Source organism: Aquarana catesbeiana, linkage group LG13 (assembly GCF_042186555.1).
Source record: "Aquarana catesbeiana isolate 2022-GZ linkage group LG13, ASM4218655v1, whole genome shotgun sequence".
NCBI lineage: Eukaryota > Metazoa > Chordata > Amphibia > Anura > Ranidae > Aquarana > Aquarana catesbeiana.
Genome location: NC_133336.1, coordinates 718,216 through 790,304, shown reverse-complemented (window position 1 = coordinate 790,304; position 72,089 = coordinate 718,216). Strand labels below are relative to the sequence as shown.

The 72,089-nt window shown below is 52.2% G+C and overlaps 1 protein-coding gene across 2 annotated transcripts; it reads left to right on the top strand.

Moving 5' to 3' along the window:
* The first annotated feature begins 22,866 nt into the window (after window positions 1–22,866).
* On the top strand, window positions 22,867–70,522 carry DEGS2 (delta 4-desaturase, sphingolipid 2). Of its 2 annotated transcripts, none has more exons than XM_073610184.1 (3): window positions 22,867–25,302; window positions 67,257–67,999; window positions 69,412–70,522. In XM_073610184.1, the coding sequence occupies exons 1-3, from the start codon at window positions 25,122–25,124 to the stop codon at window positions 69,553–69,555; spliced, it is 1,068 nt and encodes a 355-aa protein (XP_073466285.1). In that variant the 5' UTR covers window positions 22,867–25,121; the 3' UTR covers window positions 69,556–70,522. The 2 variants fall into 2 exon arrangements, with proteins under 2 accessions (XP_073466285.1, XP_073466286.1); XM_073610185.1 differs by lacking the exon at window positions 22,867–25,302 and adding an exon at window positions 41,649–41,880.
* Window positions 70,523–72,089: the final 1,567 nt, after the last annotated feature.

Below are 72,089 nucleotides of genomic sequence, written 5' to 3'. Positions count from 1 at the left end.
AGAGAGACCCCCGAATCCTGACTGAGACCTGAGAGACCCCCGAATCCTGACTGAGACCTGAGAGACCCCCGAATACTGACTGAGACCTGACCAATCCCCTCACAGAGAGACCCCCGAATACTGACTGAGACCTGAGAGACCCCCGAATCCTGACTGAGACCCCCGAATCCTGACTGAGACCTCAGAGACCCCTCAGAGAGAGACCCCCGAATCCTGACTGAGACCTGAGAGACCCCCGAATCCTGACTGAGACCCCCGAATCCTGACTGAGACCTCAGAGACCCCCGAATCCTGACTGAGACCTGAGAGACCCCCAAATACCACCTGAGAGACCCCCGAATCCTGACTGAGACCCCCGAATCCTGACTGAGACCCCCGAATCCTGACTGAGACCTCAGAGACCCCTCAGAGAGAGACCCCCGAATACTGACTGAGACCTGAGAGACCCCCGAATACTGACTGAGACCTGAGAGACCCCCGAATACTGACTGAGACCTGAGAGACCCCCGAATACTGACTGAGACCTGAGAGACCCCCGAATACTGACTGAGACCTGACCAATCCCCTCACAGAGAGACCCCCGAATACTGACTGAGTCCTGAGAGACCCCCGAATCCTGACTGAGACCTGAGAGACCCCCGAATCCTGACTGAGACCCCCGAATCCTGACTGAGACCTCAGAGACCCCTCAGAGAGAGACCCCCGAATCCTGACTGAGACCTCAGAGACCCCTCAGAGAGAGACCCCCGAATCCTGACTGAGACCTGAGAGACCCCCGAATACTGACTGAGACCTGAGAGACCCCCGAATCCTGACTGAGACCCCCGAATCCTGACTGAGACCTCAGAGACCCCCGAATCCTGACTGAGACCTGAGAGACCCCCAAATACCACCTGAGAGACCCCCGAATCCTGACTGAGACCCCCGAATCCTGACTGAGACCCCCGAATCCTGACTGAGACCTCAGAGACCCCTCAGAGAGAGACCCCCGAATACTGACTGAGACCTGAGAGACCCCCGAATACTGACTGAGACCTGAGAGACCCCCGAATACTGACTGAGACCTGAGAGACCCCCGAATACTGACTGAGACCTGAGAGACCCCCGAATACTGACTGAGACCTGACCAATCCCCTCACAGAGAGACCCCCGAATACTGACTGAGTCCTGAGAGACCCCCGAATCCTGACTGAGACCTGAGAGACCCCCGAATCCTGACTGAGACCTGAGAGACCCCCGAATACCACCTGAGAGACCCCCGAATACTGACTGAGACCTGAGAGACCCCCAAATACTGACTGAGACCTGAGAGACCCCCGAATACTGACTGAGACCTGAGAGACCCCCGAATACTGACTGAGACCTGAGAGACCCCCGAATACTGACTGAGACCTCAGAGACCCCCGAATACTGACTGAGACCTGAGAGACCCCCGAATACTGACTGAGACCTCAGAGACCCCCGAATACCGACTGAGACCTGACCAATCCCCTCACAAAGAGACCCCCGAATACTGACTGAGACCTTAGAGACCCCCGAATACCGACTGAGACCTGAGAGACCCCCGAATACTGACTGAGACCTGAGAGACCCCCGAATACTGACTGAGACCTGACCAATCCCCTCACAAACAGACCCCCGAATACTGACTGAGACCTCAGAGACCCCCGAATACCACCTGAGAGACCCCCGAATACTGACTGAGACCTGACCAATCCCCTCACAGAGAGACCCCCGAATACTGACTAAGACCTGAGAGACCCCCGAATACCGACTGAGAACTGAGAGACCCCCGAATACTGACTGAGACCTGACCAATCCCCTCACAGAGAGACTCCCGAATACTGACTGAGACCTGAGAGACCCCCGAATACCACCTGAGAGACCCCCGAATACCGACTGAGACCTGAGAGACCCCCGAATACCGACTGAGACCTGAGAGACCCCCGAATACTGACTGAGACCTGAGAGACCCCCGAATACCACCTGAGAGACCCCCGAATACTGACTGAGACCTGACCAATCCCCTCACAGAGAGACCCCCGAATACTGACTGAGACCTGAGAGACCCCCAAATACTGACTGAGACCTGAGAGACCCCCGAATACTGACTGAGACCTCAGAGACCCCCGAATACTGACTGAGACCTGACCAATCCCCTCACAGAGAGACCCCCGAATACTGACTGAGTCCTGACTGACCCCCTCAGAGAGAGACCACCTAGTCCTGACTGAGACCTGAGAGACCCCCGAATCCTGACTGAGACCTGAGAGACCCCCGAATCCTGACTGAGACCTGAGAGACCCCCGAATCCTGACTGAGACCTGAGAGACCCCCGAATACCACCTGAGAGACCCCCGAATACTGACTGAGACCTGACCAATCCCCTCACAGAGAGACCCCCGAATACTGACTGAGACCTGACCAATCCTCTCACAGAGAGACCCCCGAATACTGACTGAGACCTGAGAGACCCCCAAATACTGACTGAGACCTGAGAGACCCCCGAATACTGACTGAGACCTGAGAGACCCCCGAATACCGACTGAGACCTGAGAGACCCCCGAATACTGACTGAGACCTGAGAGACCCCCGAATACTGACTGAGACCTGACCAATCCCCTCACAAAGAGACCCCCGAATACTGACTGAGACCTGAGAGACCCCCGAATACTGACTGAGACCTGACCAATCCCCTCACAAACAGACCCCCGAATACTGACTGAGACCTCAGAGACCCCCGAATACCACCTGAGAGACCCCCGAATACTGACTGAGACCTGACCAATCCCCTCACAGAGAGACCCCCGAATACTGACTGAGACCTGAGAGACCCCCGAATACCGACTGAGACCTGAGAGACCCCCGAATACCGACTGAGACCTGAGAGACCCCCGAATACTGACTGAGACCTGAGAGACCCCCGAATACCACCTGAGAGACCCCCGAATACTGACTGAGACCTGACCAATCCCCTCACAGAGAGACCCCCGAATACTGACTGAGACCTGAGAGACCCCCAAATACTGACTGAGACCTGAGAGACCCCCGAATACCGACTGAGACCTGAGAGACCCCCGAATACCGACTGAGACCTGAGAGACCCCCGAATACCGACTGAGACCTGAGAGACCCCCGAATACCGACTGAGACCTGAGAGACCCCCGAATACTGACTGAGACCCCCGAATACTGACTGAGACCTGACCAATCCCCTCACAAAGAGACCCCCGAATACTGACTGAGACCTGACCAATCCCCTCACAAAGAGACCCCCGAATACTGACTGAGACCCCCGAATACTAACTGAGACCTCAGAGACCCCCAAATACCGACTGAGACCCCCGAATACTGACTGAGACCTCAGAGACCCCCGAATACTGACTGAGACCCCCTCAGAGAGAGACCCCCGAATACTGACTGAGACCTGAGAGACCCCCGAATACCGACTGAGACCCCCGAATACCACCTGAGAGACCCCCGAATCCTGACTGAGACCCCCGAATACTGACTGAGACCTGAGAGACCCCCGAATACTGACTGAGACCTGAGAGACCCCCGAATACTGACTGAGACCCCCGAATACCGACTGAGACCTGAGAGACCCCTCAGAGAGACCCCCGAATCCTGACTGAGACCTGAGAGACCCCCGAATCCTGACTGAGACCCCCGAATCCTGACTGAGACCTGAGAGACCCCCGAATACTGACTGAGACCCCCGAATCCTGACTGAGACCTGAGAGACCCCCGAATACTGACTGAGACCTGAGAGACCCCCGAATACCGACTGAAACCTGAGAGACCCCCGAATACCGACTGAAACCTGAGAGACCCCCGAATACCGACTGAAACCTGAGAGACCCCCGAATACTGACTGAGACCCCCGAATACCGACTGAGACCTGAGAGAACCCTCAGAGAGAGACCCCCGAATACTGACTGAGACCTGAGAGACCCCCGACTACCGACTGAAACCTGAGACCCCCGAATACTGACTGAGACCCCCGAATACTGACTGAAACCTGAGAGACCCCCGAATACTGACTGAGACCCCTGAATACCGACTGAAACCTGAGAGACCCCCGAATACCGACTGAGACCTGAGAGAACCCTCAGAGAGAGACCCCCGAATACTCACTGAGATCTGAGAGACCCCCGAATACTGACTGAGACCTGAGAGAACCCTCAGAGAGAGACCCCCGAATCCTGACTGAGACCTGAGAGACCCCCGAATACTGACTGAGACCTGAGAGAACCCTCAGAGAGAGACCCCCGAATCCTGACTGAGACCTGAGAGACCCCCGAATACTGACTGAGACCCCTGAATACCGACTGAGACCTGAGAGAACCCTCAGAGACCCCCGAATCCTGACTGAGACCTGAGAGACCCCCGAATACCGACTGAGACCCCCGAATACCGACTGAGACCTGAGAGAACCCTCAGAGAGAGACCCCCGAATCCTGACTGAGACCTGAGAGAACCCCGAATACTGAGACCCCCGAATACCGACTGAGACCTGAGAGAACCCTCAGAGAGAGACCCCCGAATCCTGACTGAGACCTGAGAGACCCCCGAATACCGACTGAGACCTGAGAGACCCCCGAATACTGACTGAGACCCCCTCAGAGAGAGACCCCCGAATACTGACTGAGACCTGAGAGACCCCCGAATACTGACTGAGACCTGAGAGACCCCCGAATACCGACTGAGACCTGAGAGACCCCCGAATACTGACTGAGACCCCCTCAGAGAGAGACCCCCGAATACTGACTGAGACCTGAGAGACCCCCGAATACCGACTGAGACCCCCGAATACCGACTGAGACCTGAGAGACCCCCGAATCCTGACTGAGACCTGAGAGACCCCCGAATACTGACTGAGACCCCCGAATACCGACTGAGACCTGAGAGAACCCTCAGAGAGAGACCCCCGAATCCTGACTGAGACCTGAGAGACCCCCGAATCCTGACTGAGACCTGAGAGACCCCCGAATACTGACTGAGACCCCTGAATACCGACTGAGACCTGAGAGAACCCTCAGAGAGAGACCCCCGAATCCTGACTGAGACCTGAGAGACCCCCGAATACCGACTGAGACCTGAGAGACCCCCGAATACTGACTGAGACCCCCTCAGAGAGAGACCCCCGAATACTGACTGAGACCGGAGAGACCCCCGAATACTGACTAAGACCTGAGAGACCCCCGAATACCGACTGAGACCTGAGAGACCCCCGAATACTGACTGAGACCCCCTCAGAGAGAGACCCCCGAATACTGACTGAGACCTGAGAGACCCCCGAATACCGACTGAGACCCCCGAATACCGACTGAGACCTGAGAGACCCCCGAATACCGACTGAGACCTGAGAGAACCCTCAGAGAGAGACCCCCGAATACTGACTGAGACCTGAGAGACCCCCGAATACTGACTGAGACCTGACAGACCCCCGAATACTGACTGAGACCTGAGAGACCCCCGAATACTGACTGAGACCTGAGAGACCCCCGAATACTGACTGAGACCTGAGAGACCCCCGAATACTGACTGAGACCTGACCAATCCCCTCAGAGAGAGACCACCGAGTACTGACTGAGACCCCCGAATACTGACTGACCCCCTCAGAGAGAGAGAGAGACCCCCGAATACCGTCTGAGACCCCCGAATATCGACTGAGACCTGAGAGACCCCCGAATACTGACTGAGACCTGACCAATCCCCTCACAGAGAGACCCCCGAATACTGACTGAGACCTGAGAGACCCCCGAATACTGACTGAGACCTGAGAGACCCCTCAGAGAGAGACCACCGAGTCCTGATTGACCCCCTCAGAGAGAGACCCCCGAATACTAACTGAGACCTGACCAATCCCCTCAGAGAGAGACCACCGAATCCTGACTGAGACCTGAGAGACCCCCGAATAGTGACTGGGACCTGACCAATCCTCTCACAGAGAGACCACCGAGTCCTGACTGACCCCCTCAGAGAGAGACCCCCGAATACTGACTGACCCCCTCAGAGAGAGACCACCGAATCCTGACTGCCCCCTTCAGAGAGAGACCACCGAATCCTGACTGCCCCCCTCAGAGAGAGACCACCGAATCCTGACTGACTCCTTAGACAGAGACCACCGAATCCTGACTGACTCCCTCAGACAGAGACCACCGAATCCTGACTGATCCCCTCAGACAGACCACCGACTGAGACCCGAGAGACCCTTCAGAGAAAGATCGCTGACTGAGACCTGAGAGACCACCGAATCCTGACTGACCCCCTCAGAGAGAGACCACCGAATCCTGACTGCCCCCCTCAGAGAGAGAGACCACCGAATCCTGACTAACCCCCTCAGACAGAGACCACCGAATCCTGACTGACCCCCTCAGACAGAGACCACCGAATCCTGACTGACCCCCTCAGACAGAGACCACCGAATCCTGACTGACCCCCTCAGACAGAGACCACCGAATCCTGACTGACCCCCTCAGAGACCCCCGAATACCGACTGAGACCTGAGAGAACCCTCAGAGAGAGACCCCCGAATACTGACTGAGACCTGAGAGACCCCCGAATACTGACTGAGACCTGAGAGACCCCCGAATCCTGACTGAGACCTGAGAGACCCCCGAATACTGACTGAGACCCCCGAATACCGACTGAGACCTGAGAGAGAGACCCCCGAATCCTGACTGAGACCTGAGAGACCCCCGAATCCTGACTGAGACCTGAGAGACCCCCGAATACTGACTGAGACCCCTGAATACCGACTGAGACCTGAGAGAACCCTCAGAGAGAGACCCCCGAATCCTGACTGAGACCTGAGAGACCCCCGAATACCGACTGAGACCTGAGAGACCCCCGAATACTGACTGAGACCCCCTCAGAGAGAGACCCCCGAATACTGACTGAGACCGGAGAGACCCCCGAATACTGACTAAGACCTGAGAGACCCCCGAATACCGACTGAGACCTGAGAGACCCCCGAATACTGACTGAGACCCCCTCAGAGAGAGACCCCCGAATACTGACTGAGACCTGAGAGACCCCCGAATACCGACTGAGACCCCCGAATACCGACTGAGACCTGAGAGACCCCCGAATACCGACTGAGACCTGAGAGAACCCTCAGAGAGAGACCCCCGAATACTGACTGAGACCTGAGAGACCCCCGAATACTGACTGAGACCTGACAGACCCCCGAATACTGACTGAGACCTGAGAGACCCCCGAATACTGACTGAGACCTGAGAGACCCCCGAATACTGACTGAGACCTGAGAGACCCCCGAATACTGACTGAGACCTGACCAATCCCCTCAGAGAGAGACCACCGAGTACTGACTGAGACCCCCGAATACTGACTGACCCCCTCAGAGAGAGAGAGAGACCCCCGAATACCGTCTGAGACCCCCGAATATCGACTGAGACCTGAGAGACCCCCGAATACTGACTGAGACCTGACCAATCCCCTCACAGAGAGACCCCCGAATACTGACTGAGACCTGAGAGACCCCCGAATACTGACTGAGACCTGAGAGACCCCTCAGAGAGAGACCACCGAGTCCTGATTGACCCCCTCAGAGAGAGACCCCCGAATACTAACTGAGACCTGACCAATCCCCTCAGAGAGAGACCACCGAATCCTGACTGAGACCTGAGAGACCCCCGAATAGTGACTGGGACCTGACCAATCCTCTCACAGAGAGACCACCGAGTCCTGACTGACCCCCTCAGAGAGAGACCCCCGAATACTGACTGACCCCCTCAGAGAGAGACCACCGAATCCTGACTGCCCCCTTCAGAGAGAGACCACCGAATCCTGACTGCCCCCCTCAGAGAGAGACCACCGAATCCTGACTGACTCCTTAGACAGAGACCACCGAATCCTGACTGACTCCCTCAGACAGAGACCACCGAATCCTGACTGATCCCCTCAGACAGACCACCGACTGAGACCCGAGAGACCCTTCAGAGAAAGATCGCTGACTGAGACCTGAGAGACCACCGAATCCTGACTGACCCCCTCAGAGAGAGACCACCGAATCCTGACTGCCCCCCTCAGAGAGAGAGACCACCGAATCCTGACTAACCCCCTCAGACAGAGACCACCGAATCCTGACTGACCCCCTCAGACAGAGACCACCGAATCCTGACTGACCCCCTCAGACAGAGACCACCGAATCCTGACTGACCCCCTCAGACAGAGACCACCGAATCCTGACTGACCCCCTCAGAAAGAGACCACCGAATCCTGACTGACCCCCACAGAGAGAGACCACCGAATCCTGACTGACCCCTCAGAGAGAGAGACCACCGAATCCTGACTGACCCCCACAGAGAGAGACCACCGAATCCTGACTGACCCCCACAGAGAGAGACCACCGAATCCTGACTGACCCCTCAGAGAGAGACCACCGAATCCTGACTGACCCCTCAGAAAGAGACCAACAAATCCTGACTGACCCCCTCAGAGAGAGACCACTGACTGAGACCTGAGAGACCCCTTAATCCTGACTGAGACCTGAGAGACCCCACAGAGAGAGAGAGAGCACCGAATCCTGAATGTCCCCTCAGAGAGAGACCACCGAATCCTGACTGACCCCCTCAGAGAGAGACCACCGAATCCTGGCTGACCACCTCACAGAGAGACCACCGAATCCTGACTGACCCCCTCAGAGAGAGACCACCAAATCATGACTGACCCCTCAGAGACAGAACACTGACTGAGACCTGAGAGACCCCCTAATCCTGACTGAGACCTGAGAGACCACTGAATCCTGACTGACCCCTCAGAGAGAGAGAGACCACCGACTGAGACCTGAGAGACCCCCTAATCCTGACTGAGAGACCACCGAATCCTGACTTACCCCTCAGAGAGAGACCACCGAATCATGACTGTCCCCCTCAGAGAGAGAGACCACCGACTGAGACCTGAGAGACCACCGAATCCTGACTGACCCCTCAGAGAGAGACCACCGAATCATGACTGTCCCCCTCAGAGAGAGAGACCACCGACTGAGACCTGAAAGACCCCTGAATACTGACTGAGACCCCTCAGAGAGAGACCACCGAGTCCTGACGTATCCCCTCAGAGAGAGAGACCACCTACTGAGACCTGAGAGACCCCCGAATACTGACTAACCCCCTCAGAGACCACCGAATCATGACTGACCCCCTCAGAGAGAGACCACCGAATCCTGACTGACCCCTCAGACAGACCACCGACTGAGACCTGAGAGACCCCTCAGAGAGAGACCACCGAGTCCTGACTGACCCCCTCAGAGAGAGAGACCACCGAATCATGACTGACCCCTCAGACAGACCACCGACTGAGACCTGAGAGACCCCTCAGAGAGAGACCGAATCCTGAATGTCCCCTCAGAGAGAGACCACTGAATCCTAAATGTCCCCTCAGAGAGAGACCACCGAATCCTGACTTACCCCTCAGAGACCACCGAATCCTGACTGATCCCCGAGTGACCACCGAATCCTGACCAATCCCTGAAAGACCACCGAATCCTGACTAATCCCTGCAAGACCACCGACTGACTGACCCCAGAGAATTTCCTCAGAGATCCATTCCAGAGACCACCAACCCCTGACAGAGGACTGACACCTAACAGACCCCGGACTGAGAATTACCTCAGAGATCCGGCCAGAGACCACCAACTTCTGACTGACCCCAGACTGAGAATTATCTCAGATATCCGTCCCAGAGACCACCAACACCTGAGAGACCACCAACTGAGAATTACCTTAGAGATCCGTCCCAGAGACCACTAACTGACCCACTGAGAGATCACCGACTTCTGACTGACCCCTGAGAGATCACGACTCCTGACTGACCCCTGAGAGATCACCGACTCCTGACTGACCCCTGAGAGATCACCGACTCCTGACTGACCCCTGAGAGATCACCGACTCCTGACTGACCCCTGAGAGATCACCGACTCCTGACTGACCCCTGAGAGATCACCGACTCCTGACTGACCCCTGAGAGATCACCGACTCCTGACTGACCCCCGAGAGATCACTGACTCCTGACTGACCCCTGAGAGATCACGACTCCTGACTGACCCCTGAGAGATCACGACTCCTGACTGACCCCTGAGAGATCACGACTCCTGACTGACCCCTGAGAGATCACCGACTCCTGACTGACCCCTGAGAGATCACCGACTCCTGACTGACCCCTGAGAGATCACCGACTCCTGACTGACCCCTGAGAGATCACCGACTCCTGACTGACCCCTGAGAGATCACCGACTCCTGACTGACCCCTGAGAGATCACCGACTCCTGACTGACCCCTGAGAGATCACCGACTCCTGACTGACCCCCGAGAGATCACTGACTCCTGACTGACCCCCGAGAGATCACTGACTCCTGACCGACCCCCGAGAGATCACCGACTCCTGACTGACCCCTGAGAGACCACTGACACCAGAGAGACCACGACTCCTAACTGATCCCTGAGAGACCACTGACACCAGAGAGACCACTGACTCCTGACTGACCCCTGGGAGACCAAGACCCCCGAGAGACCACCGACTCCTGACTGACCCCCGACTCCTGACTGACCCCCGAGAGACCCCCGACTGACCCCCGAGAGACCACCGACTCCTGACTGACCCCCGAGAGACCACCGACTCCTGACTGACCCCCGACTCCTGACTGACCCCCGAGAGACCACAGACTCCTGACTGACCCCCGAGAGACCACAGACTCCTGACTGACCCCCGAGAGACCACAGACTCCTGACTGACCCCCGAGAGATCACTGACTCCTGACTGACCCCCGAGAGATCACTGACTCCTGACTGACCCCCGAGAGATCACGACTCCTGACTGACCCCCGAGAGATCACGACTCCTGACTGACCCCCGAGAGATCACGACTCCTGACTGACCCCCGAGAGATCACGACTCCTGACTGACCCCCGAGAGATCACGACTCCTGACTGACCCCCGAGAGATCACGACTCCTGACTGACCCCCGAGAGATCACGACTCCTGACTGACCCCCGAGAGATCACGACTCCTGACTGACCCCCGAGAGATCACGACTCCTGACTGACCCCCGAGAGATCACGACTCCAGACTGATCCCCGAGAGATCACCGACTCCTGACTGACCCCTGAGAGACCACCGACACCTGAGAGACCACCGACTCCTGACTGATCCCTGAGAGACCACCGACACCTGAGAGACCACCGACTCCTGACTGACCCCCGAGAGACCACCGACACCTGAGAGACCACCGACTCCTGACTGACCCCCGAGAGACCACCGAGTCCTGACTGACCCCCGACTCCTGACTGACCCCCGAGAGACCACCGACTCCTGACTGACCCCGAGAGAGCCCCGACTCCTGACTGACCCCCAACTCCTGACTGACCCCCGAGAGACCACCAACTCCTGACTGACCCCCAACTCCTGACTGACCCCCGAGAGACCACCGACTCCTGACTGACCCCCGAGAGATCACCGACTCCTGACTGACCCCCGAGAGATCACCGACTCCTGACTGACCCCCGAGAGATCACCGACTCCTGACTGACCCCCGAGAGATCACCGACTCCTGACTGACCCCGAGAGATCACCGACTCCTGACTGACCCCCGAGAGATCACCGACTCCTGACTGACCCCCGAGAGATCACCGACTCCTGACTGACCCCCGAGAGATCACCGACTCCTGACTGACCCCCGAGAGATCACCGACTCCTGACTGACCCCCGAGAGATCACCGACTCCTGACTGATCCCCAAGAGATCACCGACTCCTGACTGACCCCTGAGAGACCACCGACACCTGAGAGACCACCGACTCCTGACTGATCCCTGAGAGACCACCGACACCTGAGAGACCACCGACTCCTGACTGATCCCTGAGAGACCACCGACACCTGAGAGACCACCGACTCCTGACTGACCCCCGAGAGACCACCGACACCCGAGAGACCACCGACTCCTGACTGACCCCCGAGAGACCACCGACTCCTGACTGACCCCTGAGAGACCACCGACTCCTGACTGACCCCTGAGAGATCACCGACTCCTGACTGACCCCTGAGAGATCACCGACTCCTGACTGACCCCTGAGAGATCACCGACTCCTGACTGACCCCCGAGAGACCACCGACTCCTGACTGACCCCCGAGAGATCACCGACTCCTGACTGACCCCTGAGAGATCACCGACTCCTGACTGACCCCTGAGAGATCACCGACTCCTGACTGACCCCTGAGAGATCACCGACTCCTGACTGACCCCTGAGAGATCACCGACTCCTGACTGACCCCTGAGAGATCACCGACTCCTGACTGACCCCTGAGAGATCACCGACTCCTGACTGACCCCTGAGAGATCACCGACTCCTGACTGACCCCTGAGAGATCACCGACTCCTGACTGACCCCTGAGAGATCACCGACTCCTGACTGACCCCTGAGAGATCACCGACTCCTGACTGACCCCTGAGAGATCACCGACTCCTGACTGACCCCTGAGAGATCACGACTCCTGACTGACCCCTGAGAGATCACGACTCCTGACTGACCCCTGAGAGATCACCGACTCCTGACTGACCCCTGAGAGATCACCGACTCCTGACTGACCCCTGAGAGATCACCGACTCCTGACTGACCCCTGAGAGATCACCGACTCCTGACTGACCCCTGAGAGATCACCGACTCCTGACTGACCCCCGAGAGATCACTGACTCCTGACCGACCCCCGAGAGATCACCGACTCCTGACTGACCCCTGAGAGACCACTGACACCAGAGAGACCACTGACTCCTGACTGACCCCTGGGAGACCAAGACCCCCGAGAGACCACCGACTCCTGACTGACCCCCGACTCCTGACTGACCCCCGAGAGACCCCCGACTGACCCCCGAGAGACCACCGGCTCCTGACTGACCCCCGAGAGACCACCGACTCCTGACTGACCCCCGACTCCTAACTGACCCCCGAGAGACCACCGACTCCTGACTGACCCCCGAGAGACCACCGACTCCTGACTGACCCCCGACTCCTGACTGACCCCCGAGAGACCACAGACTCCTGACTGACCCCCGAGAGACCACAGACTCCTGACTGACCCCCGAGAGATCACTGACTCCTGACTGACCCCCGAGAGATCACGACTCCTGACTGACCCCCGAGAGATCACGACTCCTGACTGACCCCCGAGAGATCACGACTCCTGACTGATCCCCGAGAGACCACTGACTCCTGACTGACCCCCGAGAGACCACCGACTCCTGACTGACCCCCGACTCCTGACTGACCCCCGAGAGACCACAGACTCCTGACTGACCCCCGAGAGACCACAGACTCCTGACTGACCCCCGAGAGATCACTGACTCCTGACTGACCCCCGAGAGATCACTGACTCCTGACTGACCCCCGAGAGATCACTGACTCCTGACTGACCCCCGAGAGATCACGACTCCTGACTGACCCCCGAGAGATCACGACTCCTGACTGACCCCCGAGAGATCACGACTCCTGACTGACCCCGAGAGATCACGACTCCTGACTGACCCCCGAGAGATCACGACTCCTGACTGACCCCCGAGAGATCACGACTCCTGACTGATCCCCGAGAGATCACCGACTCCTGACTGACCCCTGAGAGACCACCGACACCTGAGAGACCACCGACTCCTGACTGATCCCTGAGAGACCACCGACACCTGAGAGACCACCGACACCTGAGAGACCACCGACTCCTGAGAGACCACCGACACCTGAGAGACCACCGACTCCTGACTGATCCCTGAGAGACCACCGACACCTGAGAGACCACCGACTCCTGACTGATCCCTGAGAGACCACCGACACCTGAGAGACCACCGACTCCTGACTGACCCCCGAGAGACCACCGACACCTGAGAGACCACCGACTCCTGACTGACCCCCGAGAGACCACCGAGTCCTGACTGACCCCCGACTCCTGACTGACCCCCGAGAGACCACCGACTCCTGACTGACCCCGAGAGAGCCCCGACTCCTGACTGACCCCCGAGAGACCACCAACTCCTGACTGACCCCCAACTCCTGACTGACCCCCGAGAGACCACGACTCCTGACTGACCCCCGACTCCTGACTGACCCCCGAGAGACCACCGACTCCTGACTGACCCCCGAGAGATCACCGACTCCTGACTGACCCCCGAGAGATCACCGACTCCTGACTGACCCCCGAGAGATCACCGACTCCTGACTGACCCCCGAGAGATCACCGACTCCTGACTGACCCCGAGAGATCACCGACTCCTGACTGACCCCCGAGAGATCACCGACTCCTGACTGACCCCCGAGAGATCACCGACTCCTGACTGACCCCCGAGAGATCACCGACTCCTGACTGACCCCCGAGAGATCACCGACTCCTGACTGACCCCCGAGAGATCACGACTCCTGACTGACCCCCGAGAGATCACCGACTCCTGACTGATCCCTGAGAGACCACCGACACCTGAGAGACCACCAACTCCTGACTGATCCCTGAGAGACCACCGACACCTGAGAGACCACCGACTCCTGACTGACCCCCGAGAGACCACCGACACCCGAGAGACCACCGACTCCTGACTGACCCCCGAGAGACCACCGACTCCTGACTGACCCCCGAGAGACCACCGACTCCTGACTGACCCCCGAGAGACCACCGACTCCTGACTGACCCCCGAGAGACCACCGACTCCTGACTGACCCCCGAGAGACCACCGACTCCTGACTGACCCCCGAGAGACCACCGACTCCTGACTGACCCCCGAGAGACCACCGACTCCTGACTGACCCCTGAGAGATCACCGACTCCTGACTGACCCCTGAGAGACCACCGACACCTGAGAGACCACCGACTCCTGACTGATCCCTGAGAGACCACCGACTCCTGACTGATCCCTGAGAGACCACCGACACCTGAGAGACCACCGACTCCTGACTGACCCCCGAGAGACCACCGACACCTGAGAGACCACCGACTCCTGACTGACCCCCGAGAGACCACCGACTCCTGACTGACCCCCGAGAGACCACCGACTCCTGACTGACCCCTGAGAGATCACCGACTCCTGACTGACCCCGAGAGATCACCGACTCCTGACTGACCCCCGAGAGATCACCGACTCCTGACTGACCCCCGAGAGATCACCGACTCCTGACTGACCCCCGAGAGATCACGACTCCTGACTGACCCCCGAGAGATCACCGACTCCTGACTGACCCCCGAGAGATCACGACTCCTGACTGACCCCCGAGAGATCACCGACTCCTGACTGATCCCTGAGAGACCACCGACACCTGAGAGACCACCAACTCCTGACTGATCCCTGAGAGACCACCGACACCTGAGAGACCACCGACTCCTGACTGACCCCCGAGAGACCACCGACACCCGAGAGACCACCGACTCCTGACTGACCCCCGAGAGACCACCGACTCCTGACTGACCCCCGAGAGACCACCGACTCCTGACTGACCCCCGAGAGACCACCGACTCCTGACTGACCCCCGAGAGACCACCGACTCCTGACTGACCCCCGAGAGACCACCGACTCCTGACTGACCCCCGAGAGACCACCGACTCCTGACTGACCCCTGAGAGATCACCGACTCCTGACTGACCCCTGAGAGACCACCGACACCTGAGAGACCACCGACTCCTGACTGATCCCTGAGAGACCACCGACTCCTGACTGATCCCTGAGAGACCACCGACACCTGAGAGACCACCGACTCCTGACTGACCCCCGAGAGACCACCGACACCTGAGAGACCACCGACTCCTGACTGACCCCCGAGAGACCACCGACTCCTGACTGACCCCCGAGAGACCACCGACTCCTGATTGACCCCCGAGAGACCACCGACTCCTGACTGACCCCTGAAAGATCACCGACTCCTGACTGACCCCGAGAGATCACCGACTCCTGACTGACCCCCGAGAGATCACCGACTCCTGACTGACCCCCGAGAGATCACCGACTCCTGACTGACCCCCGAGAGATCACCGACTCCTGACTGACCCCCGAGAGATCACCGACTCCTGACTGACCCCCGAGAGATCACCGACTCCTGACTGACCCCCGAGAGATCACCGACTCCTGACTGACCCCCGAGAGATCACCGACTCCTGACTGACCCCCGAGAGATCACCGACTCCTCACTGACCCCCGAGAGATCACCGACTCCTCACTGACCCCCAAGAGATCACCGACTCCTCACTGACCCCCGAGAGATCACTGACCCCCGAGAGATCACCGACTCCTGACTGACCCCCGAGAGATCACCGACTCCTCACTGACCCCCAAGAGATCACCGACTCCTCACTGACCCCCGAGAGATCACCGACTCCTGACTGACCCCCGAGAGATCACCGACTCCTGACTGACCCCTGAGAGATCACTGACTCCTGACTGACCCCTGAGAGATCACTGACTCCTGACTGACCCAGACAGACCCGACAGAGAGACCCGACAGAGGACACCAGACAGACAGACCCGACAGAGGACACCAGACAGACAGACCCGACAGGGGACACCAGACAGACCCAACAGAGGACACCAGACAGACCCGACAGAGGACACCAGACAGACCCGACAGAGGACACCAGACAGACCCGACAGAGGACACCAGACAGACCCGACAGAGGACACCAGACAGACAGACAGACCCGACAGAGGACACCCAACAGACCCGACAGAGAGACCCGACAGAGGACACCAGACAGCCAGACCCGACAGAGGACACCAGACAGACAGACCCGACAGAGGACACCAGACAGACAGACCCGACAGAGGACACCAGACAGACAGACCCGACAGGGGACACCAGACAGACCCAACAGAGGACACCAGACAGACCCGACAGAGGACACCAGACAAACAGACAGACCCGACAGAGGACACCAGACAGACCCGACAGAGGACACCAGACAGACCCGACAGAGGACACCAGACAGACCCGACAGAGGACACCAGACAGACAGACCCGACAGGGGACACCAGACAGACCCGACAGAGGACACCAGACAGACCCGACAGAGGACACCAGACAGACCCGACAGAGGACACCAGACAAACAGACAGAGGACACCAGACAGACAGACCCGACAGAGGACACCAGACAGACAGACCCGACAGGGGACACCAGACAGACCCAACAGAGGACACCAGACAGACCCGACAGAGGACACCAGACAGACAGACCCGACAGAGGACACCAGACAGACCCGACAGAGGACACCAGACAGACCCGACAGAGGACACCAGACAGACAGACAGACCCGACAGAGGACACCAGACAGACCCGACAGAGGACACCAGACAGACAGACAGACCCGACAGAGGACACCAGACAGACAGACCCGACAGGGGACACCAGACAGACCCAACAGAGGACACCAGACAGACCCAACAGAGGACACCAGACAGACCCGACAGAGGACACCAGACAGACCCGACAGAGGACACCAGACAGACCCGACAGAGGACACCAGACAAACAGACAGAGGACACCAGACAGACAGACCCGAAAGAGGACACCAGATAGACATACAGACCCGACAGAGGACACCAGACAGACCCGACAGAGGACACCAGACAGACAGACCCGACAGAGGACACCAGACAGACAGACCCGACAGAGGACACCAGACAGACAGACCCGACAGAGGACACCAGACAGACCCGACAGAGGACACCAGACAGACAGACAGACCCGACAGAGGACACCAGACAGACAGACAGACCCGACAGAGGACACCAGACAGACAGACAGACCCGACAGAGGACACCAGACAGACAGACCCGACAGAGGACACCAGACAGACCCGACAGAGGACACCAGACAGACAGACCGGACAGAGGACACCAGACAGACCCGACAGAGGACACCAGACAGACCCGACAGAGGACACCAGACAGACAGACCCGACAGAGGACACCAGACAGACCCAACAGAGGACACCAGACAGACCCGACAGAGGACACCAGACAGACAGACCCGACAGAGGACACCAGACAGACCCGACAGAGGACACCAGACAGACCCAACAGAGGACACCAGACAGACCCGACAGAGGACACCAGATAGACAGACCCGACAAAGGACACCAGACAGACCCGGCAGAGGACACCAGACAGACCCGACAGAGGACACCAGACAGACAGACAGACCCGACAGAGGACACCAGACAGACCCGACAGAGGACCCCAGACAGACCCGACAGAGGACACCAGACACATAGACCCGACAGAGGACACCAGACAGACCCGGCAGAGGACACCAGACAGACCCGACAGAGGACACCAGACAGACAGACAGACCCGACAGAGGACACCAGACAGACCCGACAGAGGACCCCAGACACACAGACCCGACAGAGGACACCAGACAGACCCGACAGAGGACACCAGACAGACCCGACAGAGGACACCAGACAAACAGACCCGACAGAGGACACCAGACAGACCGGACACCAGACAGACTGGACAGAGGACACCAGACACATAGACCCGACAGAGGACACCAGACAGACCCGGCAGAGGACACCAGACAGACAGACAGAGGACACCAGACAGACCCGACAGAGGACACCAGACAGACCCGACAGAGGACACCAGACAGACCCGACAGAGGACAGCAGACAGACAGACAGACCCGACAGAGGACACCAGACAGACAGACAGACCCGACAGAGGACACCAGACAGACAGACCTGACAGGACACCAGACAGACAGACCCGACAGAGGACACCAGACAGACAGACAGACCCGACAGAGGATACCAGACAGACCCGACAGGGGACACCAGACAGACCCGACAGAGGACACCAGACAGACCCAACAGAAGACACCATACAAACAGACAGAGGACACCAGACAGACAGACAGACCCGACAGAGGACACCAGACAGACAGACAGACCCGACAGAGGACACCAGACAGACAGACCCGACAGAGGACACCAGACAGACCCGACAGAGGACAGCAGACAGACCCGACAGAGGACACCAGACAGACCCGACAGGGGACACCAGACAGACAGACCCGACAGAGGACACCAGACAGACAGACCCGACAGAGGACACCAGACAGACCCAACAGAGGACACCAGACAGACCCGACAGAGGACACCAGACAGACAGACCCGACAGAGGACACCAGACAGACAGACCCGACAGGGGACACCAGACAGACAGACCCGACAGAGAACACCAGACAGACAGACCCGACAGAGGACACCAGACAGACAGACAGACCCGACAGAGGACACCAGACAGACCCGACAGAGAACACCAGACAGACCCGACAGAGGACACCAGACAGACAGACAGACCCGACAGAGGACACCAGACAGACCCGACAGAGGACACCAGACAGACCCGACAGAGGACACCAGACAGACAGACAGACCCGACAGAGGACACCAGACAGACAGACCCGACAGGGGACACCAGACAGACCCGACAGAGGACACCAGACAGACCCGACAGAGGACACCAGACAGACAGACCCGATAGAGGACACCAGACAGACAGACCCGACAGAGGACACCAGACAGACAGACCCGACAGAGGACACCAGACAGACAGACCCCACAGAGGACACCAGACAGACAGACCCAACAGAGGACACAAGACAGACAGACAGACCCGACGGAGGACACCAGACAGACCCGACGGAGGACACCAGACAGACCCGACGGAGGACACCAGACAGACCCGACGGAGGACACCATACAGACCCGACAGAGAACACCAGACAGACCCGACAGAGGACACCAGACAGACAGACCCGACAGAGGACACCAGACAGACAGACCCGACAGAGGACACCAGACAGACAGACAGACAGACCCGACAGAGGACACCAGACAGACCCGACAGGACACCAGACAGACAGACCCGACAGAGGACACCAGACAGACCCAACAGAGGATACCAGACAGAGGACACCAGACAGACCCGACAGAGGACACCAGACAGACCCGACAGAGGACACCAGACAGACCCGACAGAGGACACCAGACAGACAGACCCGACAGAGGACACCAGACAGACAGACCCGACAGAGGACACCAGACAGACAGACAGACCCGACAGAGGACACCAGACAGACCCGACAGGACACCAGACAGACAGACCCGACAGAGGACACCAGACAGACCCGACAGAGGACACCAGACAGACCCGACAGAGGACACCAGACAGACCCGACAGGACACCAGACAGACAGACCCGACAGAGGACACCAGACAGACCCGACAGAGGACACCAGACAGACCCGACAGAGGACACCAGACAGACCCGACAGAGGACACCAGACAGACAGACCCGACAGAGGACACCAGACAGACCTGACAGAGGACACCAGACAGACCCGACAGAGGATACCAGACAGACCCGACAGAGGACACCAGACAAACAGACAGACCCGACAGAGGACACCAGACAGACAGACCCGACAGAGGACACCAGACAGACAGACCCGACAGAGGACACCAGACAGACCCGACAGAGGACAGCAGACAGACCCGACAGAGGACACCAGACAGACCCGACAGGGGACACCAGACAGACAGACCCGACAGAGGACACCAGACAGACAGACCCGACAGAGGACACCAGACAGACCCAACAGAGGACACCAGACAGACAGACAGACCCGACAGAGGACACCAGACAGACAGACCCGACAGAGAGACCCGACAGAGGACACCAGACAGACAGACCCGACAGGGGACACCAGACAGACAGACCCGACAGAGAACACCAGACAGACAGACCCGACAGAGGACACCAGACAGACAGACAGACCCGACAGAGGACACCAGACAGACCCGACAGAGAACACCAGACAGACAGACAGACCCGACAGAGGACACCAGACAGACAGACAGACCCGACAGAGGACACCAGACAGACCCGACAGAGGACACCAGACAGACCCGACAGAGGACACCAGACAGACAGACAGACCCGACAGAGGACACCAGACAGACAGACCCGACAGGGGACACCAGACAGACCCGACAGAGGACACCAGACAGACCCGACAGAGGACACCAGACAGACAGACCCGATAGAGGACACCAGACAGACAGACCCGACAGAGGACACCAGACAGACAGACCCGACAGAGGACACCAGACAAACAGACCCCACAGATGACACCAGACAGACAGACCCAACAGAGGACACAAGACAGACAGACAGACCCGACGGAGGACACCAGACAGACCCGACGGAGGACACCAGACAGACCCGACGGAGGACACCAGACAGACCCGACGGAGGACACCATACAGACCCGACAGAGAACACCAGACAGACCCGACAGAGGACACCAGACAGACAGACCCGACAGAGGACACCAGACAGACAGACCCGACAGAGGACACCAGACAGACAGACAGACAGACCCGACAGAGGACACCAGACAGACCCGACAGGACACCAGACAGACAGACCCGACAGAGGACACCAGACAGACCCAACAGAGGATACCAGACAGACCCAACAGAGGATACCAGACAGAGGACACCAGACAGACCCGACAGAGGACACCAGACAGACCCGACAGAGGACACCAGACAGACCCGACAGAGGACACCAGACAGACCCGACAGAGGACACCAGACAGACAGACCCGACAGAGGACACCAGACAGACAGACCCGACAGAGGACACCAGACAGACAGACAGACCCGACAGAGGACACCAGACAGACAGACCCGACAGGACACCAGACAGACAGACCCAACAGAGGACACCAGACAGACCCGACAGAGGACACCAGACAGACCCGACAGAGGACACCAGACAGACCCGACAGGACACCAGACAGACAGACCCGACAGAGGACACCAGACAGACCCGACAGAGGACACCAGACAGACCCGACAGAGGACACCAGACAGACCCGACAGAGGACACCAGACAGACAGACCCGACAGAGGACACCAGACAGACCCGACAGAGGACACCAGACAGACAGACCCGACAGAGGACACCAGACAGACCCGACAGAGGACACCAGACAGACCCGACAGAGGACACCAGACAGACCCGACAGAGGATACCAGACAGACCCGACAGAGGACACCAGACAAACAGACAGACCCGACAGAGGACACCAGACAGACAGACCCGACAGAGGACACCAGACAGACAGACCCGACAGGACACCAGACAGACCCGACAGAGGACACCAGACAGACAGACAGACCCGACAGAGGACACCAGACAGACAGATAGACCCGACAGGACACCAGACAGACCCGACAGAGGACACCAGACAGACAGACCCGACAGAGGACACCAGATAGACAGATAGACCCGACAGGACACCAGACAGACAGATAGACCCGACAGAGGACACCAGACAGATAGACCCGACAGAGGACACCAGACAGACCCGACAGAGGACACCAGACAGACAGACCCGACAGAGGACACCAGACAGACCCGACAGAGGACACCAGACAGACAGACCCGACAGAGGACACCAGACAGACAGACCCGACAGAGGACACCAGACAGACCCGACAGAGGATACCAGATAGACCCGACAGAGGACACCAGACAAACAGACAGACCCGACAGAGGACACCAGACAGACAGATAGACCCGAGAGAGGACACCAGACAGACAGATAGACCCGACAGGACACCAGACAGACCCGACAGAGGACACCAGACAGACCCGACAGAGGACACCAGACAGACCCGACAGAGGACACCAGACAGACCCGACAGAGGACACCAGACAGACAGACCCGACAGAGGACACCAGACAGACCCGACAGAGGACACCAGACAGACCCGACAGAGGACACCAGACAGACCCGACAGAGGACACCAGACAGACAGACCCGACAGAGGACACCAGACAGACAGACCCGACAGAGGACACCAGACAGACAGACCCGACAGAGGACACCAGACAGACCCGACAGAGGATACCAGACAGACCCGACAGAGGACACCAGACAAACAGACAAACCCGACAGAGGACACCAGACAGACAGACCCGACAGAGGACACCAGACAGACAGATAGACCCGACAGGACACCAGACAGACCCGACAGAGGACACCAGACAGACAGACCCGACAGAGGACACCAGACAGATAGACCCGACAGAGGACACCAGACAGACCCGACAGAGGACACCAGACACCTGACAGGGATGTAGAATTGACACCTGATTGGAATGGACACCGATCGTCCTGCACATGTGAGGTATCACCGTGAATGTCAGCTCATGGGCAGTAATTCTATCACCAGACTTCCTCTGTACATCTGGTGACCTGTAAAGGCTTTTAAAACGTCGCCTATGGATAGTAAAATTTACCTATGTCTCCATCCATTCATGTCTTCCTCCATTCATGTCTTCATCCATCTACTCCCCCCATCTATGTCTCCATCCCTCCATCCATCCCCTCCCTCCCTCCATCCATCTATCCATGCCTCCATCCCTCACTTCATGCATTCAAGTCTCCATTCATCCAAATTGCTGCCAGTGTGTGGCCGGGATTAGTCTGGAGATTAGGGAGTGCAGAGGAGTTGGAGCAGGCAGTGCGCCTTCCACATCCATCCATCTATCCATCTATCCATGTCTCAATCCATCCATCCATGTCTCCATCCCTCCCTCCATGCATCCAAGTCTTCATCCATCCCTCCCTCCTTACAGTCAAATCTCCATCCATCCTTTTATCCATGTCTCCATCCATCAATGTCTCCATCCATCCAAGTCTCCATCCCTCTATCTATGTCTCCATCCATCCATGTCTTCATCCAAGTCTCCATCCCTCCATGTCTCCATCCATCCCTCCATGTCTTCATGTCTCCATCCACCCCTCCATGTTTTCATCCATCCCTCCAAGTCTCCATCCATCCCTTTATCCATCCTTCCAAGTCTCCATCCATCCCTTTATCCATGTCTCCATCCATCCAAGTCTCCATCCATCCCCTTATCCATGTCTCCATTCATCCCTTCATGTCTCCATCCATCCCTCCATGTCTTCATCCATCCCTCCATGCCTCCATCCATATCTCCATGTCTTCATCCCTCCATGTCTCCATCCATCCAAGTTTCCATGTCTCCATCCATCCCTCCATGTCTTCATCCATCCAAGTCTCCATTTATTCATGTCTTCATGCTTTTATTTAGTTGAGAAATCACTTTGAAAAACACCCCCTAGTTAGTAAAGCTAACTGTGGCCATCTTGAGTAAGGGCCGGTGATTCATGTAGCATTGACTTTCTGGAATTAGTTTGCCCTTAGTTCAGGCATGAGGGTGTGGCTTAGCTGATTGGCCCCACCTCCCATGAAGACTCCTGGGATGTATGACATCATTGTGGCTAGAAACCAGGAAGACACTGAAGAAATGTGAAAAAAGTAAATCTAATCTCCCTTCCTATCTGTACTGATGATGGGAGGCTGAGGATCCCCCGAGTCACTGGTGATTGGGGGAGAGAAGTTCCAATTTAAAGCTGAAGTTTAGTGATTTTTTTTTTTTTTTTTCAAATGACCTGAGACAGGAACTTCCTTTGAATGTGTGAGCTTCTTTATTCTATCTTCCCACACTTAAGCCTCGTTCACACGATCGGATTTTCCACAGACAAAACCTCGGACTTTTGTCCGAAGGGCGTTGGCCCCAAACTTATCTTGCATACAAACGGCACACAATTGTCGGCCAACAAACCCAAACGTAGTGATGTACTAGACGTACTACGGGCTGATAAAGATCAGTTTTCATGCACCACCCTTTGGGCTCCTTCTACTAATTTCGTGTTAGAAGTTTGGTGAGTGTTGATTCGCGCTTTTCAGTTCGTTTCTGAATGGCCATTAGTCAACCAGCCATGTTGCGGAATCGGAGGAGAGAATGTGCTATCATTGGGCTTGGAGTTATTGCTTTGGCCCAAGTCCAGGAGGAGTTCTTGGACCAAAAATTGGTTGCTTAATTGTGACCAATTCTGTCATATGCCTATGCTGTGGGAGCTCCAGAAGAATAATCTGGATGATTTTAGGAATTATCTCCGGATGACGGACCCCTGCTTTCACCAACTCTTGGCATTGTTGACCCCCTATATTAAGAAGCAGGACACATGGATGCGGCTTGCCATTACTCCCGAGCAAAGGCTCGTCGCCACCTTGAGGTACTTGGCAACGGGGAGAAGTCTCCACGACATCAAGTTTACGACTGGGATCTTCCCCCAGGCTCTGGGAATCATTATTCCAAAGACCTATTCTGCCATTATTCAAGTCCTGCAGAAGGACTATATTATGGTAAGTTTTAGTCTTTAACATCACATTCTATGTATTTAATGTTATCTAATTTATTGTATTTCTTTCCTCATTCCCTAATTACCATGATTGTAATATGCTGTGAATGTCCTCTTTGTCCTCATGCATGCTGTAAGCTTTTTATGCTCCTTTTTTGTCCTTCATGCATATTTTCCTTCACTAACCTCCCCAGCATGCTATCCTGGGCCCATATACACCTAGCCTAGTCACTTAACAATGTATTTTGTCAGCTCCATTGTAGTGCTTTACCCTAAACACCCCCTAAAATGTGTAAAAATGTTATTGTCCTCAAATTCAGGCAGAGTGCAAGAGGCCATTTTTTGGGGGCACAAACTCATTTGGAACCCTCCCTCCCCCCCCAACCGATACCAATCCTCTATCTGCTGACTTTGCAAAACCCATACACACTATACCTACCTCTTTGTGGTCATATTCCTGGATGAATTCACCAAAGCATGTAGTGCAAGGGCCTGCCTTGAATACTTTCAAATTGTAACATAGAAAGTTTTGTTCTACTATTTATCTTGATAGGTAATTTATGAATGTCAAAATGTTCTTTAATTTTGTACAGTGTGTATTCCTATTTTTGTATTATTATTATTATACAGGATTTATATAGCTCCGACAGTTTACGCAGCGCTTTACAACATTAGGGCAGACAATACAAGTACAATACAATTCAATACAGGAGGAATCAGAGGGCCCTGCTCATTAGAGCTTACAATCTAGGAGGGAGGGTCAAGTTATACAAAAGGGTAGTAGCTGTGGGGGATGAGCTAATGGAGAAAATAGTGCAGTTAATAGATGGAGGCAGGATAGGCTTCTCTGAAGAGGAAAGTTTTCAGGGAACGCCTAAAAGTGGATACATTTGGAGACAGTCTGACAGATTGGGGTAGGGAATTCCAGAGGATGGGCGAGGCTTGGGAGAAGTCCCGGAGGCGGATATGGGAGGAGGTGATGAGGGAGTTAGAGAGTATTATGACACTTCTTACCTGTCCAGTGGGCTGCCAATAGTGTAAGTAAGGAGGAGCCGGCCAAAGTAATACACATTATGTATGCATTCATCTCTCATGGAAGTGGAGAGGGTTACCTGTCCAAAACATCTCCCCATTACCTCCCCGACACCATAACATTTTTCTAATGGGCCACCGGAGGGGTTGAGGAATCTGATAAGTTGACCTTACACTTTTGTCTTTAAATACTCATTTCAATTTCATACTTATGTTGGCCAAGAATGTTTGTGTCAAATCTGCTTGTAATGGGACAATGTGTGATCCGTTGGGATTCATAAGATATTCTGAGATTGGAATCAATGTGTTCCTTCCAAGTCCTCCACCCTCTGCTACCAAGTCTCATTTTCACTTTGTGATCAAAGAAAATACGGGTACATACCTGAGAGCCGGGGAGTCCACCAACCCGAGGAGAACACGTGTCCCGCAGAGAGCCTGGAAGCAGCACAATGGACACGTCTGGATGCTTTGTACAGTTCACTCAGAGAACAATGGGGAATAGGAATAATATTTACACTGCACTTCAATACCTGGAAAACAAGGCGAGCGTCCGTCATTGTGGGCTGATGGTGAACCTCTGCTACCTGAACCCATTAAAGTGGAAGTCCACCCTAACACTAGAACCCCTGCATCTTCAGATACCCCCGATCGAACACTAACCTATCTAGCCCTGTAAAGAAGAAATTGCTATACATACCTTTTCTGAAGCCAATCTGACCCGATCTCCAGCGGGGGAAGCTCTGCAGAGGACAGAGCCGTCAACGGCCGTGAAATGAATGGGAAGTGACGTCACCCATAGCATTACTAGCATTACTATGGGGACCGGCTTCAGGAAAGGCATGTATAGCGATTTCTTCTTTACAGGGTTAGATAGGTCAGTGTTCAATCGGGGATGTCTATACATGTAGGGATTTTAGTTTTAGGGTGGACTTCTCCTTTAACACTTAAAGTCTTACACAAAAAATAACCAGGACCCATAAAGGTTAACCGCTTTCTGACTCGCTTCAGTATCTTTACTGCGGAAGGTTGGCTCATACAATCATGCACCTGTACGTCGTGGCTTTTCTTCCGGGTCTGCATATGTGTGTGGACCCAGAAGACTGTGCTGCCATTCGCTGCAGCACAAGTGGAAAAAGTCACCTAATCCGTAAATAGGGTCCACCCGTGTGTAATATAATCTCAGTATAAATACAGCTGTTCTGTGAAGCCCTCAGAGGTTTGTTTAGAGAACCTTTAGTGAACAAACAGCATCATGAAGGCCAAGGAACACACCAGACAGGTCAGGGATAAAGTTGTGGAGAAGTATAAAGCAGGGTTAGGTTATAAAAAGATCTCCCAAGCTTTGAACATCTCACGGAGCTCTGTTCAATCCATCATCAGAAAATGGAAAGAGTATGGCACAACTGCAAACCTACCAAGACATGGCCGTCCACCTAAACTGACCGGCCGGGCAAGGAGAACATTCATCAGAGAAGAGCCAAGAGGTCCATGGTAACTCTGGAGGAGCTGCAGAGATCCACAGCTCAGGTGGGAGAATCTGTCCACAGGACAACTATTAGTCGTGTTCTCCACAAATCTGCCCTTTATGGAAGAGTGACAAGAAGAAAGACATTGGTGAAAGAAAGTCATAAGAAGTCCTGTTTGTAGTTTGTGAGAAGCCATGTGGAGGACACAGCAAACATGTGGAAGAAGGTGATCTGGTCAGAGGAGACCAAAATTCAACTTTATGGCCTAAAAGCAAAACGCTATGTGTGGGGAAAACTAACACTGCACATCACCCTGAACACACCATCCCCACCATGAAACATGGTGGTGGCAGCATCATGTGGTGGGGATGCTTTTCTTCAGCAGGGACAGGGAAGCTGGTCAGAGTTGACGGGAAGATGGATGGAGACAAATACAGGACAATCTTAGAAGAAAACCTGTTAGAGTCTACAAAAGACTTGAGACTGGGGCGGAGGTTCACCTTCCAGCAGGACAACGACCCGAAACATCCAGCCAGAGCTACAATGGAATGGTTTAGATCACAGCATATTCATGTGTTAGAATGGCCCAGTCACAGTCCAGACCTAAATCACATTGAGAATCTGTGGCAAGACTTGAAAATTGCTGTTCACAGACGCTCTCCATCCAATCTGACAGAACTTGAGATATTTTACAAAGAAGAATGGGCAGAAATGTCCTCTCTAGATGTGCAAAGCTGGTAGAGACATCCCCAAAAAGACTTGTAGAGAAAGGGGGTTCTACAAAGTATTGACTCCGGGGGGCGCCATACAAATGCCCCTCCCCCACACTTTTCACATATTTATTTGTATAATTTATCATTTTACTTCCACTTCACAATTATGTGACACTTTGTGTTGGTCTATCACATAAAATCCCAATAAAATACATTTATGTTTTTGGTTGTAACAAAATGTGGGGAATTTCAAGGGGTATGAATACTTTTTCCAGGCACATAGCTCAGTAAAGCAATGAACATTACACATTGTTAGGCGCGCAGTTACCCCCTTTCCAGCCATGTGTCATTAGTACAGTGACAGTGCATAGTATTATTAGTGTCAGGTTGTTCACCACACAGTCCTGTTATATGTTGCTGACCTTTTCTTTTTTATTGGATATGATTTATAGCAGAAAAGTAGAAAATACTTGGTGTGGCCAAATTGCTCTTGCTGACATCATTGCCCCGCCCCCCAGTGATGCAGAACCCACCCCCAGACAGCTGCCCAAAGCTCCTGGACCCCTCCCCCCACCCCCATCCAAGTTTTGTCCACTCAATAAAATACAAAAACAAAGTGCTGGACTGTTCTCTGACTCTGGAATGCCTGTGGAAATGCGGTGTGCCTGGCTGTTCGGGTGGGGAATGCCTGTGGAAATGCGGTGTGCCTGGCTGTTCGGGTGGGGAATGCCTGTGGAAATGCGGTGTGCCTGGCTGTTCGGGTGAGGAATGCCTGTGGAAATGCGGTGTGCCTGGCTGGGTGGGGAATGCCTGTGGAAATGCGGTGTGCCTGGCTGGGTGGGGAATGCCTGTGGAAATGCGGTGTGCCTGGCTGTTCGGGTGGGGAATGCCTGTGGAAATGCGGTGTGCCTGGCTGTTCGGGTGGGGAATGCCTGTGGAAATGCGGTGTGACTGGCTGTTCGGGTGGGGAATGCCTGTGGAAATGCGGTGTGCCTGGCTGTTCGGGTGGGGAATGCCTGTGGAAATGCGGTGTGCCTGGCTGGGTGGGGAATGCCTGTGGAAATGCGGTGTGCCTGGCTGGGTGGGGAATGCCTGTGGAAATGCGGTGTGCCTGGCTGTTCAGGTGGGGAATGCCTGTGGAAATGCGGTGTGCCTGGCTGTTCGGGTGGGGAATGCCTGTGGAAATGCGGTGTGCCTGGCTGTGCAGGCGGTTCCATCTTCCCCCGATCTTCCTTCTGGGATCACGTGCTGCAGCTGTCTGAATGGCGACAATGAAGTCACGATCGCAGCACAGTGCTCTGCTTCCCATGTAAACTCTGTGTGTTCTCAGTGCAGAGAGGCACTGCGCATGCGCCAGTCACATCATAGACTGTCCTCTACACAGACATCCGATCCGCTGACATCACATCCCCTCATATCCGATCCCCTCACATCACATCCAATCTCCTCACATCACATCCAATCTCCTCACATCACATCCGATCTCCTCACATCACATCCGATCTCCTCACATCACATCCAATCTCCTCACATCACATCCAGTCTCCTCACATCACATCCGATCTCCTCACATCACATCCGATCTCCTCACATCACATCCGATCCCCTCACATCACATCCGATCTCCTCACATCACATCCGATCTCCTCACATCACATCCGATCTCCTCACATCACATCCGATCTCCTCACATCACATCCGATCTCCTCACATCACATCCGATCCCCTCACATCACATCCGATCCCCTCACATCACATCCGATCTCCTCACATCACATCCGATCTCCTCACATCACATCCGATCCCCTCACATCACATCCGATCTCCTCACATCACATCCGATCTCCTCACATCACATCCGATCTCCTCACATCACATCCGATCTCCTCACATCACATCCGATCTCCTCACATCACATCCGATCCCCTCACATCACATCCGATCCCCTCACATCACATCCGATCTCCTCACATCACATCCGATCTCCTCACATCACATCCGATCCCCTCACATCACATCCAATCGCCTCACATCACATCCAATCGCTTCACATCACATCCAATCCCCTCACATCACATCCGATCTCACATCACATCCAATCTCACATCACATCCGATCCCCTCACATCACATCCAATCTCCTCACATCCGATCCCCTCACATCACATCCGATCTCCTCACATCACATCCGATCTCCTCACATCACATCCGATCCCCTCACATCACATCCAATCTCCTCACATCACATCCGATCTCCTCACATCACATCCGATCCCCTCACATCACATCCGATCTCACATCACATCCAATCTCACATTACATCCGATCCCCTCACATCACATCCAATCCCCTCACATCACATCCGATCCCCTCACATCACATCCAATCTCCTCACATCACATCTGATCCCCTCACATCACATCCGATCCCCTCACATCACATCCGATCTCCTCACATCACATCCGATCTCACATCACATCCGATCCCCTCACATCACATCCAATCTCCTCACATCACATCCGATCTCCTCACATCACATCCGATCCCCTCACATTACATCCGATCCCCTCACATCACATCCGATCTCACATCACATCCAATCTCACATCACATCCGATCCCCTCACATCACATCCAATCCCCTCACATCACATCCGATCCCCTCACATCACATCCGATCCCCTCACATCACATCCGATCCCCTCACATCACATCCGATCTCCTCACATCACATCCGATCCCCTCATATCACATCAGATCTCCTCACATCACATCCGATCTCCTCACATCACATCCGATCCCCTCACATCACATCAGATCTCCTCACATCACATCCGATCCCCTCACATCACATCCGATCCCCACACATCACATCCGATCCCCTCACATCACATCCGATCTCCTCACATCACATCCGATCCCCTCACATCACATCCGATCTCACATCACATCCGATCCCCTCACATCACATCCGATCCCCTCACATCACATCCGATCTCACATCACATCCAATCTCACATTACATCCGATCCCCTCACATCACATCCAATCCCCTCACATCACATCCGATCCCCTCACATCACATCCAATCTCCTCACATCACATCTGATCCCCTCACATCACATCCGATCCCCTCACATCACATCCGATCCCCTCACATCACATCCGATCCCCTCACATCACATCCAATCTCCTCACATCACATCCGATCTCACATCACATCCGATCCCCTCACATCACATCCAATCTCCTCACATCACATCCGATCTCCTCACATCACATCCGATCCCCTCACATTACATCCGATCCCCTCACATCACATCCGATCTCACATCACATCCAATCTCACATCACATCCGATCCCCTCACATCACATCCGATCCCCTCACATCACATCCGATCCCCTCACATCACATCCGATCCCCTCACATCACATCCGATCCCCTCACATCACATCCGATCTCCTCACATCACATCCGATCCCCTCACATCACATCCGATCTCCTCACATCACATCCGATCCCCTCACATCACATCAGATCTCCTCACATCACATCCGATCCCCTCACATCACATCCGATCCCCACACATCACATCCGATCCCCTCACATCACATCCGATCTCCTCACATCACATCCGATCCCCTCACATCACATCCGATCTCACATCACATCCGATCCCCTCACATCACATCCGATCTCACATCACATCCAATCTCACATCACATCCGATCCTCTCACATCACATCCGATCCCCTCACATCACATCCAATCTCCTCACATCACATCCAATCTCACATCACATCCAATCTCCTCACATCACATCCAATCTCACATCACATCCAATCTCCTCACATCACATCCAATCTCACATCACATCCGATCCCCTCACATCACATCCAATCTCCTCACATCACATCGATCTCACATCACATCCAATCTCACATCACATCCGATCTCCTCACATCACATCCGATCTCCTCACATCACATCCGATCTCACATCACATCCGATCTCCTCACATCACATCCGATCTGCTGACATCCGATCCCCTCACATCACATCCGATCCCCTCACATCACATCCGATCCGCTGACATCCAATCCCCTCACATCACATCCGATCTCCTCACATCACATCCGATCCCCTCACATCATATCCGATCCCCTCACATCACATCCAATCCGCTCACATCCCATCCGCTCACATCCGTTTTTAAACTCTATTTTTCCCCCTTCCTCATTAAACACACTGTATATAGCTGGTTGCTAAGGAGGTGTTCGGGAAGCTGTCCGCCACGTCCCTAACGACCGATGAGTCATCAGCTTTCCGCTCCCTCTTCTGTCTTGCAGGGTCCGCTTATATCCCCCTGACACCAATAATGGGGCTTATTATATCCCCTGACACCAATAATGAGGCTTTTTATATCCCCCTGACACCAATAATGGGGCTTATTATATCCCCCTTACACCAATAATGGGGCTTATTATATCCCCCTGACACCAATAATGGGGCTTATTATATCCCCCTGACACCAATAATGGGGCTTATTATATCCCCCTGACACCAATAATGGGGCTTATTATATCCCCCTGACACCAATAATGGGGCTTATTATATCCCCATTACATCCGATCCCCTCACATCACATCCAATCCCCTCACATCACATCCGATCCCCTCACATCACATCCAATCTCCTCACATCACACCTGATCCCCTCACATCACATCCGATCCCCTCACATCACATCCGATCCCCTCACATCACATCCGATCCCCTCACATCACATCCAATCTCCTCACATCACATCCGATCTCACATCACATCCGATCCCCTCACATCACATCCAATCTCCTCACATCACATCCGATCTCCTTACATCACATCCGATCCCCTCACATTACATCCGATCCCCTCACATCACATCCGATCTCACATCACATCCAATCTCACATCACATCCGATCCCCTCACATCACATCCAATCCCCTCACATCACATCCGATCTCCTCACATCACATCCGATCTCCTCACATCACATCCGATCTCCTCACATCACATCCGATCCCCTCACATCACATCCGATCCCCTCACATCACATCCGATCCCCTCACATCACATCCGATCTCCTCACATCACATCCGATCCCCTCACATCACATCAGATCTCCTCACATCACATCCGATCTCCTCACATCACATCCGATCCCCTCACATCACATCAGATCTCCTCACATCACATCCGATCCCCTCACATCACATCCGATCCCCACACATCACATCCGATCCCCTCACATCACATCCGATCTCCTCACATCACATCCGATCCCCTCACATCACATCCGATCTCACATCACATCCGATCCCCTCACATCACATCCGATCTCACATCACATCCAATCTCACATCACATCCGATCCCCTCACATCACATCCGATCCCCTCACATCACATCCAATCTCCTCACATCACATCCAATCTCACATCACATCCAATCTCCTCACATCACATCCAATCTCACATCACATCCGATCCCCTCACATCACATCCAATCTCCTCACATCACATCCGATCTCACATCACATCCAATCTCACATCACATCCGATCTCCTCACATCACATCCGATCTCCTCACATCACATCCGATCTCACATCACATCCGATCTCACATCACATCCGATCTCCTCACATCACATCCGATCTGCTGACATCCGATCCCCTCACATCCGATCCCCTCACATCACATCCGATCCGCTGACATCCAATCCCCTCACATCACATCCGATCTCCTCACATCACATCCGATCCCCTCACATCATATCCGATCCCCTCACATCACATCCAATCCGCTCACATCCCATCCGCTCACATCCGTTATGCTGACATCCGATCCGCTCACATCCGTTTTTAAACTCTATTTTTCCCCCTTCCTCATTAAACACACTGTATATAGCTGGTTGCTAAGGAGGTGTTCGGGAAGCTGTCCGCCACGTCCCTAACGACCGATGAGTCATCAGCTTTCCGCTCCCTCTTCTGTCTTGCAGGGTCCGCTTATATCCCCCTGACACCAATAATGAGGCTTATTATATCCCCTGACACCAATAATGAGGCTTTTTATATCCCCCTGACACCAATAATGGGGCTTATTATATCCCCCTTACACCAATAATGGGGCTTATTATATCCCCCTGACACCAATAATGGGGCTTATTATATCCCCCTGACACCAATAATGGGGCTTATTATATCCCCCTGACACCAATAATGGGGCTTATTATATCCCCCTGACACCAATAATGGGACTTATTATATCCCCCTGACACCAATAATGGGGCTTATTATATCCCCGACACCAATAATGGGACTTATTATATCCCCCTGACACCAGTAATGGGGCTTATATCCCCCTGACACCAATAATGGGGCTTATTATATCCCCCTGACACCAATAATGGGGCTTATTATATCCCCCTGACACCAATAATGGGGCTTATTATATCCCCCTGACACCAATAATGGGACTTATTATATCCCCCTGACACCAATAATGGGGCTTATTATATCCCCGACACCAATAATGGGACTTATTATATCCCCCTGACACCAATAATGGGACTTATTATATCCCCCTGACACCAATAATGGGGCTTATTATATCCCCCTGACACCAATAATGGGGCTTATTATATCCCCCTGACACCAATAATGAGGCTTATTATATCCCCGACACCAATAATGGGACTTATTATATCCCCCTGACACCAATAATGGGGCTTATTATATCCCCCTGACACCAATAATGGGGCTTATTATATCCCCGACACCAATAATGGGACTTATTATATCCCCCTGACACCAATAATCAGGCTTATTATATCCCCGACACCAATAATGGGGCTTATTATATCCCCCTGACACCAATAATGGGGCTTATTATATCCCCCTGACACCAATAATGGGGCTTATTATATCCCCCTGACACCAATAATGAGGCTTATTATATCCCCCTGACACCAATAATGAGGCTTATTATATCCCCCTGTCACCAATAATGGGGCTTATTATATCCCCCTGACACCAATAATGGGGCTTATTATATCCCCCTGACACCAATAATGAGGCTTATTATATCCCCCTGACACCAATAATGGGGCTTATTATATCCCCCTGACACCAATAATGAGGCTTATTATATCCCCCTGACACCAATAATGGGGCTTATTATATCCCCCTGACACCAATAATGGGGCTTATTATATCCCCCTGACACCAATAATGGGGCTTATTATATCCCCAACACCAATAATGAGGCTTATTATATCCCCCTGACACCAATAATGGGGCCTATTATATCCCGACACCAATAATGGGGCTTATTATATCCCCCTGACACCAATAATGGGGCTTATTATATCCCCTTGACACCAATAATGGGGCCTATTATATCCCCCTGACACCAATAATGAGGCTTATTATATCCCCGACACCAATAATGGGACTTATTATATCCCCCTGACACCAATAATGGGGCTTATTATATCCCCCTGACACCAATAATGGGGCTTATTATATCCCCGACACCAATAATGGGACTTATTATATCCCCCTGACACCAATAATGAGGCTTATTATATCCCCCTGACACCAATAATGGGGCTTATTATATCCCCCTGACACCAATAATGGGGCTTATTATATCCCCGACACCAATAATGGGACTTATTATATCCCCCTGACACCAATAATGGGGCTTATTATATCCCCCTGACACCAATAATGAGGCTTATTATATCCCCCTGACACCAAAATTGGGGCTTTTTATATCCCCCTGACACCAATAATGAGGCTTATTATATCCCCCTGACACCAATAATGGGGCTTATTATATCCCCTTGACACCAATAATGAGGCCTATTATATCCCCGACACCAATAATGGGGCTTATTATATCCCCCTGACACCAATAATGGGACTTATTATATCCCCGACACCAATAATGGGACTTATTATATCCCCCTGACACCAATAATGGGACTTATTATATCCCCCTGACACCAATAATGGGGCTTTTTATATCCCCCTGACACCAATAATGAGGCTTATTATATCCCGACACCAATAATGAGGCTTATTATATCCCCCTGACACCAATAATGGGGCTTATTATATCCCTGACACCAATAATGAGGCTTATTATATCCCCCTGACACCAATAATGGGGCTTATTATATCCCCCTGACACCAATAATGGGGCTTATTATATCCCCGACACCAATAATGAGGCTTATTATATCCCCCTGACACCAATAATGGGGCTTTTTATATCCCCCTGACACCAATAATGGGGCTTATTATATCCCCCTGACACCAATAATGGGGCTTATTATATCCCCCTGACACCAATAATGGGGCTTATTATATCCCCCTGACACCAATAATGGGGCTTATTATATCCCCGACACCAATAATGGGACTTATTATATCCCCCTGACACCAATAATGGGGCTTATTATATCCCCCTGACACCAATAATGAGGCTTATTATATCCCCCTGACACCAAAATTGGGGCTTTTTATATCCCCCTGACACCAATAATGAGGCTTATTATATCCCCCTGACACCAATAATGGGGCTTATTATATCCCCTTGACACCAATAATGAGGCCTATTATATCCCCGACACCAATAATGGGGCTTATTATATCCCCCTGACACCAATAATGGGACTTATTATATCCCCGACACCAATAATGGGACTTATTATATCCCCCTGACACCAATAATGGGACTTATTATATCCCCCTGACACCAATAATGGGGCTTTTTATATCCCCCTGACACCAATAATGAGGCTTATTATATCCCGACACCAATAATGAGGCTTATTATATCCCCCTGACACCAATAATGGGGCTTATTATATCCCTGACACCAATAATGAGGCTTATTATATCCCCCTGACACCAATAATGGGGCTTATTATATCCCCCTGACACCAATAATGGGGCTTATTATATCCCCCTGACACCAATAATGGGGCTTATTATATCCCCCTGACACCAATAATGGGGCTTATTATATCCCCGACACCAATAATGGGGCTTATTATATCCCCCTGACACCAATAATGGGGCTTATTATATCCCCCTGACACCAATAATGAGGCTTATTATATCCCCCTGACACCAATAATGGGGCTTTTTATATCCCCCTGACACCAATAATGGGGCTTATTATATCCCCCTGACACCAATAATGGGGCTTATTATATCCCCCTGACACCAATAATGGGACTTATTATATCCCCCTGACACCAATAATGGGACTTATTATATCCCCCTGACACCAATAATGGGGCTTATTATATCCCCCTGACACCAATAATGGGACTTATTATATCCCCCTGACACCAATAATGGGGCTTATTATATCCCCGACACCAATAATGGGACTTATTATATCCCCCTGACACCAGTAATGGGGCTTATATCCCCCTGACACCAATAATGGGGCTTATTATATCCCCCTGACACCAATAATGGGGCTTATTATATCCCCCTGACACCAATAATGGGGCTTATTATATCCCCCTGACACCAATAATGGGACTTATTATATCCCCCTGACACCAATAATGGGGCTTATTATATCCCCGACACCAATAATGGGACTTATTATATCCCCCTGACACCAATAATGGGACTTATTATATCCCCCTGACACCAATAATGGGGCTTATTATATCCCCCTGACACCAATAATGGGGCTTATTATATCCCCCTGACACCAATAATGAGGCTTATTATATCCCCGACACCAATAATGGGACTTATTATATCCCCCTGACACCAATAATGGGGCTTATTATATCCCCCTGACACCAATAATGGGGCTTATTATATCCCCGACACCAATAATGGGACTTATTATATCCCCCTGACACCAATAATCAGGCTTATTATATCCCCGACACCAATAATGGGGCTTATTATATCCCCCTGACACCAATAATGGGGCTTATTATATCCCCCTGACACCAATAATGGGGCTTATTATATCCCCCTGACACCAATAATGAGGCTTATTATATCCCCCTGACACCAATAATGAGGCTTATTATATCCCCCTGTCACCAATAATGGGGCTTATTATATCCCCCTGACACCAATAATGGGGCTTATTATATCCCCCTGACACCAATAATGAGGCTTATTATATCCCCCTGACACCAATAATGGGGCTTATTATATCCCCCTGACACCAATAATGAGGCTTATTATATCCCCCTGACACCAATAATGGGGCTTATTATATCCCCCTGACACCAATAATGGGGCTTATTATATCCCCCTGACACCAATAATGGGGCTTATTATATCCCCAACACCAATAATGAGGCTTATTATATCCCCCTGACACCAATAATGGGGCCTATTATATCCCGACACCAATAATGGGGCTTATTATATCCCCCTGACACCAATAATGGGGCTTATTATATCCCCTTGACACCAATAATGGGGCCTATTATATCCCCCTGACACCAATAATGAGGCTTATTATATCCCCGACACCAATAATGGGACTTATTATATCCCCCTGACACCAATAATGGGGCTTATTATATCCCCCTGACACCAATAATGGGGCTTATTATATCCCCGACACCAATAATGGGACTTATTATATCCCCCTGACACCAATAATGAGGCTTATTATATCCCCCTGACACCAATAATGGGGCTTATTATATCCCCCTGACACCAATAATGGGGCTTATTATATCCCCGACACCAATAATGGGACTTATTATATCCCCCTGACACCAATAATGGGGCTTATTATATCCCCCTGACACCAATAATGAGGCTTATTATATCCCCCTGACACCAAAATTGGGGCTTTTTATATCCCCCTGACACCAATAATGAGGCTTATTATATCCCCCTGACACCAATAATGGGGCTTATTATATCCCCTTGACACCAATAATGAGGCCTATTATATCCCCGACACCAATAATGGGGCTTATTATATCCCCCTGACACCAATAATGGGACTTATTATATCCCCGACACCAATAATGGGACTTATTATATCCCCCTGACACCAATAATGGGACTTATTATATCCCCCTGACACCAATAATGGGGCTTTTTATATCCCCCTGACACCAATAATGAGGCTTATTATATCCCGACACCAATAATGAGGCTTATTATATCCCCCTGACACCAATAATGGGGCTTATTATATCCCTGACACCAATAATGAGGCTTATTATATCCCCCTGACACCAATAATGGGGCTTATTATATCCCCCTGACACCAATAATGGGGCTTATTATATCCCCGACACCAATAATGAGGCTTATTATATCCCCCTGACACCAATAATGGGGCTTTTTATATCCCCCTGACACCAATAATGGGGCTTATTATATCCCCCTGACACCAATAATGGGGCTTATTATATCCCCCTGACACCAATAATGGGGCTTATTATATCCCCCTGACACCAATAATGGGGCTTATTATATCCCCGACACCAATAATGGGACTTATTATATCCCCCTGACACCAATAATGGGGCTTATTATATCCCCCTGACACCAATAATGAGGCTTATTATATCCCCCTGACACCAAAATTGGGGCTTTTTATATCCCCCTGACACCAATAATGAGGCTTATTATATCCCCCTGACACCAATAATGGGGCTTATTATATCCCCTTGACACCAATAATGAGGCCTATTATATCCCCGACACCAATAATGGGGCTTATTATATCCCCCTGACACCAATAATGGGACTTATTATATCCCCGACACCAATAATGGGACTTATTATATCCCCCTGACACCAATAATGGGACTTATTATATCCCCCTGACACCAATAATGGGGCTTTTTATATCCCCCTGACACCAATAATGAGGCTTATTATATCCCGACACCAATAATGAGGCTTATTATATCCCCCTGACACCAATAATGGGGCTTATTATATCCCTGACACCAATAATGAGGCTTATTATATCCCCCTGACACCAATAATGGGGCTTATTATATCCCCCTGACACCAATAATGGGGCTTATTATATCCCCCTGACACCAATAATGGGGCTTATTATATCCCCCTGACACCAATAATGGGGCTTATTATATCCCCGACACCAATAATGGGGCTTATTATATCCCCCTGACACCAATAATGGGGCTTATTATATCCCCCTGACACCAATAATGAGGCTTATTATATCCCCCTGACACCAATAATGGGGCTTTTTATATCCCCCTGACACCAATAATGGGGCTTATTATATCCCCCTGACACCAATAATGGGGCTTATTATATCCCCCTGACACCAATAATGGGACTTATTATATCCCCCTGACACCAATAATGGGACTTATTATATCCCCCTGACACCAATAATGGGGCTTATTATATCCCCCTGACACCAATAATGGGACTTATTATATCCCCCTGACACCAATAATGGGGCTTTTTATATCCCCCTGACACCAATAATGGGACTTATTATATCCCCCTGACACCAATAATGGGACTTATTATATCCCCTGACACCAATAATGGGGCTTTTTATATCCCCCTGACACCAATAATGGGACTTATTATATCCCCCTGACACCAATAATGGGACTTATTATATCCCCCTGACACCAATAATGGGGCTTTTTATATCCCCCTGACACCAATAATGGGACTTATTATATCCCCCTGACACCAATAATGGGACTTATTATATCCCCTGACACCAATAATGGGGCTTTTTATATCCCCCTGACACCAATAATGGGACTTATTATATCCCCTGACACCAATAATGGGGCTTTTTATATCCCCCTGACACCAATAATGGGACTTATTATATCCCCCTGACACCAATAATGGGGCTTTTTATATCCCCCTGACACCAATAATGGGGCTTTTTATATCCCCCTGACACCAATGATACATTATACAATGTTCCGTATAATATGAGGTCACATCTAATGAAGGGAAATCTAGAGGAAATTGTATAATGTGTGGCCCCTGTTCACAGATGACGGGCCTGTGATTGGCTTTTCCTGCCCCTCCCCTGAGATAAAGGAGCAGTTAACCCTTCCAGCGCAGGCTCAGGACACTACAATGGAGAAGGCGGCGATGGATCTCGCTGACGACAGATTGGAGGAAATGGGATATTTCCTGCTGGTGGTCAGAGGCTCCGCCCCTTCTGATATAAGAGGGGCTCAGGCTGGGGGGGGAGGAAGAGGCTCGGAGATGATGGGCAACAAAGTCCCCCGAGAAGACTTCCAATGGATGGACAGCGACCAACCGCACTCCAGACGTCGGCAGGAGATATTAGGTAAATCCCGAGGGGGAAATTGTACAATGTATGGCCAGATCCAACTTTGACCATAAAACCCGGAAGCTGATTGGTGTCTATGCAGAGCTGCACCAGATTTATAGAAACCTCCCGCACAAAATCAGGGTGAGGGGCAATGGGGTGACTGATGGGGATCCCCAACCACCATCACAGGGGTACAGGAATTGTACAGCCCCCCATATGTGTGAACAGATTCCCCCCCCCATGTGTGCGGACAGATTCCCCCCCCCCCCGATGAGTGCGGACAGATTCCCCCCCGATGTGTGTGAACAGATTCCCCCCCCCCCGATGTGTGTGAACAGATCCCCCCCGATGTGTGTGAACAGATTCCCCCCCCCATATGTGTGAACAGATCCCCCCCGATGTGTGTGAACAGATTCCCCCCCTGATGTGTGTGAACAGATTCCCCCCCCCCCGATGTGTGTGAACAGATTCCCCCCCCGATGTGTGTGAACAGATTCCCCCCCCCCCGATGTGTGTGAACAGATTCCCCCCCCGATGAGTGTGAACAGATTCCCCCCCCCCCGATGTGTGTGAACAGATTCCCCCCCCCCGATGTGTGTGAACAGATTCCCCCCCCGATGAGTGTGAACAGATTCCCCCCCCGATGAGTGTGAACAGATTCCCCCCCCGATGTGTGTGAACAGATTCCCCCCCCGATGTGTGTGAACAGATTCCCCCCCCGATGTGTGTGAACAGATTCCCCCCCCCCCCGATGTGTGTGAACAGATTCCCCCCCCCCCGATGTGTGTGAACAGATTCCCCCCCCCCCGATGTGTGTGAACAGATTCCCCCCCCCGATGAGTGTGAACAGATTCCCCCCCCCGATGTGTGTGAACAGATTCCCCCCCCCCGATGTGTGTGAACAGATTCCCCCCCCGATGTGTGTGAACAGATTCCCCCCCCGATGAGTGTGAACAGATTCCCCCCCCCCATATGTGTGTGAACAGATTCCCCCCCCCCGATGTGTGTGAACAGATTCCCCCCCCGATGTGTGTGAACAGATTCCCCCCCCGATGTGTGTGAACAGATTCCCCCCCCCGATGTGTGTGAACAGATTCCCCCCCCCGATGTGTGTGAACAGATTCCCCCCCCGATGTGTGTGAACAGATTCCCCCCCCGATGTGTGTGAACAGATTCCCCCCCCGATGTGTGTGAACAGATTCCCCCCCCCCCGATGTGTGTGAACAGATTCCCCCCCCCCCGATGTGTGTGAACAGATTCCCCCCCCCCATATGTGTGAACAGATCCCCCCCCCCGATGTGTGTGAACAGATTCCCCCCCCCCGATGTGTGTGAACAGATTCCCCCCCCCCCGATGTGTGTGAACAGATTCCCCCCCCCCATATGTGTGAACAGATTCCCCCCCCGATGTGTGTGAACAGATTCCCCCCCCCCCGATGTGTGTGAACAGATTCCCCCCCCCCGATGTGTGTGAACAGATTCCCCCCCCGATGAGTGTGAACAGATTCCCCCCCCGATGAGTGTGAACAGATTCCCCCCCCCCCGATGTGTGTGAACAGATTCCCCCCCCGATGTGTGTGAACAGATTCCCCCCCCCCATATGTGTGAACAGATTCCCCCCCCCCGATGTGTGTGAACAGATTCCCCCCCCGATGAGTGTGAACAGATTCCCCCCCCGATGTGTGTGAACAGATTCCCCCCCCGATGTGTGTGAACAGATTCCCCCCCCCCCCCGATGTGTGTGAACAGATTCCCCCCCCCGATGTGTGTGAACAGATCCCCCCCCCGATGTGTGTGAACAGATTCCCCCCCCCCGATGTGTGTGAACAGATCCCCCCCCCGATGTGTGTGAACAGATTCCCCCCCCCCCGATGTGTGTGAACAGATCCCCCCCCCCCCCGATGTGTGTGAACAGATCCCCCCCCCCCCCGATGTGTGTGAACAGATTCCCCCCCCCCGATGTGTGTGAACAGATTCCCCCCCCCCCGATGTGTGTGAACAGATTCCCCCCCCCCGATGTGTGTGAACAGATTCCCCCCCCCCCGATGTGTGTGAACAGATCCCCCCCCCGATGTGTGTGAACAGATTCCCCCCCCCCGATGTGTGTGAACAGATCCCCCCCCCCGATGTGTGTGAACAGATTCCCCCCCCCCGATGTGTGTGAACAGATTCCCCCCCCGATGTGTGTGAACAGATTCCCCCCCCGATGAGTGTGAACAGATTCCCCCCCCGATGAGTGTGAACAGATTCCCCCCCCCCCGATGTGTGTGAACAGATTCCCCCCCCGATGTGTGTGAACAGATTCCCCCCCCCCATATGTGTGAACAGATTCCCCCCCCCCGATGTGTGTGAACAGATTCCCCCCCCGATGAGTGTGAACAGATTCCCCCCCCGATGTGTGTGAACAGATTCCCCCCCCGATGTGTGTGAACAGATTCCCCCCCCCCCCGATGTGTGTGAACAGATTCCCCCCCGATGTGTGTGAACAGATTCCCCCCCCCCCCGATGTGTGTGAACAGATTCCCCCCCCCCGATGTGTGTGAACAGATCCCCCCCCGATGTGTGTGAACAGATCCCCCCCGATGTGTGTGAACAGATCCCCCCCGATGTGTGTGAACAGATTCCCCCCCCGATGTGTGTGAACAGATTCCCCCCCCCCCATATGTGTGAACAGATTCCCCCCCCCCCGATGTGTGTGAACAGATTCCCCCCCCCCCGATGTGTGTGAACAGATTCCCCCCCCCGATGTGTGTGAACAGATTCCCCCCCCCCCGATGTGTGTGAACAGATTCCCCCCCCCCCCGATGTGTGTGAACAGATTCCCCCCCCCCCGATGTGTGTGAACAGATTCCCCCCCCCCGATGTGTGTGAACAGATTCCCCCCCCCCCGATGTGTGTGAACAGATTCCCCCCCCCCGATGTGTGTGAACAGATTCCCCCCCCCCGATGTGTGTGAACAGATTCCCCCCCCCCCATATGTGTGAACAGATTCCCCCCCCCCATATGTGTGAACAGATTCCCCCCCCCATATGTGTGAACAGATTCCCCCCCCCCCCGATGTGTGTGTGAACAGATTCCCCCCCCGATGTGTGTGTGAACAGATTCCCCCCGATGTGTGTGAACAGATTCCCCCCCCCGATGTGTGTGTGAACAGATTCCCCCCCCCCGATGTGTGTGTGAACAGATTCCCCCCCCGATGTGTGTGAACAGATTCCCCCCCCCGATGTGTGTGAACAGATCCCCCCCCCGATGTGTGTGAACAGATTCCCCCCCCCCGATGTGTGTGAACAGATTCCCCCCCCCCCCGATGTGTGTGAACAGATTCCCCCCCCCCCGATGTGTGTGAACAGATTCCCCCCCCCCCGATGTGTGTGAACAGATTCCCCCCCCCCCGATGTGTGTGAACAGATTCCCCCCCCCCGATGTGTGTGAACAGATTCCCCCCCCCCGATGTGTGTGAACAGATTCCCCCCCCCCGATGTGTGTGAACAGATTCCCCCCCGATGTGTGTGAACAGATCCCCCCCCATGTGTGAACAGATCCCCCCCCCCGATGTGTGTGAACAGATCCCCCCCCCCGATGTGTGTGAACAGATCCCCCCCCCGATGTGTGTGAACAGATCCCCCCCCCCGATGTGTGTGAACAGATCCCCCCCCCGATGTGTGTGAACAGATCCCCCCCCCCCATATGTGTGAACAGATCCCCCCCCCGATGTGTGTGAACAGATCCCCCCCCCCCATATGTGTGAACAGATCCCCCCCCCCGATGAGTGCGGACAGATCCCCCCCCAATGTGTGTGAACAGATTCCCCCATCATACCATCCATACCTCCCATCATACCATCCATACCCCCCCATCATACCATCCATACCTCCCATCATACCCCCATCATACTATCCATACCCCCCATCATACCATCCATACCTCCCATCATACCCCCATCATACCATCCATACCTCCCATCATACCCCCATCATACCATCCATACCTAGGGGTGGCACAGTGGTGTAGAAGGGTCGCTGGTTCGAATCCCAACCACGACACTACCTGCCTGGAGTTTGCATGTTCTCCCTGTGCCTGTGTTTCCTCCGGGTTCTCCGGTTTCCTCCCACACTCCAAAGACATGCTGGTAGGTTAATCGGCTTCTGTCTAAATTGTCCCTAATATGTATGAATGTGAGTTGGGACATTAGATTGGAAGCTCCTTGAGGGTCGGGACTGATGTGAATGTACAATGTATATGTAAAGCGCTGGCGCTATATAAGTACCTGAAATAAATAAAAAATAAAATACCTCCCGCCATACCATCCATACCCCCTGTACTCTCTATACCCCCCCATACCTATCTCCACCATACCCCACAGGGATGGTAGAACCCCTCATAATGGGCACAGCGGGTGTACAGACCCGGGAACTCAGCACAGGGATGGTGAGAACCCCTCATAATGGGCACAGCGGGTGTACAGACCCGGGAACTCAGCACAGGGATGGTGGGAACCCCTCATAATGGGCACAGCGGGTGTACAGACCCAGGAACTCAGCACAGGGATGGTGAGAACCGCTCATAATGGGCACAGCGGGTGTACAGACCCGGGAACTCAGCACAGGGATGGTGAGAACCCCTCATAATGGGTACAGCGGGTGTACAGACCCAGGAACTCAGCACAGGGATGGTGGGAACCCCTCATAATGGGCACAGCGGGTGTACAGACCCGGGAACTCAGCACAGGGATGGTGAGAACCTCTCATAATGGGCACAGCGGGTGTACAGACCCGGGAACTCAGCACAGGGATGGTGGGAACCCCTCATAATGGGCACAGCGGGTGTGCAGACCCGGGAACTCAGCACAGGGATGGTGGGAACCCCTCATAATGGGCACAGCGGGTGTGCAGACCCGCAATCTCAGCACAGGGATGGTGGGATCCCCTCATAATGGGCACAGCAGGTGTACAGACCCGGGAACTCAGCACAGGGATGGTGGGAACCCCTCATAATGGGCACAGCGGGTGTACAGACCCGGGAACTCAGCACAGGGATGGTGAGAACCCCTCATAATGGGTACAGCGGGTGTACAGACCCAGGAACTCAGCACAGGGATGGTGGGAACCCCTCATAATGGGCACAGCGGGTGTACAGACCCAGGAACTCAGCACAGGGATGGTGAGAACCCCTCATAATGGGCACAGCGGGTGTACAGACCCGGGAACTCAGCACAGGGATGGTGGGAAACTGCCATTCCACTCCCTGACAGCGAGGTGTGAGGTTGCTGGTTCCTTTGCTCCTGTGCTTCCAGAGACCAGGGACTAGAGCTGCTCCTCTGCCCCAGGAGTGATGCAGGATCCTGGGGAGGACCCTGGTGGAGGCCCCCTGGATAGGCCTCAGCCTGTGGACGACACTGGGCCTGGCCCAAGGAAAGATGAGTCCCTGTCTGCCTTTAGACGGAGGGTTATTGAAACGCTGAAGCGGATTGAGAAGGAAGAGGAGAAGTTGGTGGCTTTGAAAAATGAATTTAAAAAGAAAAAGCAGATTTGTGCCAAAGTGTTCAGCAAGAAAAGAGCGGCTCTGAGGCCTGAGCTGAAAGACCTGGAACAAGCTCTGCGGAAGCAGAAAGAACTGGTGAGTTCTCTGAAGGAGAATAGTGGAGCATTTAAAGAGAAATATAAGAATGAAGAAAGATTTAGCCAAATGAGAGGAGGAGCCGCTTCCTGCATGGAGGGTGAGGAGACCAGTGAGGAGATGCCGGTACAGACAGCAGAGAGTGAGAAAGTGGGCCCGGAGGATGAGCCCAGCTCTTCAACACCTCAGACATCTGCTGAGTCCTCAATGGTGGAGGCCTCTGTCCCCTTCACTCCCCAGCAATGTGGAACATCTGAGCAGGAGGTTGAAGGTTCTGCCATGCTGGATTTCATCAATAAACTTGAATCCACTTCCACTTCCCAGGATGGTGAGGAAAAGATGGACACCGTTCCTAGCCCTGTGGAAGAAAGACCTGTGGAGAGACAAGGTGCAGGTACAGTGTGTGTGCAGGATGATGGTGTGAACTTTAATGACAATGTGCTTGCTGAGGGTTGTAGTGCTGCAGGCAGTCAGCCCAGACCCATAGACAATGTACAACATGCAATAACATCTGCTAATAACTGTCAGCTTCAGTCTGCAGAGAGGTCCATGGACAATACAGAGACTTTGCCTGGACCAGGCACAGCGGCTGTTCCTGTGAATGGTGGAGGAGATGCTGGGTGCAGTAGTGCTACAACTTTCCAGGAGTCTGCAGCAGCCATGACTGTGATTGATCCCAGAAAAGAAACCATGTGCTCGGGGGAGGGTCCTGCCTCTAATCAGAAGACTGCTATCCCAGCTGATTCAGACTCTCTGCCAGCAGGTTTGGATGTGTCTAAGGACAAGACTGCAAATGCTGCTGGTGTAAGAAAAACTTATGCTGGTGTTGCTGCTACAGGATCTGGGAAGGGGGAGCAAGCAGGGAGGGAGCATGAAAATGTTTTATCTTCCTCCATGTTTAAAAGGAGGAATGTTGTGCAGTTAAAATGGGAAGGTGGTGGAATCCCCCCACATAGGAGGACAGTGGTGGATAAGATTCTACAGATGGGGTTTACACCCACAGATATCTTCGCCCTGATCAGTCCGGCAGGTTCCTATGAATATGATTTGTCCTTTATCCGTCCGGAGTCTTTGGACATATTTTGGGAGAAGTATGAACACGTGTGTAGGGGCCTGCCGGACTGGAAAGGGCTCATCCCAAAGCTTGTTTCACGCCAGCCCCTCATTAAAATGGTCACAATTTTGGTCCGCAATGAATCCATACCACAAGGGGATTTATCTGTATGGTTGAGGAGGTATGGAGACGTCCTGAGCCCCCTAAAAAAGATTGTGGACGATCGGGAATATGGACGGGGGGATGGTCTGTGCAGCTAAAATTAAAGGTTGTTGACAATGTCGTCCAGCATCTGCCATCCTCAGCTTTCCTGGGGAGGGACAGGCTGACCATCTTCTATCCAGGCCAGCCAAAGCTCTGCAATAAGTGTGGAGATAAAGGACATCTCGCATCCTCCTGTCCAGTGATGAAGTGCTCTCTGTGTCAGGGTATAGGACATTTGGCGAAGGACTGTAATATCATCAGGTGCAATCTGTGCAATGCGGTGGGACATCCTTACAGTCAGTGTCCTGAGGCAATGCACAACAATCCTGAGCTCATGAGAGAGTTCTTCCGCATGGACATGGAGGATGCTCGGAGCTCAGCAGCTGGGGTGCCTGTGAGTCCATCTGAGTCTGTGCCAATACCCAATGTGTCTCCCCAATCTGTGATGCCCCAGTCTGTGCCAATACCCAATGTGTCTCCCCAATCTGTGGTGCCCCAGTCTGTGCCAATACCCAATGTGTCTCCCCAATCTGTGGTGCCCCAGTCTGTGCCAATACCCAATGTGTCTCCCCAATCTGTGGTGCCCCAGTCTGTGCCAATACCCAATGTGTCTCCCCAATCTGTGGTGCCCCAGTCTGTGCCAATACCCAATGTGTCGCCCCAGTCTGTGCCAATACCTAATGTGTCTGTGTCTCCCCAATCTGTGCGTTTACCTAGTGTGCCCATGTCTTCTGTAGGTAAGGTATCGGTTGCCAAAAATGTGTCCAATCCTTCTGTGTCTATGTCTTCTAAAATTGCAGAGGCAGCAAGAGGTGCTGAGGCAGGTGCGTCAGGTGTGGTGCCAACCCCCCTCCCCCGACGCTGCAGGGTTTCTATTGAGGATCGTGGGGTGCAGAGGAGTGGGGTGGATGGTGGAGAGGCTGGCCTGGTGGTAGATAAGGGAAGGGGGAGTGGGGGGGGGGGGGGGTGAAGGGGAGGATAGGGGTGGGGAGGCTGTTGAGTCTGGTTTGTCTAAGGATGATATGGAGTGGTTGGAGGATAGGAGGAGGAGGGGCAAAAGAAGGAAAAAAGGGGGTTCAGTTACCTTAAATCCTAAATTTTTGCCTTTAGAAAATAAGTTTAAGGTCCTGTCTGATGATGATGATGATGATGATGAATGGGACTCATTGAGTTGTGCATCCTCTATGGATGATGAGTGCCAGGGTACAACAAAGCGCGCTGGTTCTCCAGGAAGAGGGAGTAGTCAGGCTAAGAAACGGCTTGCCTCAACTACCCTAATGGCAGTTCCCACTCCGTTAAAAGTGGCAACCATTAATGTTGCCAGCTTAAGATCAGTAAGTGCTCGCCATATGGCCTTATTTTTGCTCAGCGAGTTTGATGCTGACATTTTGTTTTTGCAAGAGACCCATCTGAGTAGTCTGGCCGATATACATCTGGCAAAGAAGGAGTGGAGACGTGGTCCCTCATTTTGGTCTCTTGCGGCCGAGCCTTACAGCGGAGTTGCAGTCCTTTTTTCTGGTATGGTAACGTGCCGGCGGGTAATTGAAGTAGAGATAGGGAGATGCATGGTCTTAGACGTCTCTGTGAAGGGGCAGGACTGATTAACATCTATGGTCCCCAGACGAAGTGGGACAGGAAATGCCTCTTTACAAAGATTAAGCCTTTTCTTTTTACGGCCCAGCAGGTTATCTTTGGAGGTGATTTCAACACCATTACTAGGTCTAAAGACAGGAGAGATTTCAGAGATAAGCTGGGCTATGACACCCTTTTTCTTAATGCGATAGTTAGGGAAGCAGGTCTGGTAGATGCGCACATTAAGCGCTGCCCAGACAGCACGGGGTTCACTTTTCAGCGAGGTAGTAGTCAGAGTAGGATAGATAGGTTTTTTTTTTTTTTTAAAGGGAGACTCCGTTTTTTCGGCACCTGTGTGTCGGGCAGTGGAGTTTTCTGATCACTGTATTCTATCTGTGACTCTGAATGCCCCAGACATGCCACCTAGGGGGAGGGGTATCTGGAGATTGAATTCAGCCCTCCTGGAAGACGAGAGAGTAAGACAATCCTTTGAGGATTTTTTTCAAGCACAGGTAACGATCCTAGACTTTTGCAACAGCAAGTCAGAATGGTGGGAGCTTGTTAAACAGCGGACTGTTGGGCTTTTCAAGGCCATAGGAAGAAAGAAGCAGCAAGATAAGTATATCACCTACCAGCGCTTGCGAAGGAAACTTGACCGCCTTGTTTCGAATGGAGGAGATTCTGAGGCGATCTCTGAGGTGAAGCTCCTCCTTAGGAGACATCAATATGACCGGCACGCCTCTTTGGTTCAGGAGAGGGATTATGGGAAATACCATTCGCCTGACCCTTACCAGAACTGTAAACAGAGCGTAGCAGTTAAGATGGTCAATGGCCTGAGGGACAGTACGGGCTCTCTGACGAAGTCTAGGTCAGGGATCCTGGAGGTTGTCAGGTCATACTATGCCGATCTCCTGGGAGGAAGGAACCTTGATCGGACAAGGATGTTGGGTTTTTTGGACTCTACACCAGGACTGGAAAGTAATGTTCCTTTGATGAATTTGACAGATGAAATCACTGCAGATGAGGTAATTCAGGCTATTGATAAACTAGCCATCAAGAAAACGCCAGGGCCAGATGGTTTGACAGCCGAGTTCTATAAATGTTTTAAAACGATCCTGGCTCCCTACCTTGCGGAGGTTTTTAATGGCTGTTTGAATGAGGGTTCTCTCCCTCCCTCCATGAGGCAATCTGCAGTGATCCTTCTGTCAAAGGGTAAAGATCCTTCGATGATTGGGAATTGGCGCCCCATCAGCCTTCTTAATGTCGATAGAAAGATACTGGCAAAGATTTTCTTCTGGCGATTATCACCAGTTGCAGGCAGTTTGTTATCCTGCCACCAGCACTGTTCGGTCCAAGGTAGAAGCACTTTCTCAGCGGTGTTAGCTGTCCGGGAGGCCTTGGAGCGTTGTAGGGCTGCTGGTTGGGGTAAATTTTTGCTGACATTGGATCAGGCTAAGGCCTTTGATCGGGTTAATCATGAGTACTTGTGGCTCCTTCTTGACAAATATGGCCTGGAGGGGGGTTTCATTGATTGGCTCAAGATTTTGTACAAAGGGGCTGAAAGCTTTCCTCTGGTTAATGGTTGGGTCGGGCAGCCCTTTGCGGTCGGCTCGGGCGTACGTCAGGGGTGTCCATTGAGTCCTCTGCTATATGTGTTTGCAATCGACCCCTTCATTAGAAGGCTAGAGAGTGGACCATTGTGTGGGGTACCTTTGGGCATCGCTGGTGAGCCTCCTTTGAAGGTTGTGGCCTATGCTGATGATGTTTCTGTTTTTATCTCTGGGACTGCGGAGGGGCAGGAAGTGGTCTCAGTGATAGGGCAGTATGCAGAGGCATCAGGTTCAAAGGTCAACCAGGACAAGTGTGAAGCTTTCTGGATGGGTGTGGAAGGTGAGAGCTTTGTTCTCCCGGATGACTTCCCGGAGCCCCAACAAAAAATTCGAGTTCTAGGCATTGAATTCGGCCCAGGTGACTATGGTCATGCAAATTGGGTGAACAGGCTGGAGAATGCCGATGCCAAGGTAGCAAGCTGGAAAGGTTGGCAGCTTTCCTTGAGGGAAAAGGTTGATCTGATCAAGACTTACCTGATTCTGATTTTTCTGTATGTCAGTTTTGTTTGCATTTTGCCAGTTTCTCTCTATACCAGGATCTATTGTTGGTTCTTCCAGCTGTTATGGGGGAACAGAATAAACCTTGTCAAAAGGAATGTGACTTACCTTCCTAGGCGGGAGGGTGGTCTAGGGATGGTCAACCCTGTAGTCTTTTTCTCTCTGATGTTTGTGAAGTACAATCTTGGTAACATGTTGGCAGAGAGACCGCCTGGGTGGGTTGGTATTTTCCAGTCCTGGTTTAGGCCCTTTCTGCGAGACTGGGAAAATGGTGGGCCAGTGAAAAGCCTGAGGGTCAAGCATGAACAGCTCCCGACTTATGTTTTCATGAACAGCTCCCGCCTTATTTATTATGTTCTTGTTTTGTATTATCATATTCAATTATTTTGTAAATATGTTTTATTTATTTATTATGGTTTTATTGTATATAAGTTGTTGTTTGTAAGATTTTTTCAATAAACAAAATTAACCCCTCATAATGGGCACAGCGGGTGTACAGACACAGGAACTCAGCACAGGGATGGTGAGAACCCCTCATAATGGACACAGCGGGTGTACAGACCTGGGAACTCAGCACAGGGATGGTGAGAACCCCTCATAATGGGCACAGCGGGTGTACAGACCCGGGAACTCAGCACAGGGATGGTGGGAACCCCTCATAATGGGCACAGCGGGTGTACAGACCCGGGAACTCAGCACAGGGATGGTGGGAACTCCTCATAATGGGCACAGCGGGTGTACAGACCCGGGAACTCAGCACAGGGATGGTGAGAACCCCTCATAATGGGCACAGCGGGTGTACAGACCCGGGAACTCAGCACAGGGATGGTGAGAACCCCTCATAATGGGCACAGCGGGTGTACAGACCCGGGAACTCAGCACAGGGATGGTGGGAACCCCTCATAATGGGCACAGCGGGTGTACAGACCCGGGAACTCAGCACAGGGATGGTGAGAACCCCTCATAATGGGCACAGCGGGTGTACAGACCCGGGAACTCAGCACAGGGATGGTGAGAACCTCTCATAATGGGCACAGCGGGTGTACAGACCCGGGAACTCAGCACAGGGATGGTGGGAACCCCTCATAATGGGCACAGCGGGTGTACAGACCCGGGAACTCAGCACAGGGATGGTGAGAACCCCTCATAATGGGCACAGCGGGTGTACAGACCCGAGAACTCAGCACAGGGATGGTGAGAACCCCTCATAATGGGCACAGCGGGTGTACAGACCCGGGAACTCAGCACAGGGATGGTGAGAACCCCTCATAATGGGCACAGCGGGTGTACAGACCTGAGAACTCAGCACAGGGATGGTGGGAACCCCTCATAATGGGCACAGCGGGTGTACAGACCCGGGAACTCAGCACAGGAATGGGGGTAACCCCTCATAATGGGCACAGCGGGTGTACAGACCCGGGAACTCAGCACAGGGATGGTGGGAACCCCTCATAATGGGCACAGCGGGTGTACAGACCCGGGAACTCAGCACAGGGATGGTGGGAACCCCTCATAATGGGCACAGCGGGTGTATAGACCCGGGAACTCAGCACAGGGATGGTGGGAACCCCTCATAATGGGCACAGCGGGTGTACAGACCCGGGAACTCAGCACAGGGATGGTGAGAACCCCTCATAATGGGCACAGCGGGTGTACAGACCCGGGAACTCAGCACAGGGATGGTGAGAACCCCTCATAATGGGCACAGCGGGTGTACAGACCCGGGAACTCAGCACAGGGATGGGGAGTCCTTTGGATGGATCCATGTATAAAATATCTATCCCCAGAATTTAGCCTGCCGCCTCACTTAGTAGCTGTACTGGTAGTTTGCAGCTTTTCTCCTGTCCTGTGATTGGATGAAGTCAGCTGATCAGCTCTGTCCAATCACAGCGCGGAGTTCTGTGTACACAGATCTGCATCTGGCTGTTTCTTCTCCCTGAAAAGCAGTGAGAACATAACAGCCAGATAGTTAAAGTATAACTTAGACTTTTTTTTAGTGTTGGGTGGAGGGGAGATGGATTAGACCCCCTGTCAGGTGTTTATTGCTGTCTGTGTCTCCATTACATTCTTCCTCTCCATCTCTCCTGTTTACCATTATCCCTGAAAATAAAAAAATCACAATCTTTTGGTTGTTCCCAGAAAAACCTTCCAAGGGGGGCACTAGTTCTTAATTTGCCGGGATTTCCTCTCGCTTCCTGTTTGGTTATGGGACAGGAAGTGAAGGGAAATCTCCCTAATGGGGCACAGATGGCGAAAATAAACCTTCCAGGGGTTATAGCCCTCCCTTAGCTAAATGGGGGAAAAAATAGTCTTGCTTTTTAGTTCTAATTTAAGTAAACGCAACACATTCTTAGGCACACAGTTAACCCTTTGATCGCCCCTAAATATAAACCTGTTCCCAGCCAGTTTCAGTACAGTGAGAGCAAACCATGCCTCGGGTGTAGTGTGCAGTTACATATCATCAGTAGGAGAACTAGTGTCCCATCATTGGTATCAGTGGGAGGAATAGTGTCCCATCATTGGTATCAGTGGGAGGAATAGTGTCCCATCATTGGTGTCAGTGGGAGGACCAGTGCCCCATCATTGGTGTCAGTGGGAGGAATAGTGTCCCATCATTGGTGTCAGTGGGAGGAATAGTGCCCCATCATTGGTATCAGTGGGAGGAATAGTGTCCCATCATTGGTATCAGTGGGAGGACCAGTGCCCCATCATTGGTGTCAGTGGGAGGAATAGTGTCCCATCATTGGTGTCAGTGGGAGGAATAGTGCCCCATCATTGGTGTCAGTGGGAGGAATAGTGTCCCATCATTGGTGTCAGTGGGAGGAATAGTGCCCCATCATTGGTGTCAGTGGGAGGAATAGTGTCCCATCATTGGTGTCAGTGGGAGGAATAGTGCCCCATCATTGGTTTCACTGGGAGGAATAGTGTCCCATTATTGGTGTCAGTGTGTGGGGGGGAATAGTGCCCCATCATTGGTATCAGTGGGAGGAATAGTGTCCCATCATTGGTGTCAGTGGGAGGAATAGTGTCCCATCATTGGTGTCAGTGGGAGGAATAGTGTCCCATCATTGGTGTCAGTGGGAGGAATAATGTCCCATCATTGGTGTCAGTGGGAGGAATAGTGCCCCATCATTGGTGTCAGTGGGAGGACTAGTGTCCCATCATTGGTATCAGTGGGAGGAATAGTGTCCCATCATTGGTGTCAGTGGGAGGAATAGTGTCCCATCATTGGTATCAGTGGGAGGAATAGTGCCCCATCATTGGTGTCAGTGGGAGGAATAGTGCCCGATCATTGGTATCAGTGGGAGGAATAGTGCCCCATCATTGGTATCAGTGGGAGGAATAGTGTCCCATCATTGGTGTCAGTGGGAGGAATAGTGCCCGATCATTGGTGTCAGTGGGAGGAATAGTGTCCCATCATTGGTGTCAGTGGGAGGAATAGTGTCCCATCATTGGTGTCAGTGGGAGGAATAGTGCCCCATCATTGGTTTCACTGGGAGGAATAGTGTCCCATTATTGGTGTCAGTGTGTGGGGGGGAATAGTGCCCCATCATTGGTATCAGTGGGAGGAATAGTGTCCCATCATTGGTGTCAGTGGGAGGAATAGTGTCCCATCATTGGTGTCAGTGGGAGGAATAATGCCCCATCATTGGTGTCAGTGGGAGGACTAGTGCCCCATCATTGGTGTCAGTGGGAGGAATAGTGCCCCATCATTGGTATCAGTGGGAGAAGTAGTGTCCCATCATTGGTATCAGTGGGGGGAATAGTGCCCCATCATTGGTGTCAGTGGGAGGAATAGTGCCCCATCATTGGTATCAGTGGGAGGAATAGTGCCCCATCATTGGTATCAGTGGGAGGAATAGTGCCCCATCATTGGTATTAGTGGGGGGGGAATAGTGTCCCATCATTGGTATCAGTGGGAGGAATAGTGCCCCATCATTGGTATCAGTGGGAGGAATAGTGCCCCATCATTGGTATCAGTGGGAGGAATAGTGTCCCATCATTGGTGTCAGTGGGAGGAATAGTGTCCCATCATTGGTATCAGTGGGAGGAATAGTGTCCCATCATTGGTATCAGTGGGAGGAATAGTGTCCCATCATTGGTATCAGTGGGAGGAATAGTGCCCCATCATTGGTGTCAGTGGGAGGAATAGTGTCCCATCATTGGTATCAGTGGGAGGAATAGTGTCCCATCATTGGTGTCAGTGGGAGGAATAGTGTCCCATCATTGGTATCAGTGGGAGGAATAGTGTCCCATCATTGGTATCAGTGGGAGGAATAGTGTCCCATCATTGGTATCAGTGGGAGGAATAGTGCCCCATCATTGGTGTCAGTGGGAGGAATAGTGTCCCATCATTGGTGTCAGTGGGAGGAATAGTGCCCCATCATTGGTGTCAGTGTGAGGAATAGTGCCCCATCATTGGTGTCAGTGTAAGGAATAGTGCCCCACCCATCATTGGAGCACAGGTGTGTCAGGAGGAAGCTGTCTGGAGCTCCTCCAGGTGATCGGTGTGAGAGGGGAGTGGTGAGGAAATCTATCCCAGCTCTCCTGGCTCCTTTCTGGGGAAGCCATGGAGGACAGCGGGGTCTCTCCTGCTGGAAGCTCCCAGCCATCTCCTGGGCCATCAGGTAACATGCCTTCCTCTGTACAAGCCATGGTTGGTGATCTCTCTGCCCCTGGTGAGGATGAAGGTTCGGAGGCAATTCAGGAGCGAGTGGTGGCCGGGATTAAGGTCCTGAATAGAGAAAGAGACAAGCTGTACAAGCTCAGAGCGGAGGTGAAGCGCCTGAGAAGGCAGCGTGAGGGCTTACATAGCCAGAAACGTGGATCCATGGATCCGGAGATCCAACTGGCCAAGGTCCGGGTTGAACACCAGGAGACCATTGTGGCCATGATGGAAGGCAGAGATGGGCCCTTCAAAGAAAAATTTTGCAATGACCGAAGGTTTGGAAGGATGACAAAGATGGAGGTGGAGGAGGAGACCCCCAGTTCAGACCCCCTGCCCCCTCAGGGAGAGGTAAGCAGCCCCATGCCTTCCCAGGACTCAGGAGGCATGCTCAGGGCCATCCAGGTAATGGAGTCTCCTATGCGGGGGGATCAGCTGGTATTTCATGAGGAGGACATTACAGATAATGTGCCTGACAAGGTAAAGCCTGTCAAGCCTCATGTGGTGCATAAAACTGTTTTTGTGACTGATACTGACAATGTGCCCAGTGACAATCAGGCTGCTAGTCCTATGTGTAGCAATGCTGTGCCTGCTGATGCTGCAGTGCAGCAAAAAATGCATTTAAAAAATGACATTCCTGCAGAGGAACTACAAGATTCAGCAGAACCAATTAACCCCCCTTTAGCTGAGTCTAAAGTTGTTTGCCCCACTGCTGCTGAGGACTCTACAGCACAGCTTCAGGAGACAGCTGGTATTACATCAGAAACTGTGACTATTCCTGATGGGAATGTTTGTGTGACTGATAAAAATCATCCCAGCACAAGTGTGATGGACAGTCCTACCAACTCCATTCCAGCAGATAATAATAATAATTGTAATGTACAGACTAATGTGACATCAGTGTGGGGCCTTGGCCCTGATAAACTTACCTTTGCTCAGGTGGTACGCTCTGTTCCTGGTAGCTCCGCCCCCAAGAGGGTTTTCCTCCTGCGACCTACCACCTTGAGCACCCCAGGATCTGGTCTTGGGTCTCTGGCTTCTGCTGGGGGTCCGAGACAAAATGTAGTGATTCTTAAATGGGAAGGTGGTGCAATCCCTCCAGCACGGTGTGCGGTGGTGGACATGATTTTGGAGATGGGTTTTGGGGCAAACGATCTGTATGCCCTAATACATGTTGCTGGGAGCCGGGAATATACTATTAGTTTCACCAGGCCAGAGGGTCTTGACCTGTTCTGGGAGAGATATGAGGCTCGGTGCAGGTCAAGACCCGAATGGAAAGGTCTGACCCCAGTTGCAGTTTCACAAAGGTCTACAGTGAAAAAAATCACAATTATCCTCACTAATGAGAGTGTTCCTGCTCGAGATTTAGAGCTCTGGTTAAAGAATTATGGTGAGGTATTGACTAAGCCCGATAAAATACTTGATGAGCGTAACATCTGGACTGGGGGTTGGTCAGTTACAGTCAGGTTGGCCAGGGATGGGAATGTTGTCCGTCACCTGCCCTCCTCAGCTTTTATAGGGAGGGATAGGATGACTATTTTCTACCCTGGTCAGCCGAAGCTGTGTCACCGCTGTGGAGAAAAGGGGCATTTGAGTTCCTCCTGTTCATCCTTGATATGTTCAGTGTGTCGGGGTCAGGGTCATATGGCCAAGGACTGCACCGAGATGATCAGGTGCAACCTGTGCCTGCGCCTTGGCCACCCCTATAGCAGATGTCCTGAAGCCTGGCACAATATGGAGAAGGAGGTAATTGATGACATGTCAAGGCTGGACAGGATGGAGGGTGAGGCCCCTGGTGTACCATCCTCCTCTGCGGTGACTGACTCCCCTGGTCCTGCTCAGGATCCCTCCCCAGTTCCTGTGGCCACCCCTCATGTGTCTGTAAGTATTCCTTCTGTATCTGTCTCTGTGTCCCCCCCGCCTACTGTATCCCCTCCTCATGTGTCAGAACCTTCCAAGTCTGTGCCCCCCCGAGTCAGTTCCCCCCCAGGAGTCTACCCCTCCTAAGTCTGACTCAAAGGGAGCACCCCCCCCACCAGGAGTGGTAACATGTACTAAAAAGGTTGCTTCTTCCTCTGTAAAGAAGTCTTGTGGAAAGACTTTAGAGAAAAAAACAAGAGATGAGGGCATCTCTGAAGCGGACCTGCAGTACCTGGAGGAGAGAAGGAAGGTTGGAAAGCGGAAGAAGCAGGTGGTGAGGACGGAACAGGCTCCAGTGCCTGTCTCCAACCGTTATAGGTCCTCTAATTGGGATATTTCTTCATCTGGAGCTTCTTCGGAGCGAAGTTCCGATTCTGAGATGGAATTTGAGGCGGCCTCAAGAAAGAGAGAGGCTTCTGGTGATGAGCAGCAGAGGGGAGCTAAGAAGCAATCCACCCAATCATTGGTGTCAGTGGGAGGAATAGTGTCCCATCATTGGTGTCAGTGGGAGGAATAGTGCCCCATCATTGGTGTCAGTGGGAGGAATAGTGCCCCATCATTGGTGTCAGTGGGAGGAATAGTGCCCCATCATTGGTGTCAGTGGGAGGAATAGTGCCCCATCATTGGTGTCAGTGGGAGGAATAGTGCCCCATCATTGGTGTCAGTGGGAGGAATAGTGTCCCATCATTGGTGTCAGTGGGAGGAATAGTGTCCCATCATTGGTGTCAGTGGGAGGAATAGTGTCCCATCATTGGTGTCAGTGGGAGGAATAGTGTCCCATCATTGGTATCAGTGGGAGGAATAGTGCCCCATCATTGGTGTCAGTGGGAGGAATAGTGTCCCATCATTGGTGTCAGTGGGAGGAATAGTGCCCCATCATTGGTGTCAGTGGGAGGAATAGTGCCCCATCATTGGTGTCAGTGGGAGGAATAGTGCCCCATCATTGGTGTCAGTGGGAGGAATAGTGTCCCACCCATCATTGGAGCACAGGTGTGTCAGGAGGAAGCTGTCTGGAGCTGCTGCAGGTGATCCGTGTGAGAGGGGAGTGGTGAGGAAATCTCTCCCAGCTCTCCTGGCTCCTTTCTGGGGAAGCCATGGAGGCCAGCAGGGCCTCTCCTGCTGGAAGCTCCCAGCCATCTCCTGGGCCATCAGGTGACATGCCTTCCTCTGTACAAGCCATGGCTGGGGATCTCTCTACCCCTGGTGAAGATGAAGGCTCAGAGGCAATTCAGGAGCGAGTGGTGGCCGGGATTAAGGTCCTGAATAGGGAGAGAGACAAGCTCTATAAACTGAGAGCGGAGGTGAAGCGCTTGAGAAGGCAGCGTGAGGGCTTACATAGCCAGAGATGTGGGTCCATGGATCCGGAGATCCAACTGGCCAAGGTCCGGGTTGAACATCAGGAGACCATTGTGGCCATGATGGAAGGCAGAGATGGGCCCTTCAAAGAAAAATTCTGTAATGACAGAAGGTTTGCCAGGATGACAAAGATGGAGGTGGAGGAGGAGACCCCCAGTTCAGACCCCCTACCCCCTCAGGGAGAGGTAAGCAGCCCCATGCCTTCTCAGGACTCAGGAGGCATGCTCAAGGTAATCCAGGCAATGGAGTCTCCTTTGCAGGGTGATCAGCTGGTGTTCCATGAGGAGGACATTACAGACAATGTGCCTGACAAGGTAAAGCCCGTCAAGCCCCATGTGGTGCATAAAACAGTTTTTGTGACTGATACAGACAATGTGCCCAGTGACAATCAGGCTGCTGGTCCTATGTGTGGCAGTGCTGTGCCTGCTGATGCTGCAGTGCAGCAAAGTTTGCGTTTAACATTTGACATTCCTTCACAGCTTCAAGAGACAACTGGTATTGCAGCAGAAACTGTGACTATTCCTGATGAGAATGTGGATGTTTGTGTGACTGATAAAAATCATCTCAGTACAAGTGTGATGAACAATGGTCCCAGTACAAGTGTGATGGACAGTCCTACCAACTCCATTCAAGCAGTGAATAATAATAGTAATGTACAGACTAATGTGACTTCAGTGTGGGGCCTTGGCCCTGATAAACCCACGTTTCCTCAGGTGGTACGCTCTGCTCCTGGTAGCTCCGCCCCCAAGCGGGTTTTCCCCCTGCAGCCTACCACTTTGGGCACCCCGGGATCTGGTCTTGGGTCTCTGGCTTCTGCTGGGGGTCCGAGAAGAAATGTGGTAATTCTCAAATGGAAAGGTGGTGCAATCCCTCCAGCAAGGTATGCAGTGGTAGATTTGATTTTGGAGATGGGTTTTGGGGCAAATGACCTGTATGCTCTAATACATTTAGCTGGGACACGGGATTATACCATTAGCTTCACCAGGCCCAAGGGTCTTGACCTGTTCTGGGAGCGATATGAGGCTTGGTGCAGGTCAAGACCTTTGCAGTTTCGCAAAGGTCAATGGTGAAAAAGATCACAATTATCCTCACTAATGAGAGTGTTCCTGCTCGGGATCTGGAGGTCTGGTTAAGGAACTATGGTGAGGTTTTGACTAAGCCCAGCAAAATCCTTGAGCGTAACATCTGGACTGGGGGTTGGTCGGTTACAGTCAGGTTGGCCAGGGATGGGAATGTTGTCCGTCACCTGCCCTCCTCAGCTTTTATAGGGAGGGATAGGATGACTATTTTCTACCCTGGTCAGCCGAAGCTGTGTCACCGGCATAGGCGTGCGCACAGGGTGTGCCAGTTGTGCCTGGGCACACCCTAATCGCCTTGTGTGGTGCATATTATCCCCTGTTTAGACCACTGATATTTCATCCAAAAAAAAAAAAAAATTACAAAATAAATAATTTTAAAAGAATAAAAATACAACTACTGACACTGTCCACTGCCCTACTGACACCATCAGTACATATACACATGCATATGTATTTGAGCTTTGGGGTGCACACCCTAATGCAATAGGCTGCGCACACCTATGGTCACCGCTGTGGAGAAAAGGGGCATTTGAGCTCTTCCAGTTCAGCCTTGATATGTTCAGTGTGTCTGGGTCAGGGTCATATGGCTAAGGACTGCACCGAGATGATCAGGTGCAACCTGTGCCTGCGCCTTGGCCACCCCTATAGCAGATGTCATGAAGCCTGGCACAATATGGAGAAGGAGGTAATTGATGACTTGTCAAGGCTGGACAGGATGGAAGGTGAGGCCCCTGGTGTACCATCCTCCTCTGCGGTGACCGACTCCCCTGGTCCTGTTCAGGATCCCTCTCCAGTTCCTGTGGCCACCCCTCCTGTGTCTGTAAGTATTCCTTCTGTATCTGTCTCTGTGTCCCCCCAGCCTACTGTACCCTCTCTTCTTGTGTCAGAACCTTCCAAGTCTGTGCCCCCCGAGTCAGTTCCCCCCCCAGGAGTCTACCCCTCCTAAGTCTGACTCAAAGGGAGCACCCCCCCCACCAGAAGTGGTAACGTACTAAAAAGGTTGCTTCTTCCTCTGTAAAGAAGTCTTGTGGAAAGACTTCAGAGAAAAAAACAAGAGATGAGGGCATCTCTGAAGCTGACCTGCAGTACCTGGAGGAGAGAAGGAAGGTTGGGAAGCGGAAGAAGCAGGTGGTGAGGGAGGAACAGGCTCCAGTGCCTGTCTCCAACCGTTATAGGTCCTCTACGTGGGATATTTCTTCATCTGGAGCTTCTTCGGAGCGAAGTTCCGATTCTGAGATGGAATTTGAGGCGGCCTCAAGAAAGAGAGAGGCTTCTGGTGATGAGCAGCAGAGGGGAGCTAAGAAGCAAACCACCCAATAACCCAAATGGCGGTTCCCCCTCCGTTAAAAGTGGTGACAATAAATGTCGCCAGCATTAAGTCAGTAAGAGCTCGTTCTATGGCCTTCTTTTTGTTCAGCCAATTAGATGCTGAAATTTTATTTTTGCAAGAGACTAGGCTCACCTCCTTGGCAGATATTCGTATAGCCAAGAGAGAGTGGAGGTATGGTCCATCTTACTGGTCTCTTGCGGCCGAGCCTTACGGCGGTGTGGCGGTGTTGTTTAAAACCGGCATGGTAACTGTCCGGTGGGTTATTGAGGTGGAGATTGGGAGATGTATGGTCTTAGACGTCCTTGTGGGAGGGCAGGACCTGCGCCTTATTAATGTCTATGGGCCGCACACAAAGTGGGACAGGAAGTGCCTTTTTACAAGGATCAAGCCATTTCTTTTTACATCCCGGCAAGTGGTCTTTGGAGGTGACTTTAATACAGTAACTAGGCCCAAGGACAGGAAGGACTTCAAGGGCAGGCTGGGATATGATAGCGTTTTTTTAAATAGTATGGTTAGGGATGCTGGTCTTGTGGATGTGCACATTAAGCACCTCCCGGATGACACTGGGTTCACCTTTCATCGAGGTAATAGTCAGAGTAGGATAGATAGGTTTTTTTTTAAGGAGACCTCTGCTTTCTTGCCCCCAGTGGTGCAGGCAGTAGAGTTCTCTGATCACTGTATGCTATCTGTGGTCCTTAATGCTTCAGATGCCCCTCAGAGGAGTAAGGGCATCTGGAGATTGAATTCGACTCTACTCAAGGAAGAACATGTTAGACAATCCTTTGAGGAATTCTTTCAGGCACAGGTGACCATCCTGGACTTTTGTAGCAGCAAGGCTGAGTGGTGGGAGCTGACAAAAAAGAGGATAACTGGATTCTTCAGGGGCCTAGCCAATAGAAAACAGTTTAATAAATACATGACCTACCAACGTTTATGGAGGAAGCTGGATATTATTGTCTCGAGAGTAGGAGATCCTGGGGCAATCTCCGAAGTGAAACTCCTTCTCAGGAATTGTCAATATGACCGTCATGCCTCTTTGGTTCTGGAGAGGGACTATGGGAAGTACCACTCGCCTGACCCTTACCAGAACTGCAAACAAGGTGTAGCTGTTAAAACGGTCGTTGGCCTTAAGGACAGTACAGGTTCTTTAACAAAGTCCAGGTCCGGGATTCTGGAGGTAATGAGGTCCTTTTATGCTGACCTTCTTGGGAGGAAAGAGCTTGACCGTGACGAGATGCAAAGCTTTTTGGACTCTACTCCAGGTCTAAATGATGAAGATGTCCCATTGATGAATTTGACAGAGGAGATCACAGTTGAAGAGGTGATAAGGGCAATTGAACAGCTTGCCATCAAAAAGTCACCTGGACCGGATGGCTTAACGGCTGAGTTTTACAAAGCCTTTAAGCCTATTCTGGCCCCACATTTGGTAGAGGTTTTTAACAGTTGCCTTGCTGAGGGGGTACTTCCCCCTTCCATGAGGCACTCGGCTGTGATTCTTCTTTCAAAGGGTAAAGATCCTTCGATGATTGAGAATTGGCACCCCATCAGCCTTCTTAATGTCAATAGAAAGATACTGGCAAAGATCATTTTCTGGCGCCTATCGTCAGTAGCAGAGTCTTTGCTTTCTCGCAATCAGCACTGTTCGGTCCAGGGTAGGAGCACCTTCACAGCGGTTTTAGCTGTCCGGGAGGCCTTGGAGCGGTGCAGGGCTGCAGGCTGGGGAAAGTATTTGCTGACATTGGATCAGGCAAAAGCTTTTGATCGTGTTAACCATGAGTACCTGTGGTTGCTCCTTAGTAAGTACGGTCTGCCGGGTGGTTTTGTCGATTGGTTAAAAGTCTTGTATGAGGGGGCAGAAAGCTTTCCTCTTGTTAATGGATGGGTTGGGCAGTCCTTTGAGGTTGGCTATGGAGTGCGTCAGAGTTGTCCCCTGAGTCCCCTGCTCTATGTGTTTGCAATCGACCCCTTCATCAGGAGGCTAGAGAGCGGCATGTTGTGTGGGGTGCCAGTGGGGCTCCCGGGTGAGCCGCCTTTCAGGGTTGTTGCCTATGCGGACGATGTGTCGGTGATTGTCACCGGGGCGGATGAAGCGGAGGAGGTGGTCTCTCTGACATCACGGTATTCTGAAGCATCAGGCTCCAAGATCAATCAGGAAAAGAGTGAAGTTTTCTGGATGGGAAAGGAAGGTGAGGGGTTTGATCTCCCGGACACCTTTCCAGTGCCCCAGGAAAGAATTAAGATTCTAGGCATTGAATTTGGACCTGGCGATTATGGCCTCAAAAACTGGGAAGGCAGACTGGAAATTGCCAATACTAAGGTGGTCAGCTGGAAGAGATGGAAGTTATCTATGAGGGAAAGTGTTGATCTGATTAAGATTTACCTGATTCCGATCTTCTTGTATGTCAGCTTTGTCTGCATCTTGCCAGTGTCTCTCTATGCTAGGGTCAGTAGTGTGTTCTTCCAGATGTTGTGGGGGAACAGACTGAACCTCATCAAGAGGAATGTCACCTATCTATCCAGGAGGGAGGGTGGCTTAGGTATGGTCAACCCAGTTCTTTTCTTTTCACTGCTATTTCTCAAGTTTAATATCGGTAATATGCTTGCAGTGGAACCTCCTGGATGGGTAGACATTTTTAGATCTTGGTTTAGGCCTTTTCTACGACTTTGGGAAGAAGGTGGCCAAGTGAAGAATCTCAGGGGTCATCGTGGTCAGCTACCAGCCTATGTTGCTCCGTGCCTGAAGTTATTACGGCAGTGGCGATTGTCGGCTGAAGATCTCAGATCGGTTCCGAGGAAAGTCCTTATGAGTCGAGTCTTGAGCAAAGTCTTTCATGACCCACTGGCCTTAAGGGATTGCCCAGGCCCAGTTTTGAGGGCAGGGTTAAGACTTATTAATTTGGACAGAGTACCCCCTAAATTCAGGGATCTGGCCTGGTTGTACTTCCATGGGAGGCTCTATGTTAGGGGCAATTTGAAATTCCACAGTGGGGTGGATCGTAGCTGTCCTCGGGAGGAGTGTGCAGGTGAGGAGGAGACTATGGACCATTTTCTGCTTCATTGCCCTTTTAACATAGAGGTGTACAAACAGGTGGGGCGGGCCCTCGGTGTCCCTTTCCTCTCCAGGCTGGGTTATGCTGAGTGGGTGTACGGAGCATTCAATACTGGTAGGGTTTTTTGTTTAGATACACTGTTTTTAGTTAGCTTAGTAGTCCGTTATTTCACTTGGAACGCACGGTGTCAGGTCAGCATTCGGCATAAAATCCTTCCTGTTCAGGTGGTGGTGTATGGCATTTTGCATGAGGTGGAGAAGAATCGGGTGCTCGAGAGAGACAAGCGGAGTCAGGGGGCTTGGTTGAAGGCGTGGAGGGGTTTCAAGCCTCCCTGACTGCCAGGAGTCTCTTTCCCGGGTGTGGCTGTCTGTCTCTTATCACCCTAGATTATTATTTTTTTTGGGATTAATTTTTGATAAATGGCTGCGTACATAGGTGATGGGTTGTGCCTCTTAGGCCCTCTCTGCTGCTTTATGTAAATAATTTTGGTAACGGATTATGTATATATTGTATATATTCTGAACATGGATGTGTATTCCTTGGATTTCTGTTGAAGTTTTGTACTATGGTTTTGTTTTTTACTTTTGTATAAAATTGGTTGCTTGATTCTTTTTAATAAAAGATCAATAGTGTCCCATCATTGGTGTCAGTGGGAGGAATAGTGTCCCATCATTGGTGTCAGTGGGAGGAATAGTGTCCCGTCATTGGTGTCAGTGGGAGGAATAGTGTCCCGTCATTGGTGTCAGTGGAAGGAATAGTGTCCCGTCATTGGTGTCAGTGGAAGGAATAGTGTCCCGTCAGTGGGAGGAATAGTGTCCCATCATTGGCGTCAGTGGGAGGAATAGTGTCCCATCATTGGCGTCAGTGGGAAGGAATAGTGTCCCATCATTGGCATCAGTGGAAGGAATAGTGTCCCATCATTGGTGTCAGTGGAAGGAATAGTGTCCCATCATTGGTGTCAGTGGAAGGAATAGTGTCCCATCATTGGTGTCAGTGGGGAGGAATAGTGTCCCATCATTGGCGTCAGTGGGAAGGAATAGTGCCCCATCATTGGCATCAGTGGGAGGAATAGTGTCCCATCATTGGTATCAGTGGGAGGAATAGTGTCCCATCATTGGTGTCAGTGGGAGGAATAGTGTCCCATCATTGGTGTCAGTGGGAGGAATAGTGTCCCATCATTGGTGTCAGTGGGAGGAATAGTGCCCCATCATTGGTGTCAGTGGGGGGAATAGTGCCCCATCATTGTAGTCAGCGGGAGGATTAATTCCCAAAGGGCCAGATAAAGGCTAGTAAAGGGTTGCAGTTTGAAGACTGTTCTAATTGAACGGTTTCTGCAGTTTCTGAATATCGGGTTTATGTTCTTGGCTCTTCACAGTCTTGCGTATTTGGTCGTCTCTTGGATGAACATTTCATAAGCTTTTCTTCTCCTTTTTACAGCCAAATATCCGGAGATCAAGTCTTTGATGGGACCTGACCGATATCTTAAATGGATAGTCTTGGTGATGGTATTTGCTCAGTTTGTGGCCTGCCGCCTGGTGAGAGACTTGGCCTGGAAGTGGGTCCTGTTTTGGGCCTTTGCCTTCGGCGGCTGTGTGAACCACTCGCTGACTCTGGCCATACACGACATATCACACAACGTGGCCTTCGGTAATTGCCAGGCAAAATGGAACAGGTGGTTCGCCATGATTGCCAACCTGCCAATTGGCATGCCATACTCTGCATCCTTCAAGAAATACCACATTGACCACCATCGTTATCTGGGAGGAGACAACCTAGATGTGGACATCCCTACAGACTTTGAAGGATGGTTCTTCTGCACTCCCCTTCGTAAAGTGATATGGCTCATCCTTCAGCCGCTCTTCTATGTCTTGCGCCCCATCTACGTGAATCCCAAGCCCGTCACCAGGATGGAGATCTGTAACGCCTTGGTACAGTTCTCAGTGGATCTTATTCTGTATCACACGTTCGGTCTGAAGCCAGTTGTCTATTTGGTGGCAGGTTCGATGTTCTGTTTGGGTTTCCACCCGATATCGGGACATTTCATTGCAGAACATTACATGTTCATGGAGGGACATGAGACCTATTCCTACTACGGTGCTCTGAATCTGATTACTTTCAATGTAGGCTACCACATGGAGCACCACGACTTTCCCAGCATTCCCGGGAGCAAACTGCCTGTGGTAGGTGCTTATCTCTTCTTCCAGAGTCCTGGTGCTCAAACTGTGGTCCAGGGGCAGCATGCTTGTGGCCCTTAGACCACCGCAGATAATAGTTTGTGCTTTCCCCATGGTGTACATTTACCAGCAGCCTGGAGAGGGACTTTATGGAAGTGGGAAATTACAGATCTACTGGTAAAAGAACGGGTTTAGTGGGGCACTGTCTTTACACACACGTGAACTTTAATGACATCCCAGTCTTAGTCCGTAGGGTTCAATATTGAGTTGGCCCATCCTTTGCAGCTATAACAGCTTCACCTCTTCTGGGAAGGCCGTCCACAAGGTTTAGGACGGTGTCTATGGAAATGTTTGACCGTTCTTCCAAAAGAGCATTTGTGAGGTCGGGCACTGATGTTGGATGAGAAGACCTGGTTCGCAGTCTGTGTTCTAATTCATCCCAAAGGTGTTCTTTAGGGTTGAGGTCAGGACTCTGTGCAGGCCAGTCAAGTTCCTCCACCCCAAACTCGCTCATCTATGTCTCTATGGACCTTGTTTTGTGCACCAGTCCAAATCATATGGGGGAGGGGGGATTATTGTGTGAGGTTATTTTTCAGGGGTTGGGCTTGGCCCCTTAGTTCCAGTGAAGGGAACTCTTGAGTCAGCATACCAAGACATTTTGGACAATTTCATGCTCCCAACTTTGTGGGAGGAGTTTGGGGACGGCCCCTTCCTGTACCAACATGACTGCCCACCAGAGCACAAAGCAAGGTCCATAAAGACATGGATGAGCGAGTTTGGGGTGAAGGAACTTGACTGGCCTGCACAGAGTCCTGACCTCAACCCGATAGAACATCTTTGGGATAAATTAGAGCGGAGACTGCGAGCCAGGCCTTCTCATCCAACATCAGTGCCTGACCTCACAAATGCTCTTCTGGAAGAATGGTCAAACATTCCCATAGACACCCTCCTAAACCTTGTGGACGGCCTTCCCAGAAGAGGTGAAGCTGTTATTGCTGCAAAGGGCGGAGCCAACTCAATATTGAACCCTCTGGACTAAGACTGGGATGTCATTAAAGATCATCGTGTGTGTAAAGGCATGCGTCCCAATACTTTTGGTAATATCGTGTATATGTATTTTTTTTATTTTACTCAGAGTTCTACTAAAGTATCTAAACACTGAATACACCCGGACAGTAGATCCATTGCATGTCCATTTCATTGGTCTTCATGGCCAGGAGCCAATCAGTGTAGCCTCTGGTCATGTGATTATTGACTTCCAATCCATATGGTCTTTGGTTCTCTCTATGGTGCCGCGCTCTCAGGGTGGGTTGGGGGTGATGACAGTCCATTCATCTGTCTCCAGACCTTCTATAGATTGGGCCACCAAACCACTAATGAGCCAAATAACCCAGATTTGATGTTTTTCTTCCCCTCAGGTTCGTCAGATTGCCTCAGAATATTATGACAGTCTTCCCCACCACCAGTCCTGGGTCCGGGTGATCTGGGATTTCATCTTCAATGAGGAGATCGGACCATATTCACGGATCAAAAGAAAATGCAAGCTGGCCAATGCAGGTTAACCATCTAACCGACCTCGATGGGGGAAAAACAATTTTATATGCTGAGAGATCCTGGTCCCGCCTTCATGGTCTCGCATGTGACTTTATTCCGGCTCCGCCTACGTGGTCTCTCATGTGACTATATCCCGGCTCCGCCTACGTGGTCTCTCATGTGACTATATCCCGGCTCCGCCTACGTGGTCTCTCATGTGACTATATCCCGGCTCCGCCTACGTGGTCTCTCATGTGACTATATCCCGGCTCCGCCTACGTGATCTCTCATGTGACTATATCCCGGCTCCGCCTACGTGGTCTCTCATGTGACTATATCCCGGCTCCGCCTACGTGGTCTCTCATGTGACTATATCCCGGCTCCGCCTACATGGTCTCTCATGTGACTATATCCCGGCTCCGCCTACGTGGTCTCTCATGTGACTATATCCCGGCTCCGCCTACGTGGTCTCTCATGTGACTATATCCCGGCTCCGCCTACGTGGTCTCTCATGTGACTATATCCCGGCTCCGCCTACGTGGTCTCTCATGTGACTATATTCCCGCTCTGCCTACGTGGTCTCTCATGTGACTATATTTTGGCTCCGCCTACGTGCGTTTCAAACCACAGACACAAAGATGTAAAATCCAAATCTGATAAATGGGTTGGGGGAGGGGAGGGTTAGACCCCTGTTAGTGTTTTCTGCCTCGTGTCTGTTCTCCTGGTGACCATAAGGACTGAAAATCTGAGGACATCCAAACTTGTGAGTTGTCCCCAGAAGAAGAATGGATCGGCCGATCCCGCCATCTCCGGATCTTCATTCTGCACGGATGGTTGGCTCGCTCAGAACTTTGATTCTGCAAATATAATCGAATGATTTAAAGAGTATTGTTCTGGTAATTCTCAGTGATAACGTCTGATGACCGATCTCCAGATTTATTCCCCCACATGGATCTCATTGTGAAATCAATTTATTGTAACAAAACGATAAAACAACATTGATAATTGTGCAGTGACTTTATTTATGTGATAGAGGAGGACTCCCGGCATCCTGCAGCCCTCCAGGTAACGGTAATAATGATTAGAGGTGGACTCCCAACATCCCTCCAGGTAACGGTAATAATGATTAGAGGTGGACTCCCAACATCCCTCCAGGTAACGGTAATAATGATTAGAGGTGGACTCTCGGCCTCCCTCTAGGTAACGGTAATAATGATTAGAGGTGGACTCCCAACATCCCTCCAGGTAACGGTAATAATGATTAGAGGTGGACTCCCAACATCCCTCCAGGTAACGGTAATAATGATTAGAGGTGGACTCCCAACATCCCTCCAGGTAACGGTAATAATGATTAGAGGTGGACTCTCAGCATCCCTCCAGGTAACGGTAATAATGAATAGGGTTGGACTCTCAGCATCCCTCCAGGTAACGGTAATAATGATTAGAGGTGGACTCTCAGCATCCCTCCAGGTAACGGTAATAATGATTAGAGGAGGACTCTCAGCATCCCTCCAGGTAACGGTAATAATGATTAGAGGTGGACTCTCAGCATCCCTCCAGGTAACGGCAATAATGATTAGAGGTGGACTCCCGGCCTCCCTCCAGGTAATGGTAATAATGATTAGAGGTGGACTCCCGACATCCCTCCAGGTAACGTTAATAATGATTAGAGGTGGACTCTCGGCCTCCCTCCAGGTAATGGTAATAATGATTAGAGGTGGACTCTCGGCATCCCTCCAGGTAACGTTAATAATGATTAGAGGTGGACTCTCGGCCTCCCTCCAGGTAATGGTAATAATGATTAGAGGTGGACTCCCGACATCCCTCCAGGTAACGGTAATAATGAATAGAGGTGGACTCCCGGCATCCCTCCAGGTAATGGTAATAATGATTAGAGGTGGACTCTCGGCATCCCTCCAGGTAACGTTAATAATGATTAGAGGTGGACTCCCGACATCCCTCCAGGTAACCGTAATAATGATTAGAGGTGGACTCCCGACATCCCTCCAGGTAACGTTAATAATGATTAGAGGTGGACTCCCGACATCCCTCCAGGTAACGGTAATAATGAATAGAGGTGGACTCCCGGCATCCCTCCAGGTAATGGTAATAATGATTAGAGGTGGACTCTCGGCATCCCTCCAGGTAACGTTAATAATGATTAGAGGTGGACTCTCGGCCTCCCTCCAGGTAACGGTAATAATGATTAGAGGTGGACTCTCGGCCTCCCTCCAGGTAACGGTAATAATGATTAGAGGTGGACTCTCGGCATCCCTCCAGGTAACGGTAATAATGATTAGAGGTGGACTCCCGGCATCCCTCCAGGTAATGGTAATAATGATTAGAGGTGGACTCCCGACATCCCTCCAGGTAACGTTAATAATGATTAGAGGTGGACTCCCGGCATCCCTCCAGGTAACGGTAATAATGATTAGAGGTGGACTCCCGGCCTCCCTCCAGGTAACGGTAATAATGATTAGGGGTGGACTCCCGGCCTCCCTCCAGGTAACGGTAATAATGATTAGAGGTGGACTCTCGGCCTCCCTCCAGGTAACGGTAATAA

Bases quoted from the DNA above. Each gene is read 5' to 3' on its own strand.
- DEGS2 (XM_073610185.1), top strand. From the start codon at position 41,664: ATGGAGAAGGCGGCGATGGATCTCGCTGACGACAGATTGGAGGAAATG. The intron at 41,881-67,256 runs GTAAATCCCGAG...TCCTTTTTACAG, and splicing joins ACGTCGGCAGGAGATATTAG to CCAAATATCCGGAGATCAAG. The intron at 68,000-69,411 runs GTAGGTGCTTAT...TCTTCCCCTCAG, and splicing joins CCGGGAGCAAACTGCCTGTG to GTTCGTCAGATTGCCTCAGA.